Source organism: Adiantum capillus-veneris, chromosome 5 (genome assembly GCF_014529385.1).
Source record: "Adiantum capillus-veneris isolate H3 chromosome 5, ASM1452938v2, whole genome shotgun sequence".
Taxonomy (NCBI): domain Eukaryota; kingdom Viridiplantae; phylum Streptophyta; class Polypodiopsida; order Polypodiales; family Pteridaceae; genus Adiantum; species Adiantum capillus-veneris.
This window is the reverse complement of record NC_140935.1, coordinates 3,913,002-3,985,090: the sequence shown is the minus strand read 5'-3', so window position 1 is coordinate 3,985,090 and position 72,089 is coordinate 3,913,002. Positions and strand designations below refer to the sequence as shown.

Genomic DNA, 72,089 nt, shown 5'->3' with positions numbered 1-72,089 from the left:
GTATGACGATTAATTAGAGGCTAGCTTTGATATCAAAGGTTACACATTGCCATGATTAATGAGATCACATAATTAATCAAGATACTATTAATAGAAGATTGAAGAAGTTGGAGGTGGAGGATGCAATTAACAGTGGTGAGTTAATGAGAGGCTATGGCCACATCTAATGTGTGTAATATGGGTGTATGACAATGTTTGCCTATTATGTAGCTTCAAGAGAAACTTGTAGCTTAAGGTAGCCTTTAGACTGCATGTTCAAGACAACTTTGCAGGATCGTGAAGCCAATGTTTTGTTACCATATACATGTGGTAGTGATGTGTGTGAGCACACTTAGGACCGCCGGGGGATCTTTTCCCTCACTATGAGGTTTTTCCCCCTATACATTGTATATACACCCATCACTCTAGGGCTATCTTATCTTTCCATTGTACACTAAGTAATACACTCTCTGTTCTATGCCTTGAGCTTCCTTCGTCTTCTCCAAGCTGTGTGTGTTTTCTTGCAACTCTATTTCCAACAATTGGTATTAAAGTAGGTCACGTCCTCTCGGGCTTATCCGCCGGCAACTCCAGCACACGCCTACTCACTTTGGTGAGAATCATTAGGTCTTCAAATACTTTAGGCAATCTTGTAGAGCTTAGTCTGCTTAGATTTTTTATTCGGGCTCATTTCAGTCTCCGTTTCCACTACGAGCAGCACTGCACAAGCCATTTTGTCATTTTGTGCAAAATTTCTGTCAATCCCATTTTTTTGCATAACATGTCCTTATAGTCTCTACAAGTTGTGCTATATAGCATGTGTTGTTCCCGCTTTGTTTCTCCTCTTGAGTGGTTGTAGCAGGAAAAAGTCTCGCATGCAGTTTTCACATCAAGTGCAGACATTCACCATGTTTGACAACAACATGACGTGTTCAAGATGCTTGCTGATGAGGATAGATTGGATGGGGAAAATTATTCTATGTAGTCTTTAAAAATTGATGCAACATGTCCTTGTGTCAAAGGGTGTTTGAAATAATGTGTAGGGTATTGATGTACGTCCTAGCTCTGAGGATGTAGGCAACATTGAGGATGTTGCAGGTGTCGGTGGCAGTGTTGTTACTGCCAGAGCTGTTTTTCCTACGGCTAAGCAAGGTCGTTGGGATGTAAGAGATGTGCAGGCTCATGCATTGATTGTGTTGTCTGATTACTCCTCATACTCGTTCAGCAAAATCTGCAGGACAGGCTTGGGATATTCTGGCTAGTCTTTATGCAAGTTGTAATGAGGCTAAAATTGCATTGCTGTGTAAAGAGCTGGAATCAAAGATTATGCATGAGGAAGATGAGATGGACACTTTCCTTGCTGGTGTCAAGTATTTATGCAAGTGAAGTCATTTCTAACAGTTCCCTTGTGCATATTGTTCTTGATGCTTTGTCAGATTCTTACCAAACTTTTGCTATTACTTGGAGACTTATGACCCAAGGAAATCCAAAAGTTGTCAAGTTTGATGCATTATGCACATTGTTGTTGCAAGAGTCACTTTTTAGAAAGTAGGGCTAAATAGCATGCAGTTGAACATGCCTTTATTGTTGCTAAAAGAAAACGTGGTAATAGCAATGCAGTTACTTCTCATGGTTCTTTTGTGAGTAATAGATCACCTATTCCTAATGCTTCTGCTAGAAGCAACTTGTCTTGGAATTTTGGTGAAAAGTCCAAAAAGAAGATGTGTTGCCATTATTGTAAATCTAATGATCACTTGATCAAGCAATGTCCTAAGTTGCAGGCAAAAGAGGCTAAGAAGAAAGAGGCTTGTTCCACTACAAATGCAGCTATTGTTGAGCCTTCTGTGTGAAAGGATATTGTGATGCAAAGCACATTACCTCTCATCCTGACTTGTTTACCTCTCTCGAGGACGTCCCTCATGGGAATTCAATCACTTGTGCCAGCAATGCCTCTTATCTAGTCAAGGGAGTTGAAAAGAGTGTGTTGACTGCTGCAAATGGCAGTTCTTTCACACTTGTTGATGCACTTAATGTACCTGCAATCAAGAAGAATATTTTGTATGTATCTGCACTTGTTAGACTTGGTCTTGTTGTGAAATTTGTGGGTGACATTTATACAGTTCATGATCTCTGTTTGTGATGAGATTGTTGCATCAGGCATTTCATATCGTGGGCTGTATAAGCTCACTTTGTATAACAAGTGTGGGCAAAATTTCACAAATGCAATTGTGGATTCTAAGGTTATTTCAGATGCAAAACTTTGGCATGCATGTTTTAGACATCTGGCTGAATTTTGCTAGTTTGCTACGTTTACAAAAATCTAATATGGTTGCTTCTTTGCCTCGTCTTGAAGCACCTATTAAGCATGTTTTTTAAGGTTTTATTTTGCATAAGATGCAACGTTCAAAGTTTCCAAAGCATGGTTCAGTTAAGGCTACATGCAGGTTGCAGCTTGTGCATAGTGATATTTGTGGGCCATGCAAACTTCGTCCTTGGGAAATTACCTTTACTTTGTGACTTTCATTGATGGTTACTCCATGCATACATGGGTATATTTGCTTAAGGCGAAGTCCAAAGTGTTTATGTGCTTCAACAAATTTTTGGCTATGGCTGAAAATTTGTTTAATGTACTATAGGCACCCTCTATTCCGATCGAGGGGGGGAGTATATGTCACATGAATTTAATGCATTTTTGGATAGTCGGGGGATAAAACACCAATGTACAATGTCATATATACCTCAGTAAAATGGTGTTGTTGAGAGGAAAAGCGGGTCGCTTACAGAATGCGTTTTTGGGTGTTTGGCTTATGCTTTGAAGCCACAAATGCAGCGCAAAAAGTTGGATGATAAGGCTGTCAAGTACATTTTTATTGGTTATAGTGTTGAAAGCAAAGGTTACAGGTTGTACCATCCACAAACAAAGCGTATTTCGGTTTCGCAAGATGTTGTGTTTATGGAAGATTTTGTTGAGCCCTTGTTGTCATGTCTTAGAGACAATATTGTAAGCTCACAGGACATTTATGATAGTTTATTGTCTCGTTTTGGTGGTGGAGGTTCGAATGTAAATTTAAATGAGACAAATGTACAACCTATGGAGGTTTTTGAAAATGTTGCAGATCAGTCAAATTCTGATGCGGATATATATGATGTACTTCATGAGGAAATGGCTTAGAATGAGTAGGCTAGAGGTATGCCAAAATGGCTGGTGTATAGTTTGTGTGATAGTAAATTGGATGCACCTTTGTCTACTCGTACTCGTTCAAGTTATCGTCGTGCATCTTATGCATTAGATATCTATGCTTTGGTTGTTCTTAGCTTATGTGATGTTGAGGAACCTCTTCTTGGGGTATAAAGCCCAATGTGGTCGCCCAAGTAAGTGGGCGGGCCGCCAGGTATGTACACATATTCTTTTGTAAAAACCTAATAAGAACTCACTATGCTCTACACATTACAGTAGAGCGAGTTCACCATATCGTTGTGCTCTTCTTCTCGTACTCTCTCTCACGTCGCACTTCCGCTCGTACTCCTTCAACTGGTATCAAAGCTCAGATCGAGGCTCGGGGCAGCACTGCAGGAGGCTAGAGTCACCAGCTCAGATTGGAGTGAAATTCGACAGGCAAAGAAATTAGGTAGCAAGTCCCGCAGTGCTAAAGGCAAGAGTGACATAGAATGCTACCATTGTGGCAAGAAGGGTCACATGAAAAGAGACTGCAGAGAATGGAAAGCAAAAAAAGGCAAAGAGAAAGCTGAAGACCATGGTGAGAAGAACAAGTCCTCAGTGAAGATTCAAGAAATAAATGTGACAAACACTGTTGCAGAGGATGACAGTCTAGTGTCAGGAGACATCTACTTCTTGAAGAATACAATGGACTCAGCTCTTCTTACAGCATCTGATGGAAATGCACTGAGTGACTGGATTATAGACTCAGGGGCATCACTTCATGTGTCTCCAAACAAGGAGTGGTTTACTTCTTATGTGACCACTAAAGATCATGTTCAGCTAGGCAATGGGCAGACATGTGAGATCTTAGGTGTTGGAGATGTTCAATTGAAGTTTCAGAATGGCTCTTCTTTCACGCTGAAGAATGTGAGACATGTTCCCGCAATTACAAAGAGCTTGATCAGCACAGGTTTACTTGATGATGCTGGCTACGTCACCACTTTTGGACAGAACATGTGGAAGATATCCAAGGGTTCTATGATAGTAGCACATGGAGTAAAGTCTGGAGGACTTTACATGATTTATGTATCAAATGTCTCTAAAAATGTAATCAATGTAACCGAGCAGCCGAACGTTTCTTTGTGGCATAGCCGGTTGCGACATATGTCCAAGAACGGAATGGAAATCTTGTCTCGTTCTGGTTATTTTCCTGGCTTTTCATTTAATGATTTTAAATTCTGTGAACATTGTCTGTATGGTAAGCAAACATAGCAGCCACATAAGCATAGAAGCAGTAGAAGAGATACACAGTTGGCACTTGTTCATAGTGATTTGTGTGGACCTATGCCTAACCTATCTCTAGGGGGAGCTTCTTACTTTATGACATTTATAGATGATTACTCGAGGAAAGTATGGGTTTACTTTCTCAAGCACAAGGATGAAGTGTTTAGTGTTTTCAAAACGTTTGTGACACTTGTGGAGAATCAGAGTGGCAAGAAGCTTAAATGCTTACGCACTGACAATGGTGGAGAGTATGTTTCAAAGGCCTTTCAGGACTTTTGTGAGTCAAAAGGTATAAAACGTGAACTTACTGCTCCTTACAATCCTCCTCAAAATGGTGTTGCTGAGAGGATGAATAGGACCATACAAGAGAAAATCAGAAGTATGTTGTCTAATGCACAGCTGCCAAATGGGTTTTGGGCTGAAGCTGTATCAACAGTTGTTCATCTTGTAAATAGATCGCCTAGCAAGGTTTTGCAGAAGGATTCAGTGCCAGAGATGGTATGGTCAGGCAAAATGCCCTCATACAAGCATCTCAGAGTCTTTGGTTGTGAGGCATATACTCACGTTCCAAAAGAATTTAGGAACAAACTTGAGCCAAAGAGTAGAAAGTGCATCTTTCTAGGCTATGGTAATTCTTGTGAGATGGGGTACAAACTTTGGGATCCCGAATCCAGAAAGGTTGTCCGCAGCAATGATCACTTTAATGAATCCAAATATCATTCTAAACCAGAGAGGGTTGAGGAGATTAGAAGAGTTGTCTTCCAAGAAGATGGACCTGCACGTGCAAGACAAAATGTCAGGGCTCAAGAGGAGCAAGGACAGGATAGAGTGGAACCACAGGTTGTGGTTGAGCCTGAGCCACCTATTGTGCGTAGATCTGGACGTGTCACGTGACCTCCTGATAGGTTTGTTCCATCTATGAACTATGTCATGTTGACTGATTGCAATGAGCCTTCATGTTACAAGGAAGCATTGCAAATGAAGGACTCCAGGAATTGGCAATTGGCCATGCAGTCAGAGATGACAGCTCTGCATAAAAACAAGACATGGAAGCTAGTTAAATTACCACATGGCAAAAAGGCTCTACCCTGTAAATGGGTTTACAGGTATAAGATCACCGCTCATGATAGTCAGCCAAAGTACAAAGCAAGGCTTGTTGCCAAGGGCTTTAAGCAAGAACAAGGCATTGACTTTGATGAAGTCTTCTCTCCGGTGGTCAAGATGACTACATTGAGATGCTTTCTTGCATTGGTTGCCATATTAGATTTGGTGTTGCACCAAATGGATGTCAAGACAGCGTTCTTGCATGGTGATTTAGATGTGGAAATTTACATGCAGTAGCCAAAAGGGTTTGTGGAGAAAGGCAAGTAAGATTGGGTATGCCAGTTGTTAAAGAGTCTTTATGGTTTAAAATAATCACCGAGGGCATGGTACCATAAATTCCACAAGTTTATGCTTTCTCAAGGCTACAAACGTAGTGAGTTCGATCACTGTCTATATACAAAGAAGGCTAAGGATGGCAGTTGGCTGATCCTTATTTTGTATGTGGATGACATGTTGATTGCTGGCAAGCACTTGGAATAAATTTCAGCTTTGAAGTCAAAGATGGCAAAATCGTTTGACATGAAAGACATGGGTGAGGCAAGTCATATACTTGGTATGCGCATTGAGAGAGACAGATCAAAGAAGTTGATTTGGTTATCTCAAACAGAGTATATTGACAAGGTTTTGCAACGTTTCAATATGGAGAAGGGAAAGGCATTGAGTGTTCCATTGCCACCATATGTGAAACTTAGCAAACAAGATTGTCCTGTGTCTGAGGAAGAACAGGCTGAAATGGATAAGATTCCATATGCGTCTGCAGTGGGTAGTTTGATGTATGCAATGATTGCTACTCGCCCAGACATTGCATTTGCAGTGGGAGTAGTAAGTCGATACATGTCAAACCCAGGCAAGAAACATTGGGAGGCAGTGAAAGGAATATTGAGATACCTGAAAGCTACAAAGAGTATGCGTATATGCTATGGGAGTCAAGAGCTAAGTGTAAAGGGTTTTACAGACTCAGATTATGCAGGTGACTTAGACAACCGAAGGTCTACGTCAGGGTATGTCTTTACATTGGCTGGTGGAGCAGTATCATGGCGTTCTAGATTACAAGATTGTGTTACTCAGTCTACTACAGAGGCTGAATATGTTGCACCATCAGAGGCATGCAAAGAATCAATTTGGCTTAATCGACTAGTAACAGATTTGGGAATCAAAGAAGAGATGCCTGTGTTATATTGTGATAGTCAAAGTGCTCTACAATTGGCTCGCAATCCAATTTATCACTCAAAGACAAAGCATGTGGATGTGAAGTATCATTTCATCAAGGAAATGCTCGAGGATAAGCAACTTCAGCTTGTCAAAGTTCACACCACAGAAAATCCTGCTGATCTACTTACAAAAGGACTTCCCTCAGAGAGCTTTGCGCATTTTCGCAAGCAGTTAGGTGTAGGGTAGTACATCACTTCTCTACATCTCTTGTATATTAGCTTGTATAGTAGCTTCTCTCACACTTAAATTACCACATTGGACTTTAAGTGGGAGGTTGTTGGGGTATAAAGCCCAATGTGGTCGCCCAGGTAAGTGGGCGGGCCGCCAGGTATGTACACATATTCTTTTGTAAAAACCTAATAAGAACTCACTATGCTCTACACATTACAGTAGAGCGAGTTCACCATATCGTCGTGCTCTTCTTCTCGCACTCTCTCTCGTGTCGCACTTCCGCTCGTACTCCTTCACCTCTATCTTTTGATGAAGCACAGAATTCAGAAAATTGGATGGACTTAATGTGATTTTCCTCCTAGAAAAAAGGCCATTGATACGAAGTGGATGTACAAGTTGAAACGCAAGGCGGATGGTGAGATTGATTGCTATAAGGCTCGACTTGTTGAAAAAGTCTATGCGTAGTAGAAAGGCATAGAATATGAATAGACTTTTGTTCCCACTTGTCGTATGACTACTGTGCGTTTTCTATGTGCATTGGCAATTCATTTTGGTTGGGATGTACATCAATCAGACATTATTACTGCTCTCTTGAATGGTGAAATATTTGAGGAAGTTTATGTAACGCAGCCTCACGGTTTTGTCAAGAAAGGACAAAAGGATAAAGTGTGCAAATGTAAGAAATCTTTGTATGGTTTGAAGCAATCTCCTCATTCTTGGTATGATAAAGATGACACTCATTTGATCAAACGAGGCTTTCATAACACTCCAACAGAAAGCACTTTGTATGTAAAGTGTGAGGGTGATGTACTTCTCATTGTTGTTCTACATGTGGATGAGTTCTTGATGACTGGTCCAAATGGAGTACATATTGTTGATTTTAAAACTGATTTGAATGCTACTTTCAAGATGAAACATTTGGAGCTGTTGCATTACTTGGGAATACAGTTTAAGCACTGTGATGGTGGTATTGCCTTGTGTCAGACAAGTTACATAATAGAGACATTGCTATGTAAGTTAGGACTTGAGGATTGCAAACATATTGCCACTCTCATGGAAACATGTTTGAAACTGAGTCTTCATGATGTTGGCGATCCTGCTTATGTCACTCTTTACCAAACTGATGTTGGATGCCTTATTTATGTATGCAACACGAGGCCGGATATTAAGTTTGTTGTCTCATAGGTCAGCAGATTTGTACATGGCCAAAGGTCTAAGCATTGGCAGATTGTCAAGCCGATCTTTTGGTACTTGAGTGGCACTTTACATCTTGGGACTTGAGTGGCACTTTACATGTTGGGTTGTTTTATCCCAAGGAGGGATCATTGCCACCAGATTTACATGCTTTTTCGAACTCAGATTAGGCTGGTTTTTTTGACACGCGAGTGTCCATGAGTGGTTTTTATTTCATGCTCGTCAGTTCATGCATATCATGGTTGAGCAAGAAGAAACCTAATGTGGCCACTTCTAGTTGAGAGGCTGAATACAGGGTAGTCTTCACAGCTACGGTTGAGTGTGTATGGCTCAGACACCTTATGGCTAATTTGGGTTTTAGACTGGACACTACCAACATTATCTACACTGATAGTTAGAGTGCATTGGCAGTTGTGAGGAACCCAATTTTTCATGCTCGCACAAAGCACATTGAGGTGCATTATCACTATGACAGGGAGAGACTCTCAACAATAGAGATCATCTTGGCTTATGTAGATCTTTTCACAAAGGCATTGTCTCGTGAGAAGTTCAAAGCTTTCTGCAAAGCTTTGGGCTTGCTCTTCTTTGTGGATTGATCATGTCCTCATGGCATTACACTTCCATATACTCTATGTGCCAATTCTCGTTCACCGCACCACTCACACAGGGGGGTTGGTTACCATATACATGTGGTAGTGATGTGTGGGAGCACACTTAGGACCGCCGGGGCATTTTTCCCCTCACTAGGAGGTTTTTTTCCCTGTGCATTGTATATACAACCATCATTCTAGGGCTATCTTTTCTTTCCATGGCACACTAAGTAATACACTCTTTGTTGTGTGCCTTGAGCTTCCCTCATCTTCTTCAAGATGTGTGCTTTCCCTACAACCATATTTCCAACATGTGGTGCTTTAACATTCACCCATAACAAACGAAACCTTTTCTAGATGCGCCATCCATTTGGGTGGCGGCCTCAACACCTTGGAAATGCAAGGCATTCACACAGGCTTTTTAGTGGAAAAACTAGTGTAGGGCTTGATCTCATGACCCCATGCTCTAGAGAATGGAATTGTAACCAGGAGATGAATCCTTGTCCTTTAATGTTGGGATGGCAAATGTAGACTATATTTAGTTTTAAGTAGAGTGTGAACACAAAGGGGTGGAAAAGCCATGAAAATGCTTGTTGCACTTGTGTAGTCTAAACTTGCCCTAAGGTAGCATTCAGACTAGCTGTCGAAGACAATTCCACAAGGTCATGAAGCCAATGTGGTGCTCTATCATTCGCCCCAAACGAAGGAAACCTTTTTCGGACCCACCGTCCATTTGAGTGGCCTCAACACCCCAAAAATGCAAGGCATTCACAAGCTTTCAGTTGCAAAACTAGTGCATTGTTCAATAGCATGACCCCACGCCTTGGAGAGTGGCATTACAAAGCACGAGGCAAATCCATGTTCGATAATGTTGGGGCGAAAAATGTAGGCTATATTCAGTCTACGTAGAGTGTGAATGCAAATGGGTAGAAAATCCATGAAAATGCTCGCTTCCCTTATGTAGTGTGAACTCACCCTAAGATAAAAGAACCTAAAGAAAGAGCGGAAGAGCCAATCCTATAACTAGGGTGATGCCTAGACCCATTTCAAAAAGATCGCAATTGTCATTTTTGACTCTCCCAAAAAGGTCCTTTTTCATAGAAACCTAGGGTTACTTGCACATATAACAACATTGATAGCTACAGTAGTGCCTCCACACGAAAACTTATGAGTAAAGCTCTAATGCTTTAACAATGGAAGAGGTCACAAAAAGCAAATGTTGAATAATAAGTGGAGTTTGATTTCTTAATACTATTTGGGTGGGTAAAAGAAAGAAAATTGTAGTGTTTCAAGGGAAAATCGACAAAAGCATAACATAAAGGAGCATATTTTTAGACATTGCTCGTGATGAATATTTTATGGCATGAGTAGGTGATACCCATCTTTAAAAAGAGATTGACAGAAAGATTCTCTCTCTATCTCTATTTCACCTTTTGGAAAACAGAAAACGAGACAGAACTGCATGGCGTCTCTCTGTCTCTCTCGTTCTTTCCCTCAATTAACTGCATGGCGTCTCTCTCCCTCTCCCTCCATCCACCTCTTTGAAGTGAAGATGATACGCACGGCAGAAGCGATCACCTCTCTGTGTCCGCGCCGATCAAAACGAGAAGGGTAAGGAGGTTCAAGTCGAAGGATGCACTACAGTAATAGCGATGGCAAGGGGAAGCGAACACTAGTGCGACTTAGGAGAGAGAGAATCTTAAAAGGTATTGAATGAAATTTTTTTGGTGGAGCCAAGTAGGTGATACCCATCTTTAAGGGTACCCAATCATTTTAAATCGAAAATTTTGAGGAATCTAAAGATGTCTCAGCCTTCGGATGCGAGAGAAGAAAAGGCGCACGCAGGTGGAGAAAGGACCATGCCTCTGTCTTTCCTTTTCCTCTCCCCCTCTTGCACGCGCGTGGCTCTGGCTTTTCATTTTCTCTCCTCCTCTTGTGTGCGCGAGGTTATTGTGGCTACCTAAGAGGGTGCTCTCTCTCTCTCTCGTTCTTTAGGCTGCCTACGAGAGTGGTCACTCAGACTCACACAGAGACGCGTTGAGCTGCAGGTGCCATGCGAAGCGGGGGGAAATTGTAGCAGGGTTGCGCAAAGAGGAGAGGGAGGGGGTGTTGTTTTCTTTTTTAATGTTACGAACTGTGGCTCTGCGCAGTTCGATGCGATGGATGGAGTGATTAGGAGAGCGCATGGTGGGGTTAAAGTTCGAATCTACTTTCACCATTTTTAAATGGTGGGAAGGATGGTGAGGTACTCCTTGGAAGGAGATAATTTTGTACAGAAATGAATATAATAAAAGTGGACCCAATAAGTCTGTGATCCCATTGTAAAAATAAGGAGTGCACCCAATCTTTAAAAAATAAGAATCCTTTCAAAACATTTCAGATGCATAAGTATAAGTGAAGGGTAAGTAGGGGTTACCACCTGCTGTAAATTCAATAAAAAACGAGAATCTCTATTGGTGCAACGCAAAGCCTTGGAACAGATCTCATGCGGGCAATGGAGGGATGTTGCAATCCAAGCAGGTGAGGAAGGGCTCATGCGTGTTTGAACCTGACACTCCCATTTGAGAGAGAGAGCTGGCTGGATGTAAGGAATCTCTTCAAATATGAATAAAATATCAGTCGACCCAATAGGTACAGAAAACAAAAAGCCCCATGACAATGAAAATTCATAGGAAATAAAAAGCCATTCAAATGAAAAGTCAAGACTTTTCATTTCCATACAAAAGAAGTGCTCCAGTGCATTCCTTTTCCATTACCTTCCTTTTAGCATTTCCTTCTCTTAAAAATTTTCTTGCATTGTGTTGCTAAAGTTTTCTTCTAACATAAGATATTAGATGTTTTTTATTTTTTCGAGATTGGAAAGACCTAATTGCACCATGTAAGGTCATGAAATCATGTTAGTAGGACTCCGCTATGTAGTTTTTTTTGAATTTTTTGGAATCTTTTTGAGTTTTTGACCTTTTAATTTAATTGTTCCTATATGGTAATGGTGGCTTACAAAACATGATATATGAGAACATCAAAAGAACTTTGTGATGAGGATTTGAACTTGACAGGCGTGGAGATGTCATCGAAGTTGAGGCCAAATGTGTACCACAGCCCTATATTCAAGACATCTGATATGCCATTGGGTGAGACCCCCCCCCCCCCCCCAAACAAAAAAAACATTACAAAAAAAAAAAAGGAAAGCTCTGTATGACTCATAAAGCTACTAGTTTTTCAAACAATTAAGCTTTGAGGGGAAGGGAGCCAATTATGATACATGCTCCAATAGGGAAACATATCCACCGCCACCTTAGACACAAAATTTTGGAATATTCTTGGGTATTCTTTGTGATTTGCTGAGAAATGTAAACTTACTAGGCCTTGAATGTATCCAATGCCAAAAGGCCTAAAGAATGTAATTATGTCAGAATAGAGCATCAAGCTAAAGTTTAAAAGATATCACCCAAATTGAGCCCCCTCATCCAAATGAGATAGAAACATGGGTGGCCCCACAAGACAGGCAGACTTGGATGGAAGTCAAAGAGCTTCTGCTTTGTACATTTCCAACAAGACAGCCCCAATCTTATCTCTTTCTAAGACAACATATGCTGCTCTTCTCCAGAAGATTTGTTGTTGACGGTGACCTCAATCTTTGCAGGCTCATCTCCGACGAGATCAGCATCTTTGCTGAGACTAAAGTAGCCTGGCTTCAGATTATTGATCTCAGTAATCCCCGGCGACCCCTCTTGACTAAGCTGCCACTCGGCCTGTGCTTTATCTCTGTCTCTTGGGTATGTCCAGTAAAGGATGGAGTACAAAAGACAGCAAAATGTGAAGGGGACTCCGAAAGCCACAAACAAAGCCTTTCCCAAAGCCCTTGCATTTTCTGTGTCTGGCATTCTGCTCGTAGCTTCACTTGTTTGAGGAGCTGACACAACATAGCCGAAGACATCCTCAGCGAGGATACCGACGAGAGGGGGGGCAAAGGATGCTAATAACGACTCAAACGATCGATCCAGGGCATAGATGCTTGTTCTCATCTTCTGTGGCACAATCTCAGCAAATATGGGACTGCACACCAACCGCACCATATACGCACAGTCAATCACAGGACAAAACACTGTTTGAATAACAAATAGAGTGCATCCAGTACAAGAACCCCAGCAAAAGAAAATAAGCTCAAGAGATCAACAAATCACGTGACAAAACTTGAACCGAGATCATTGGAAGGGCAGCACAAATAATAGTAGCTTAATTCAGCCTCATCTGCAAGTGATGCAGGTGAGGCCCTTTTGAAAGTTTACCAAATAAGTCATGCCTTGCCTTGCACCTAAAATTATTGGTTCCTACTTTGCCCATGGTTTCTTTCTGGCGAAGAAAGAACGTCCTAAACTTCAACTTTCTCAAATCTCAAAAGCCTCAGTAAAAATAGCAATCTTGATAGTGTACGTTAATCTTGCTACTCTGTCACATAAAATATTCAAGAAATAGTTTACTCTTTTGCAGAAGCAGCATTACTATCCTAAGAACAAATAGGGACTTATTCTAGAACTATTGTAATGTGCCCGCCCTCACCAATAATGCTGCAGAATGCAAAACTGATTAGGCTCATTGAAAGCAAAATGTTTAAAAGAGCTGAATTTTAAAAACAAAAAGAGAACTTACTTATTAGTGCCAGTTCCACACCATGACATCAAAAAACCCATAGCAAAAAACAAAGCTCCGTGTTGGAAGGCAGTAGACGAGTTATACGGCAAGACGAGCAATATAACAGCACCAAAAGGAATTCCAATGCTCGAACTGAACTGTGCCAGAATGATTCTTCCTGTGTTTGGGGAATGCCTGGCAAATACATCACCCAACCACCCTCCAAACAATCCCCCCAATGAACCGGAAATGGTAAAAGAGCCTATGATTGCAGCTGTAACATTGTGTGAAAACCCAATGAGTTCTAACCACATGGATGCAAATGATAACGCTGCCCAGGGGAAGGTCCCTGCCACTCCTTGTGCAACAATTGCTTGAAAAGTTGGTATTCTGACCACAAATTTAGCTTCAGTAAGAGTCTCCTTAAGTGCAGAAGCTGGATTAGTAGAGCTATCATGATGGTATTCCGTCCTGCATCAAAAAATGACATGGCTTATTGGTAACAGGTGAGGAAACATTTGAATAATCTATGAGACTAAAAAATGAGTAGGTAATAATAAACATGACAGTAACTCTTCCAAGCAAAAAAAGCTCAAGAGTAGACCTACGAAGAAAAGAGATTAAACAAATCAGGCTTGGCAAGATATGGAACGAGGTCAAAGCAGGACATGACTCATGTACAGGCTTGGGTGATCCTTAGACCCAAGTGAGTCGTACTGGAGAGACGAGATAGCGACAATACTCCATTAGAGGTGGACTATTGTTTAGAAATGGAAAAGTCTCGTGCCGGAAATCGATGAGGTTCCGAGGTTCAACAAAGGGTTTTGTTCAAATGCCATGATGTTCCCAACATTGGGCACCCAGGCATCCAGAGAACTTTGGCATTGGTCAAGCGTTATTTCTATTGGCCAAGGATGCGTTCTTACATAGAGAGCTATGTAAAGAGATGCACTCAGTGTCAAGTCAATAAGGCAGAGCGCCTTAGGAAAGCTAGACTGCTACATCCATTGGAAATCCCTGATGCCAAGTGGCAAAGTATTTCTATGGATTTCATCGTTGGTTTGCCAAACACTAATCGTGGCAATGATGTCATTTGGGTTGTGGTCGATAGGCTCACAAAAATGGCAAAGTTTATACCAACAAAGTCGACAGTTAAAAGCCATGAGTTGGTGGTTTTATTTGTCGATCAGCTTTACAAGTTGTATGGTTTACCAGAGCTTATCGTCAATAATCGAGATACCAAGTTCACTCGGCAATTTTGGCAAGATGTGTTTGCTCACCTTCGAACGAAGTTGAGTATGTTGTCCTTTGATCATCCCGAGTCCGACGGACACACTGAAAGGATGAATCAGAAGTTGGAGGACATGTTAAGGGCTTGCATTTCTCACAGGCAATCTGATTGGAAAGGTATCTTCCACAATTAGAGTTTGCTTACAACAATTATGAACCAAGTGAAAGACCTCTTGGAAAAGGGTCTTGTCCAGCCTAGTACTTCACCGTACTGCTCTTCTGTGTTGTTGGTTTTGAAGAAAGACGGATCTTGAAGAATGTGCATCGATTATAGAGCTCTCAACAAAATCACCATTAAGAACAGATTTCTGATTCCTAGAATCGATGATATACTTGACCGACTTCAGGGATCCTCGTGCTTTAGCAGGAGCGACTTGAAAAGTGGATATCATCATATCAGAATCGCGCCGGGAGATGTCTGTAAGACAACCTTTCGGAGGACTTTTGGGTTATTTGAGTTTTTGGTGATGCCTTTTGGCCTAACCAACGCTCCTGCAACATTTAACCGGATGATGGAGAGGATTTTTCGAGAGTATAGACTATTTGTTGGCACTTTCTTTGATGACATCATTGTTTTCTCCAAGGATGAGGCAGAACATAGAGTAAATCTGCTTCAAGTCTTTCAGGCAATACGAGATCACAAGTTGGCAATTAATGCAAAGAAAAGTGAATTTTTCCTACCAGAGATAACACTTTTTGGGACACATCGTCTCGGCAGCAGGAGTGCAGATCGATCCGGCCAAGATAGAGACTATCTGTGATTGGCCCGATTTGAAGAATGTCCATGAAGTTAGAAGCTTCTTGGGATTGTGTTCATACTACAGGCGGGTCATTAGAAAGTTTGCAGAGGTTGCTTCCCCTTTGCATATCTTGACACAAAAAGGAGTCCCAGTCTTGTGGGGGACCCGCAGAGGTGACTGCCTTTCAGACATTGAAAGAGAAATTGACTACCGGACCAGTTTTGACTTTGCCGGATTTGCAGAAGTCATTTGAAGTTTATTGTGATGCTTGTGGTCGTAGTCTAGGTGCGGTCTTAATGCAAGAAGGCTATGTCATTGCCTACGAGAGTCGATTGTTCTCAAGGCCGGAATTGACAGCACAGATTTATGAGAAAGAGCTTTTGGCGGTTATCCATGCTCTTACTCAGTGGCGGCACTACCTACTCGGAGCGGATTTTACTGTCTTTACAGACCATCAGAGTTTACGCTACTTCTTGTCACAAAAGCAACTATCGGAAAAGCAGATGTGGTGGGCGAACATCTTGTCACAGTTTCACTTCCAAATTGTCCATGTGCAGGGACAGAAGAATTTGGTGGCAGATGCTTTGTCTCGAAAGACGTTGGTTCTGGCTATTTCCGCGATACATCATAGGAGCTTCGAGGATATGGTCGATCAGTATGCCGCAGATACAGATTTTGCAAACATTTTCACACGGATACGGGATGGGGAGATAGTAGCGGGATATTCCATTCAGGATGGCTACTTGATGAGGAAAACCATGCTATGCGTTACACAGCGGTTGAGGGAAAAGGTTATGACCAAATGCCACTGTTCGCCTTTTACGGGTCACCGTGGCATTGCTACCACCTTGAAAGGGGTAGAGAGATACTTCTTTTGGCCAAGACTCAAGAAGGATGTAGACGAGTTTGTACGTAGTTGCTTGGTATGCCAGAAGGTATAAAGCACAGGGATTGTTACAGCCTTTGCCCATACCCACCCGCCCCTGGGAAAGTATTGCAATGGATTTCGTTTTTGATCTCCCGAGAACACAGAGTGGTCACGATGGTATCTGGGCTGTTATTGACAGATTTAGCAAGCAGGCTCATTTCATTCCAGTGAAGAAAACAGTCAAGCCGGATCACTTAGCGAGACTGTTTGTGGCCCAGATTTTCAGATTAAATGGCATGCCTGAGACGATTGTCTCCGACAGGGACCCCAGATTCACGAGTTTGTTTTAAAAGGCAATTTGGGAGAACATTGGCACGCGGTTGCAGTTCTCATCATCTTTCCACCCGCAGCCTTACGAGCAATCTGAGATTGCCAATTCAATGGTTTAGATTTATTGAAGTCTTATATCTCTGATTAAAAGACTCAATGGGAAAAGTATCTACCTTTGGTGGAATTTGCCTACAACAACACGATACACTCTTCGACGGGGAAGGCACCATTTGAGATTATTGAAGGTGCTGCGAAGGTTCCACCCTTCTTAAGCACGAAAGATAAGATTTTTGAAACCAATGAGTACACGCACTTGGACACGGCTTTTGCCAAGGTCCGCAAGGCTTTACAGAAAACTCAGGAAAGACAAAAAAAGGCAACAGATCGTCATCGTCGCAATTTGAAATTGAAGGAGAATGATTGGGTGCTCTTACGTTTTGAGAAGGCACGCCTGAGAAAGAAAAAGGGAAAGGAGAGGCTTTTCCAAAGTTTAGTATGCGATACTATGGACCTTTCCAGATCTCCGAAAAGATCAATGATGTCTCCTTCTGACTGAAACTGCCTGACACTTGGAGGATTCACAATGCATTTCATAATAATCTCTTGAAACCTTTTAAAGGTGATGTGCCCGAAGATGGGGAGCCTGATGAGCAACCCGAAGTGGAAGAAAACGAGAAGATCCTTGTTCCAGAACAGATATTGGCACATAAGGACAAAAGGATTAAGGGTAAAGTGAGAAGGCGGTTCTTGGTTAAATTCAAGAACTATCCTGCATTGGATGCGAAGTGGATGGAGGAGGAGGATGTTATGTCCCGCTCTTGGGAGAGGGGATCTAGTCCAGACGCCGTCGGGATGGGCGTTCAGTGTCCGAGCGGACGTAGTGTGAACACGGCCAGTGTGGCCGACCATTATTATAAAAAAGAGGCCAAGGCCTCATTCACAGTTATCGACCCCCACTGGCAGAGAGCAAGTGGTTAGCCCGCGAGGCTAGAGTGCGCGAGGTCACCTCGAGGAGGTGAGGCCGGGTGGTATGGGACGCTAGGTCTTACAGGTGCACGCCTACGTCCTCGGACGCTGGCCCCAGCACGGGGGAGCTGCCGGATGGTGGCTATGGTCGGGTGATTCGTCCGACGCGTGTCTGTAGGCAATCCATGTAGCCGGGAGATCCACTCCCTTTGTTCGTTTCATGGTATCAGAGCCAGCTTGGCTGCATGAAGGACTGTGTGCACACCTACAGGCTAGTTAGAGTCGGATAATCACGGTTTTATGTAATTTTTTATGAAGTAACCATTTGATCGATTATTTTCTTCTCGTGAGCATGTTTGCACGTGCAAATCGATACTATGTTGCTGATTTTCGATAAAAATCAGCAAATTAGCAAGTAAGTGCTGAAAATTAGAAGATTTGTGTTAATTTTTCTAGTTTTCGATGAAAATCGATAAATTTTTTGTTGAATTACTGATTTTACATTAAAAATCAGCATACAGTAGTTTCATTCATCCTTCTCTGTGACTCTCCCTTTCTCTGTGCGAAGCATTGACAGAGAGATAGATAGATAGATAGATAGATAGTTCTATTATCGTCTTGGGAGGTCAAATATGACCTATGGGACCAAATGAACATGTCACGTGGTGTGAGTGGAGTTCATAAGTGACTCTCGATGCTCAAAAATGGCTGAAATGAGCATCGCAATAGAGAGTCCACATCGTGGTTGGGAGAGGAAGGTATGTAGGGAGAGCTCATGGCTGAATATATGGGGAAAAGAGGACCTAATGTGGTCAAAAGCTGAGCACTCAAGTAGTGTGTGGTACTCACTCTCTCGCACTTGACGAGGGCATAAGGTGCAAAGTCGATGACACTCCTCGCCAGTGCCCCAACGTCCTGTCTCGCAGCGTAGAGAATGGGAGCTAAGACGAATGGAGGCAATGGTGCGGATCGCACTCAACGGGATGGGCTCAAGGATATAGGAATGGGTTCGGTTACCTCGTTCCGAGAAGAAGAGAGATTTGTAGTTTGGGGCAACGTGTGTGGTGTAATGGCTGAAGCGAGAACCTCCGGATTTCTCCCAAGCCATGATACATTGGCGTTGTAAGAAGGCCTCATTAACTTGGGAGTCGATCGACGCATCCTTGACCAAGTGACATGCATCCCATCTTCCAAACCATTTCTTGATATCAAGCATCCACCCCGAACTTAGTATTTTGCTCTTGTATGTCTTTTGAACCTTTTGACTTGCTTCATATGCGATTCTAGGAAGTCGATGCAAAGGGCTACGTTGTGTCTTACGCATGTACTCCACAACCCTTTCCATGCCCAAGACCTCAATGGGAAGCGATCCGGACTCAAGAAGTAAGAGCATGTAGGGTGTTTGTGTCTTGACTTGGAGAAAGTTGGTGAGAAAACGCTTTTGGACATTCTCAAACTCTTTCCAAGTAGACTTCCCGATGCTTCCACCCCACACCTCCACTCCATAAAGAAGCACCGGTGTCACCAATGTGTCAAAGAGGTACTTTTTGAGAGCCCAACACTTGATCTCTCCTGCATTGCACATGTTCTCAAATGCATAATAAGCCCTCTTTCCGGCTTCCAAGCGACGCATTGCACAATCCTTCCATTTATGATTGGATGGAACCTCAAGGCCAAGGTACTTGAAGTGATTTACCACTTCAAGTTTCTCATTGTTGTATACAATGCATGGATTTTCATCATTGAGGGTCTTTACAAGCATAACCTTGGTTTTGGATCCATTCACGATCAGCCCGCTATGTAGGCAAAAGCGTTCCGAGAGAGAGAGAGAGAGAGAGAGAGAGAGAGAGAGAGAGAGAGAGACCTCTCTCCTGTAGGGTCTCCAGCGAAGCGTGAGGGAAGGGCTGGAGGAGAGAGTAGCGCAAGGTCTTTTTTTTTGGTTGCATCCGAGGGTGCTACTTTTCTCCAGCGCGGAGGGTATCTTGCGCTAGCTCCTATGTGGCATCTCTTTCGGGTGTTGGGCACAAGCAGGCACGCGTAGGCCTACTGCCCCTTTCTCTCCACGAGTCACCCCAAGACAGCTTACGGCTGAATTTTCCCAGCGCTGGATTTTTTTTACGCTACCCTCTCTCTTCGTTGCATTTTATTAAGTGACCTCTTTAAAACTTGGCCGAGTGACTTTTTGGCTTTGTAAAAGAAGCCTTAGAGGAGAGTTGGGTTAGGCATACTTTCAATGTTTTCAGTGATGATTGAGACTTACCTTAAATGTTATTTCAGTTTTAAAGTAGTAAACGGATCTTTTTATTTCACTTTCATTTCACATCCTAACATTTCTTGACTTTTCTTGCATTCTATTGTTTTAGAATGTTAAAGTGAAGCTTCACTTTGCATAATTTTAATAAATTCTATGGATACATACATGCGCGCACACACACATATATATTTATTTATACTTATATTTATGTTCACACACACACATATATTGAGACTAGCGGTCGTCGGTTGAGTTTCCTCCCCACAAAGAAGCGAACCGGAAATACTAGCATAAATTTAAAATTTGCAAGATTTTTGAACTATTTTATCACATATTTCATCAGTTTTTCTTCCCTTTACCATGGTTTGCAACCAGCTAGTCTCAATTTTCAACCGATTCAAGGCTAAGCTGAGGCAATCCTTTCTTGAACACTCATTCTTGAACCTAGTGATTTTATCACTTCCTAATTGTTGTAGAAAGCCATCGTGACTCTTTCACTTGTTTTAAAAGTGACCTGGCCACTTGGGGTTTTTTTTAAAGCATGGTCTGAAACCTGTGTTTTATTTTAAAAAAAACCACTTACAAAAACTTGCAAAAGCTTACAGAAAACTTCATTTTGGCTCTCCTGCTCCTCTCTCTCAAGCCTGCTCTCTTCCACCTGCTCGTGCTCCCACCATCACCTGCTCGCCTTCAGACGCTCACACCGACGCGTAGAGCTACTCACAGTACAAATTTTCGCGATCAAAAAGTGCAGCAAAGGTCCCAGTTTCGCATGAAAACTTCAATTTTCACGGACTTCGCCATGGATTCCTCGAGCTCGGATGTGCAACGTGACGACACGCCAGGTAATGTTCAAATTCCATTCACGCATGCTCTCTACACATGGATTACAAGTACTTTCCAGAGCTTCGACCAGCGTGTTACCGCTCTAGAAAACGTGAACGTTCAGACGAACATTCGCTTGGCCTCTCTCGAAGGGGTCGTGCAAGGGCTTAGTTCCCGACTTATCGCTCTCGAAAATACGGCTCAGTCGACGACTGCGCGAATTTCCGAGAGCGAAACGCATCTCCAGCAATTGCGGACGCAGATTGCTGCTTTTGGGCATTCACAGGGTGGTCCAACTGCCACGATTTCGTACAAAACTACAAATTTCTCAGGGGAGGAGAAAGAATTACGGAATTGGCTGTAAATAATTGGCTGCATTAGTATTTTGATCTCCATGGAGAGCATGATGAACGGAGGATTAAGACGATTCCTCTTTATCTGCGCAGTAAGGCGCTTACTTGGTGGCGCGACATGACAGAGAAGCTTACAGCGTGGGCTGACTTCTGTGTGAAATTCAAGAGGGATTTCGCCAAAATGGATCCTTTGAAAGCTTAAGCCAAATTGCAGAGTCTTTTGATGAAAGCTCTATCAAAGAAGCGCTCACCTTTTGCAAGGTGGATTCTACGAACGCTGTGCACATGTACCTCTTGGGTTTACATGAAGATTACCGTTGGGCCTTAATCAAGGACAAAGCCCCGGCTGCCGTCGAGGATGCAGTGGCAAAGGCCAAGACGTTCCATTAGATAAATGGAGCGAATTATGAGAAAAAAAGAACTGCAGACCATCAATCCGGTGAGGGCGCTTCGAGGAAGCGACCATTCCAGCATAAGTCCAAATCATCGCCGAGATCTTCTCAGAAGAAGAAGAAAGCCAAAAATGCTTCAATTGCTGATGTAGTGAAGAAGGGGGCTTGCTTCAGATGTGGCCAGACGGGTCACCAAATCAAGGACTGCCCCAAGAGGAAGAAGACACAGAAACCGCAAGGTCATCCTTCGGTTCAAATTCACGAGATCTCAGGTAACTCTGATGTCATTCAAGTTGAAATCTATCATTTAGCGCACAGTTCATGCACTAACTGTACTTTTAGCACCAAAGTGTTTGATAAGCACGATCTTCTCCGTTTCCCCGAGAAGATCAATGGTCATGACATGAACATACTCCTTGATAATGGAAGCTCACACAATTTTGTAGATGCAAAATTGGTGCAGAAACTGAGCCTGCGGACACAGGACACTGACCATGAGTATCGTGTGAAGATGGCTCGTGGCGAGGATACGGATGTATGGAATCGGATGGTTCTAGATTTGTCGCTCAAGCTAGCCGATTACAAAGAGAACCTGGATTTCCACATCATGCGCCTGGACATAGCAGATGTTATTTTAGAAATTCCATGGTTATATGATAAACAAGACTCATTGTATATAGACTATGTACATCACTCTCTTGTTTTTGTTAAGCAGGACATGCCTCATGTATCTGTGTCGCTTTGTAATCAGAATTCTGTAAATAATGGTTTTGCAATACCAGTTGTTACTGCTTTGGACATTAAAGATACAAAGTCTTCTGATGTTGACTTTTATCAGTGTGTACCATTCGCTTGGTTTGATTCATTAGTGCTTGGTACCTCTGTCGTTGAATTTCGTATACATGTTTCATGTTCTTCTGTTGGACTTGGGGATTCCGACGAATCCAACCTTATCCTAGAAATCATGACTGATTTCAAGGATGTTTTTCTTGATGATCTACCTCCTGGCTTGTCGCCTTCGAGAGGAGTAGATCATGGCATTGAGTTGGTGGCTGGTAGTCAGCCCTTCTCAAAGCAACCCTATCGGTTTAGTAAAACCGAGGAGGACGAGGATCAGCAACAACAGCTGAAAGATTATCTCAATACGGGTTTTGTTCGGCAAAGTAAATCCCCGTGGGGAGCGGAGCCAGTGTTACTTTCTCGAAAGAAGGATAACACTATGCGCTTCTGCGTGGATTATAAAGGGTTAAATAAGCTCACTGTAAAGAATAAGTATTTGCTCCCACGCATGGACGATCTGATAAATCGGCTCCATGGAGCGCTGTACTTTACGAATATAGACCTGCGATCAGGCTATCATCAGATACGGATCAAACTGGAAGATATTCCTAAGACGCGTTATGGTCACTATGAGTTTTTGGTCTTGCCTTTTGGTGTGACAAATGCTCCAGCTGATGATGAATGATCTGCTGAGACCATTTTTAGGCAACTTTGTTGTTGTATTTCAAGATGATATCTTGATCTGCAATCGAAGTTTGTCTGAGCACTTAGCGCATGGACGATCTGATAGATCGGCTTCATGGAGCGCCGTACTTTACGAAGATAGACCTGCGATCAGGCTATCATCAGATACGGATCAAACTGGAAGATATTCCTAAAACAGGTTTCCATACGCGTTATGGTCACTATGAGTTTTTTATCTAGCCTTTTGGTTTGACAAATGCTCCAGTTGAGATGAATGATCTGCTAAGACCATTTTTAGGCAACTTCATTGTTGTATTTCTCGATGATAGCTTGATCTACAGTCGAAGTTTGTCTGAGCACTTAGCACATATACGCGCTGTTCCCGAAGTACTAAGAACAGAGAAGCTTTATGCTAAGGCTTCCAAGTGCGAATTCTTCAAGAAAGAGCTTCTGTATTTGGGTCACATCATTACTCACGATGGAATTCGCGTTGACCCTAAAAAGTTAGATAAAGTGCGAAATTAGCCCATTCTGGAGAATGTGCGCCAAGTAAAGTTCTTTTTAGGCTTTACACGATTCTTTCGCAAATTTATCAAGGATTACTCTAAAGTTGCTGCTCCGCTTACGCAACTTTTAAAAGGAGGGGTAAAAGGGCCGAAGACTTCGGGTCCTCACTGTAAAGGTAATCCCCCTAATGAGCGTCTCGACAAGAGCTTCCGGTCACTAAAGCACTTGGTGACTACTGCGCCAATATTGCACATTTTGGATCCTAGCAAACCGTTTGTGGTTGATACACGAATGCTAGTGATTATGCCATTGGTGCGGCATTATACCAGGATGGACGTTCTGTTGCGTTTGAAAGTAAGAAACTTTCTGACGCTGAGATGCGTTATCCAACGTATAAGAAGGAGCTTTACGCCGTAGGCCACGCCCTGAGGAAATGGCGGCACTACTTGTGTGGCTCTACGTTTGTTGAATGGCCAGATCATCACTCCTTGTGCTATGTCTGTGATCAGGGTGATCTTAGGGGCCGGAAGGCTAGATGGGTTGAGCTTATGCAAGAGTTTGACTTTGAGATCCGTTATAGAAAAGGATCCAACAATCGAGTTGCCGATGCGCTCAGCACGATTCCTGAGGTTAACGCCTTGTCTATGGCTGAAATCTCGACGGACTTCTATCTCTCTCTCCGAGAGCTATGTCGTTCCCATAGCCATTTTGGCAAGATATGGGACGAGGTCGAAGTGGGGCATGACTCGCGTACAGGCTTTGGGTGATCCGGAGACCCAAGTGAGTCGTGCTGGAGAGACGAGACAACGACAATATTCCATTAGAGGTGGACTATTGTTCAGAAATGGTAAAGTCTGCTTGTCGAAAATCGATGAGATTCCACAAAGGATTTTGTGTGTATGCCACGATGTTCCTAGCGTTGGGCACCCAGGCATCTAGAGAACTTTGGCTTTGGTCAAGCGATATTTCTATTGGCCAAGAATGCGCTCTTACATAGAGAGCTATGTGAAAAAATGCGCTCAGTGTCAAGCCAATAAGGCAGAGCGCCTTAAGAAAGCTTGCCTGCTACATCCATTGGAAATCCCAGATGCCAAGTGGCAAAGTATTTCCATAAACTTTTATCGTTGGTTTGCCAAATACTAGTCGAGGCAATGACGCCATTTGGGTTGTGGTCGATAGACTCACAAAAATGGCAAAGTGTATACCAACGAAGTCGACAGTAAAAAGCCATGAGTTGGCGGTTTTATTTGTCGATCAGCTTTATAAGTTGTATGGTCTGCCAGAGGATATCGTCAGTGATCGAGATACTAAGTTCACTGGCCGATTTTGGAGAGATGTGTTTACTCATCTTCAGACGAAGTTGAGTATGTCGTCTTCTGACCATCCTTAGTTCCACAGACAAACTGAGAGGATGCATCAGACGTTAGAGGACATGTTGAGAGCCTATGTCTCTCACAGGCAGTTTGATTGGGAAAGGTATCTCCCACACTTAGAGTTTGCCTATAATAGTAGCAAGCATTCTGCTGCTGGATTTAGCTTGTTCATGCTGACATATGGATTTGAGCCTAAATCCCCAATTGCTATTGGCTTAGAGAAAGTCAAGGAATACCAAGCTCGTGATTTCCTGTATGACATGCAAGAAATGCTCGAATTGGCTAAGGATAGTATAAGAACGGCTCGTGATCGAGTCACTACTTATGCTAGCCAAAAGAGATCTCCAAGGACTCTAGATGTGGGACAATGGGTTTATCTGAAGATACCCAAGGATTCCAAGACCATGCAAACAGGAAAGCATTATAAGCTTTCAGCTAAATATTGTGGTCCGTTCTTGATCACAAAGAAAATTGGCCAAGTTGCCTATAAACTAGCTCTTCCTACGGATGTTAGTGTACATCCAGTGTTTCATGTCAGCTACCTTAAAGTAAAATTAGATGAAGCCGACGTTGTTGTGCCTATCGAGGAAAATGTATGGCAAGATATGCAAACTAAGTATATTCCTCGAGGACCAGAGACAGTTTTAGATCATCGTACCCGTCATTCGCGCCAAAAGGCTTATGATAAGTACTTAATTAAATGGAAGGGTCAATCTAAAAGGTTTGCTACTTGGGAACCAATTAGAGCTCTAAAAGCTCAGTATCCACACTTCATTGATGAGGACATTAATGGTTCTTAAGGGGGGAAGTATGTTTATGTCCCGCTCTTGGGAGAGGGGATCTAGTCCAGACGTCGTCGGGATGGGCGTCCAATGTCCGGGCGGACGTAGTGTGAACACAACCAGTGTGGCCGGCCATTATTATAAAAGAGAGACCAAGGCCTCATTTGCAGTTATCGACCCCCACTAGGCGAGAGCCAGTGGTTAGCCAGCGAGGCTAGGAGTGCGCGAGATCACCTCAAGGAGGTGAGGCCGGGTGGTGGTTTTACAGGTGCACGCCTATGTCCTCGGACGCTGGCCCCAACACGGGGGAGCTTCCGGATTGTGGCTATGGTCGGCGGGTGGTTCGTCTGACGCGTGTCTGTAGGCGGTCCGTGTAGCCTGGAGATCCACTCCCTTTGTTCGTTTCAGAGGACCTAGCACATACTCCTCAGATTGCGAACCTTTACCTTGAAGCTTTTGGTTTAGCATAGTCTACTCCAAATGGAACCCCGAATTCAGCTTGGCCGGATATCTGGTGCAGTGGGTTTGCACAAGAGGGGAGTTACTCCACTCCTTTGTCAACAGATACCTCGATTTTTGAATACTAGAGTCACTGATGTCTCTTTGAGCTTCAGGGATACTGAGAGCTGACAGTATTCTACTGTATGACTTTATGAAATGGAATTCCCGATGATATGAAACTGATTTGTTCTTGACATGTTTAAGTGCAGGAACTGATAGACAAAATGACTGGAGCGTTTTGTTCTGAATGATCTCGATAGACATGGTTGCAATAGGGATTAGTCAACCGGGCATCTATAAGGTCTTGAGTGGATCTAATGCGGTTGCTAATTGCATTGCCGATAAATCATGGTCTGAGATCGGAATGAATGTTGAATGTGATTTCTCATGTGATGTCCGTCTTGTGATGTCAAGTGATGTCGTGTGATGTGACTGTCGATTGGTACATGTGCTAGATGTGTGTTCCTAGTGCGTCGGTACTAACAGTCAATGTCTGCTAAGACGGTTTATGGCTTCTATCTGTTTTGCAGGCATAATCGAGGGCAATTACAATGCTTTCAAGAGGGGGATATGTCACAAGCTGGTGACATGGCTGCCCACCAGTACACACACACACACACATTCTCTCCTAGCATGGAATGCAGCCTGGCCAACACCGGACATTACGCTGAAATGCTGACGTGGCAAGGCAGCACGACAGTCCCCGGAAAAGGCGGAACCATTGACACGTGGCAGGCTATACGGACGCCCGCGTTTTGCAGCGGAATTTACGGCATGCAGTTTTCTGCTTTTTCCTACGCAATTTGAGAGAGAGAGAGAGAGAGAGAGAGAGAGAGAGAGAGAGAGAGAGAGAGAGAGAGAACTCTTTTGCTTTTTGCTATGCAAGATCACAAAGAGAGAGAGAGAGAGAGAGAGAGAGAGAGAGAGAGAGAGGGTTCTCTTGCTTTATTTTTCAAAGCTTTTAACTTTGAATGCTTTTGGGAACAGCTTTTGGGCTCTGCTTTTGGCATCCCTTGTAAGATCTAGAAGTTAGTGGCTTGGCCACTCACTTCACTCACTTCTCAGAGCATCCGGACGTAGAGTCTGAGAGTGAGCATCTGGCTACTCGCTTGTCCTTTGAGTTGTAGAATAATACAAAAAGAAATACCGAAAGGGGCGCCAGTCTTTGGGGCCAATATCTCTAGGCACGGAACTCCGTCGGACCAGTGTCAAACTATGAATTGTTTTTGAAGTGATTATTTGTGGTGTCGTGGTAGATTCTCGACTTGGAGTGTCCAAGTCTGTTACACCGCACACATATCCTCAAGCTCTATGAAGCAACTGACCCATCAAGCCTCCCCAACTGGCTAACATTGGTACGCCCATAGCGAGGCCCCACAGTCTCAAAGAACTCACCAGAAACTCTGTCACCTACCTGGGTCCACTGAGATGCCTGTCGATGAAAGGCAAACTCATGGCGCCGCTCCTCAATGGTGGTCAGCTCCTGTCGAGCCAGTTGCATCTGTTCCTCTAACTAAGGACTATCAAGGTGGCGCTCCTGCATCCGCTGTAGGGAAGCATGCATCATCTGATATCAATGCTCCTCCTCCTTGGCCGCAACCAAACGAGCTGCAGCCTCTTGAAGGAAGAAGCGGTTGAGCTCAGCAAGTCCAGTGGCCACTCTATTAGAAGGGGAGGACTAAGTGCCCAAGCTCTCTGTCCAAAGTACTGCCACCCGCTCTCTGTGCTTTGTATCTAGCAAGATCCTCTTGGAGATGTGCGGCATCACACTCCCACTCCTCTCTCTGTCTGTCACAGTAAGAATCACTGGCGCATGATCTGAGAAAGAACCTCCCATGTCACAGAGACGGCTCCTTGTGTAGAAGCGATGTATCCGAGATAGATTCACTCCTCCGACTCTGTGGTCAAACAAGAAAATGATAAACTGTCTGGAGGCACAAAACCTGCATGCTGCCAAACATCTAAGATCCTCAAGATCATACATAACCGCTCCCAAGCTGCTAACTCAACCCTGTGTACAATAGAATGACTACCTCTAATCCTGTCTGAAGGGTCCTCCAACTCTTGGACAGCGCCTCTTCCCAACCCCCCCGAGCTACACCCACACACGTGCTTTTTTCACTGCTGAGATGGTGATGAGGACTCGGAGAGCATATGATCATGATGGCTTAGTGGCTGAGCATTTTATACATGCCACGGATCTGCTCACAAAGCTTCTAGTAGTGATGTTCAACTGTGCCATGTGTGAGGGTTTGCCTGATACTTGGAGTTTATCTACTATTGTACCTATCTTCAAGTCAAGAAACCCTATGGAGCGTGGGAATTATCGCACTATCATGATTGGAAAGACATTGGCACATTTATACGCATCCATTCTTGAACATCAACTGAGTAGATGTAAGGTGCAGCGGAAGTGAATGTTGAACTTTGCTCAAGATGAGTGCTCCGAACTATGCTCAAGGTTCCTTTTACTTAGGGAAGGGAGAGCCCTTCGTTCTTTAATGAGAGAGTGCAATGGACACAAACAAAGTGAATGGACACTGTGCGTGAAGGTGCATGAGACTGAGAGAGAGAGAAGAGAATACGACACCGGAGATGTTGGCAAACCCTCCTCCAAGGGCCCCACTCTCAATGGCGAGAGTGGTCTACTATTGATTGCACAATCTGATATAATGGCTGATGCAATGAGTCTACAATGCTTGCTATGTCGAAACGGTGAGGACGACAACAAGACGAACTGAAATTTGAAAATGCTAAGGGCTGAAATTTGCGAATCTTTATCTGTGCTGAATTCTGACTCTATGTCGATGGCAACGATGCAATGACGACGCGCTGAAAACGCAGATGCTGAAATCTGCATTTTCCGGGCTGAATCTGCAAACTTTGCGGGATCTGACCGTGCGGCAAGGATCTGCTGCGGGAAGGTGAGATCTGTGAGGTTCGGGACTTCTTCTGCGGGTTCTAAATGCTGAAAACTGAAAACGTTGATGCTTGTGGGGATTTCGTAGCGAAGATCTGCAAAAACGCTGATGCTTGTGGGGATTTCGTCGCGAAGATCTGCAAAAACGCTGAAGTGTCTTGCAAATGCAAAAACGCTAGGGCTGAAAATGGTCTTGTTGTGGAGAATCTGCTAACGCTGGGAGTCTTCTGCATGGTCTGCTATCGCCAGGAATCTGCAAGAGCAAAAATGCTGGCTGATCTGGTCCAAAACCGCTAGCCTTCTGCTATGATGCAAAAACGCTAGGGCTTGTTGGGGGTTCCACTGAGAAGTTGCCAGTTGAGCGAGTACTCCTGCTGCCTCTTCTGCCAGAAAGTGCTAGCTCTGGTTTGCTTATATATTATCTTAGCAAAATTGCCCTACCTAGTTCCCAACAAAAGTCACTTAATAAACTTTATTAAGTGTAAAATGTCAAAAATAGGGAAAATAGGTTTTAATGCACTGGAAAATTCCCTTGATGGATTCTGATGGTAATGTTTGATGATCATGTTGTGTGCAACCGGAGGATATGCATCTACTCAGTGTTTGAACATGCACGGTCTGCGAACAGACTCACAAAAGTGCCAGATCACTTCCTAGGCTAGACAGACTTGACTGAACTGAACCCTGGTCAGCTGTAGCTTGTCCACGGACACGTAGCGTTGGATGTGTCACATGACATCCCCTCCTTTTCAAAGTGAGGTACTGGTACCGAACTGTATGGCATCGAGGGAGATCACCAATAACATCCGGAATCTTGGAAAGGACTCTTCGTCGGTCCACTCTGATGAGTGGGTCGTGCGATACTTGAACTTCATAAAGGTTTGCAATGTCTTCTTCTTTGGGCCGCGTCGAAAGCGACACAAAGTCTTTTGTGGCTCCTTCAATGCGTCAACTTCGTCTATAGTCATGCGTCTACCTTCTTCAAGAATCTCTGAGGCTAAAAATTCCTGAAACCAGTTCCAACACAAAAACATGAACATACCCATTCCATGTATAGTGACTGGAAAAAATCTCGTCTTTTCTAAAGACTGTGCATGCAATGTAGATGAACAAAGAGACGGAATGCCAAACCGTTCACCACACACACGCAAACAATAAGATCGAATCTTGTCTTGCTGATCTAAATCAATAAATTATGGAAAAACACAATGGAAATGCCGATGCTTGGTGCTCATACTTTCTTGTGCTCTTTCTATGACTGCGTTAGGCCAAGGAAGAGACATAGAATGTGACTTCCTTGAATGCATACTTTTCAGCTTTTCAAGAATAATCCGCATACAGATATCTGTGCTCATTCATGAGTGAAACATGCTCAACGTACAATATGTCATGTCTAGGAAAAGGGATCACATAACGACGCCGACTAAAATACAGGAAATGATCACGAATGAAAAACTCGAACAATGTGTGCTGACTAATCATTCGAACACATAGTACTTCCTGTAAGGGTTCTTTGGATCTAGGCTCAAGAGCCAAGATCGGTTCATCGTGTTTGATCGAATCTGCCTGTGGGGGTGCGGTGCTGTGGACCTCGACTTGAAAGCCAAGATTAATTCTTTGTGATTGATCGAATCTGCAACGAGGTTAGCTTCGCTAGTCAAAGTATCTACTAACACATCATCCTTGTGAACAATCACATCATCTTCATGCAAATCATCATGCTCGTGAGAAATCACATCTTGATCATCATGCAAATCCTGTGTGTAATGCTTTGGAGAAGAAGAGACTAAGAGAGTCTCCTTTTCCCGAATCTCTTGCATCTGTGCTTGCACTTGAGAAAAGAGTCGCAACATCTCTTTCATGTGTCGGTCGTTCATGGCTTTTCTTGCTTTGTTCTCGCGATCCATTTCTACTTTTCTTTCTGCGCATTCACGATCAAATTCTGTCATTCTTTCTCCTCTTTTTGCTTCGCCTTCTAACTTCCTGTCCATCATCATCATGTTGAAAGCCTCCATAGGAGTTAGTGCAATCCTTTGCGTAGATGGGGAAGAGAGAGGGTCGGAAAAACCTCCTGGTGAAGAAAACTCTGCTTCGCCTCTCTCATGCTCATCACCTCCAAGCGAAGTATCCATTCCGCTTCGAGTGATGACCATCCACTGAAGTCTTGGGTTCTTGTGGGTTCTTGTGGTCTGTCTTGGGTTCTTAAGTTCACAAGGAACTTGGGTTCTTGGGGGTCTTGGTTCTTGCGGTTCTTGAGGGTCTTGAGTTCGGGAGGTTCTTGCAATTCTTGAGGTTCTTCTTTAGCTTGCAATCTGTGTTAGAGAAGGATCTTCTCTTCACCCGAGTTCTATTCTTTTCCGCAGGGGGCACCCCTTGGCGGCCTTGCGCTCACACCAAGGTTGTTTTTTCCCACCTCACGTCGATTGACCGGCCGCTAAGTGCACGGTCCGCTCTCAATGAGTGAAAAGAGGCACAAGGGGAGGCTGAACAAGCCCTTCTTTCTTGGGTTTTTTGTCACTCTTCAAAAATACGATTAGGAATCAACACGCCCAAGAGATCTTGGGTTACGTGCGACCGCAACAAGCAAAAAACATAAAAATTATGTGGTTCTTTCCTTGAGTGATACAGAACACTGCCAAAGCTCTGATACGAATGTAAGGTGTAGCGGAAGTGAATGTTGAACTTTGCTCAAGATGAGTGCTCCGAACTCTGCTCAAGGTTCCTTTTACTTAAGGAAGGGAGAGCCTTTTGTTCTTTAATGAGAGAGTGCAATGGACACAAACAAAGTGAATGGACACTGTGCGTGAAGGTGCATGAGACTGAAAGATAGAGAAGAGAATACGACACGAAGATGTTGGCAAACCCTCCTCCAAGGGCCCCACTCTCGATGGCGAGAGTGGTCTACTATTGATTGCACAATCTGATACAATGGCTGATGCAATGAGTCTACAATGCTTGCTATGTTGACAATGTCGACGACGATGAGGACGATGACGAGACGAACTGAAATCTTAAAATGCTAAGGGCTGAAATCTGCAAATCTTTATCTGCTGAATTCTGACTCTATGTCGATGACGACAATGCAACGACGACGCGCTGAAAACGTAGATGCTGAAATCTGCGTTTTCCGGGCTGCATATTCAAACTTCGCGGGATCTGACCGTGCGGCGAGGATCTGCTGCGGGAAGGTGAGATCTGCGAGGTTCGGGACTTCTTCTGCGGGTTTTAAATGCTGAAAACTGAAAATGCTGATGCTTGTGGGGATTCCGTCACGAAGATCTGTGAAAACACTGGAGTGTCTTGCAGATGCAAACACGCTAGGGCTGAAAATGGTCTTGCTGTGGAGAATCTGCTAACACTAGGAGTCTTCTGCTTGATCTGCTGTCGCCAGGAATCTGCAAGAGTAAAAACGCTGGCTGATCTGGTCCAAAAACGCTAGCCCTCTGCTGCGATGCAAAAACGCTAGGCCTTGTTGGGGGTTCTGCTGAGAAGTTGCCTGTTGAGCGAGTGCTCCTGCTGCCTCTTCTGCCAGAAAATGCTAGCTCTGGTTTGCTTGTATGTTATCTTAGCAAAATTGCCCTACCTAGTTCCCAACAAAAGTCACTTAATAAATAAGTGAAAAATATCAAAAATAGGGAAAATAGGTTTTAATGCACTAGAAAATTCCCCTGATGGAATTTGCTGGTAATCCTGATGATCATGCTATGTGCAACCGGAGGATATGCATCTACTCTAAGTGTCTGGACATGAACGGTCTGCACACAAACTCACAAAAGTGCCAGATCACAGCCTAGGCTAGACTGACTTGACTGAACTGAACCCTGCTCATGCTATAGCTTGTCCACGGACACATAGAGTTGGATGTGTCACGTGACAGTAGATGGGCAGAGAGAGAGGGTATACGCGCAACCAGGTAGGCGGATTCAAGAGAGGTTTTTCTACTCTTGACCACATTCTGACACTCGTAACCATTATTGAGCAGGGCATATCACATGGGAGACGGATATATTGTAGCTTTGTGGACTTCCGCAAAGCATGTGACACACTGGCTAGAGCTAGATTGATGCGTAGACTGCAAGAGATGGGAGTACCCACAAAGCTGATTTGGGGGATTGTAGCATTATATAGGTCAGTAGTGGGGCATGTACACACTCCAGAGCGGTTATCTACATTAGTTCACTCCACTATCGGGGCGAAGCAAGGCAGCCCGTTCTCTACTACTCTAGTTGGTACGTATGTGGATGAGGTTTCTGACTATATTGAGAGAGAGGGTGATAGATCACAATTGGCAGGGACATGGATTCCACTATTGTTATATATTGATGATATTGTGTTCATCTCCGACTCTCCGAAGGGGATACAACGTCACTTGGATGCTTTTGCATTGGTTTGCTCACGACAATGGTCTGTCTGTCAACCTTGGTAAAACCAAGGTTATGGTGTTTAACACCACCCCACATTGGGCCAGGAGATCAGCATCCACATTCACATACGTCCATGAGACAATGGAGTATACAGATGCTTACACCTACCTTGAGTCACGTGACACATCCAACCCTATGTGTCCGTGGACAAGCTACAACACGACAAGGGTTCAATCAGTCCAATCAGTCTAGATTTAGAAGTAATCTAGCACTTTTGTGAGTCTGTTCGTAGACCGTGCATGTCCAGACACTTAGTGTAGATTCATATCCTCTAGTTGCACACAACATGATCATAAGCATTCCCATCAGAATCCTTCAGGGAAATTTTCCAGTACATTTAGCCTATTTTACCTATTTTTGACATTTTTCACTTATTATTTTTAAGTGACTTTTGTTGGAAAGTAGGTGGGGCAAATTGAGTAAGTTTGTATATAAGCAAACCTAGACTAGCACTAATTGGCAGAAGAGGCAGCAGGAGCCCAAACTAAACAGGCAACTTCTCAGCAAGAACCCCCTTGGTGGTTTTCCCTCCAAGCAAGAAGATTCACTTCCCTAGCGTTTTCATCAGAAGACCCATCGCCAGCATCACCCAAGCATTGGCGTTTTCAGCAAGCATCCTCGCCAGACTATCCCAGTCAACTAGCGTTTTCTGCAAGCTTCATCACCAAAGGACTCCTCAGCCTAGCGTTTACAGGAACCCCCAATCGCTCCCATTTTGGAATAGCGATTTTCAAAAGGTAAATATCAACAGTTTTCAGCCTAAAGACCTGCAGTTTCAGCCCTAAAGACCATCAAATTTCAACCCCAAGTTGTTAGGTGCAACGGAATGAATGTTTGCGCTTTGCTCAAGATGAGTACTCCGAACTGTGCTTAAGGTTCCTTTTGTTCTTATGGAAGGGAGAGCCTTCCATTCTTAATGAGAGAATGCTATGATCACAAACAAAGTGAATGGACACTGTGCGTGCAAGTGTACAAGACTGAGAGATAGAGAGACAAGAGAGATACGACACCAGAGACGTTGTAAAACCCTCCTCCGAAGGCCCCACTCTCGTCGGCGAGAGTGGTCTACTTATGATTGCACAATCTGGTACAAACTGAACGCATGTGCTGATGCAAGTCTAGGCTATGTCGACGATGACGACGGGGATGACGACACCGACCTAAGGGCTGAAATCTGCAATCTTTTATCTGCTGTCCAAAAACGCTATGGGCTGAAATCTGCTGTTGCCGAAAACGCTAAGGAAAACGCTGATTTTGCGGGTCTTTAAGGCTGAAAATCTGCATCTACTGTAGGGCTGAAAACTGATGATTCTTGGGCTGAATCTGCTACTCTTTTAGGGCTGAATCTGCAGGTGCTTCATGGCTGACAAACGCTGCATTGCTGAGGTTGTCACTGCTGAAAAACGTCAGCCAGAAAGGGAGGGCGATCTGGTGTGCAAAACGCTAGGACTACCATCTGGAAACGCTACGTTCTGGGACTTCTTGCGGTGAAGGTCTTGATGATGAAAACGCTAGGCTGATGCAGATGATGGCGATGATCTCCTGCTGAAAACGCTAGGCGATGATGTCTTTGCTTGGAGGGGAGACCACCAAGTTCTTGCTTGAGAAGTTGCCTGCTGAGCTTGGCTCCTGTTGCCTCTTCTGCCATTTAGTGCTAGTCTAGGTTTGCTTATATACAAACTTACTCAATTTGCCCTACCTACTTTCCAACAAAAGTCACTTAAAAATAATAAGTGAAAAATATCAAAAATAGGGAAACTAGGTTAAATGCACTGGAAAATTCCCCTGAAGGATTCTGATGGGTTTTGATGGAAATGCTTATGATCATGCTGAGTGCAACCAGAGGATATGCATCTACACTAAGTGACTGGGCATGCACAGTCTACGAATAGACTCACAAAAGTGCCAGATCACTTCTAATCTAGACTGACTGGACTGATTGAACCCTTGTCGTGTTGTAGCTTGTCCACGAACACATAGGGTTGGATGTGTAACGTGACATCCCCTCCTTTTCAAAGTGAGGTACTGGTACCGAACTGTATGGCGTCGAGGGAGATCGCCAATAACATCCGGAATCCTCGAAAGAAGTCTTCGCCGGCCCACTCTGAGGTGTGGGTTGTGCGATACTTGAACTTCATAAAGGTCTGCAACGCTTGCTTCTTTGGGCCACGCCGAAAGCGACACAAAGTCTACTGTGGCTCCTTTGATGCTTCAACTTCGTCGAGAGTGCTTCTTTTTTCTTCAAGAATCTCCATGGCTGAAAATTCCTGAAACCATTTCCAACACAAAACCATGAACATACCTATTCCATGTAAAGTGAGTGGAAAAAACCTCGTCTTCCTCAAAGACTGTGCATGCAATGTAGATGAACAAAGAGACGGAGTGCCAAACCGTTCACCACACACACGCAAACAATGAGATCGAATCTTTTTCTTATGATCTAGAGCAATCAATTGTGGCAATTCACAACGGAAATGCACATGCTTGGTGCTCATACTTTCATGTGCTCTTTCTGATACTGTGTCATGCCAAGGAAGAGACATTGAATGTGGCTTCCTAGAATGTATACTTTTCAGCTTTTCATGAACAATCCGCATACATTCGTGCTCATTCATGAGTGAAACGTGCTCAACGTACAATATGTCATGCCTAGGAAAAGGGATCACATAAAGACGCTCAAAGAAATACAGGAAACGATCACGAATGAAACACTCGTACAATGCATGCTGACAAATCATTCGAACACATAGTACTTCCTGTAAGGGTTCTTGGACCTAGGCTCAAGAGCCAAGATCAGTTCTTCGTGGTTGATCGAATCTGCAATGAGGTTAGCTTCGCTAGAAAAAGCGTCAACTAACTCATCATCCTTGTGAACAGTCACGTCATCTTCGTGAAAATCCTCATGCTTGTGAGAAATCACATCTTGATCATCATGGAAATCATCATGCTTGTCATTGTCATTCAAATCATCATGCTCATCATTATCATTCAAATCATCATGCAAATCATTGTCATTCAATTCCTGTGTGTCATGCTTTGGAGAAGAAGAGACTGAGAGAGTCTCCTTCTAATGAATCCGTTCAATCTTGTCCTGCACATTAGCAATAAGAGAGGGAGAATAAACAACTTCTTCTCCATGAATGACAATGGAAGAGTCACTTTTGGCATTGAGAGTGAAAGTGTTAGCCTCCCAATCAATGAGAGGGTTATGCTCACGAAACCATCGAATGCCCAAAATCATATCACATCCTGAGAGAGGAGAGACTAAAAATTTTCTTTGGAAAGCAACTTATTGAACTGTAAACAACACATCAAGACACTCTTGCGTGATGAGAGAGTCCATACCTCGAGAGGAGATTTCTGACTAACCTCTAGACGGGCTTTCTCAACAAGAGAGGGATTGATCACATCATGCATACTACCTGGGTCAAACAATATGACAAAACGCTACCCCGTCATATGACCATAACATTTAATGAGAGAATCATCAATGGGAGGGTCAGGAGAAACTTGGGGCACACTCATGTTATCATTAATTGCATTGACAGAGGAAGTGGGTTCTGTGGATTCTTTAGATTCATTAGAGTCAAGCTTAGGACATGTTCTTTTTATGTGACCCTTAATGTGACAATGAAAACAACGACCTTCCTTAGAATAAGTGCTTTGCTCTTCCGACGTGATGTATCCTCCTAAAATTCCTTGTGCTACCTTTTCATCTGGAGTAAGCTGAGGTTTAGCAATTGTGTTAGCCTTATCCTTAGGTTCATTGGAAGAATTCTTTTCTGAGAGACTGTTGGAAGATTGGTTAGAAGAGTTACCGTTCTTACCATTCTTACCGTTCTGAGGGTTCTGAGAAGTCTGCAAGGTACTTGTGGAAGTCTTGTTCTCCTCAGGCTTTCCCTTGTTGTGCTTCATCTCCTGTGCGAGAGCAATCGTTGCCGCCTTGTTGAGATCGATTGGGTCGAAGACTTCTGCATCAAACTTGATATAGTCGTCTAACCCAAAAAGGAATGACTCTTTGCGTTCATCATCCGACTTGCGTACTTGGGTACCTAGCTGCAAAACACGATTAGAAAAAGACATAACCGGCATACCATTTTGCTTGAGAGCGCGCCAATTGTCCTTCAATCGTGCGAGGTACTGAGGTGGCATAAGCCGCGCCTTGAGCTTGTCTTGGAAATCAGCCGAATTGAAGGAAAGGGGCGTGAATTCGTCGGCTTCCTCTAGGTGCACGACTAACTGTGCCTCTTGCCATGCGTGGTACCAATTGATGGCATCACCGGCAAGGTACATGGCTGCCGTCAAAACATTGCTATTTCCTGTCTTCTTAGTTGTCGCAAAATAAGCATTAAATTGATGCAACTACGAATGAATAACCGTAGCATCCATCTTACCATCATACTTACTGAAAGTCAACTTCTCTGTGATTGGGTTGTTGAAATCCGCATCGTGGCTTGCGCCACCTGAGGAACTCCCACGATCTTTGGTGGGTTCGGACTTCGAGGCAAGTACTTGTCGAACCAATTCTTGAGTGCGGAGGTCTCTTTGAGCCTTACGCTCAGTCTCCAAGACCGCTCATCTTGCTTCAGCTTCCTCCTTTCTTTGTGCTTTTCTTTCTTTTCGTTCGTCGCACTCGCGTTCCAAGGCAATGCGAGTCGCTTCTTGTTTGGCCATCATGTCCATCATCGTCTTGACCATTGCCTCCATAGGATTTGGTACACTTTGTGGCATAGATGGCAAAGGGGGAGGGTCGGAAATATCTCTTGGTGGGGAAAATTCTTCGCCGCCTCTCTCATGCTCATCACCTGTATGCGAAGTATCCATTCCGCTTCGGGTGATGACCATGCACTATGATCTTTGGTTCTTAAGTTCACGAGGAACTTGGGTTCTTGAGGGTCTTGGATTCTTGGGTTCTTGAGGGTCTTGAGGTTCTTGAGGTTTTCTTTCGCTTGCAATCTGTGTTTGAGAAGGATCTTCTCTTCACTCGAGTTCTACTCTTTTTCACGGGCGCACCCCTCAGCGGCCTTGCGTTCACACCAAGGTTGCTTTTTCCCACTTCACGTCGATTGGCTGGCTGCTAAGTGCACAGTCCGCTCTCAATGAGTGAAAAGAGGCACAAGGGGAGGCTGGACAAGCCCTTCTTTCTTGGGATTCCTGTCACTCTTCAAAAACAAGATTAGGAATCGACACGCCCAAGCGAACTTGAGTTTGTGCGACCTCAACAAGCAAAAAAAATTATGTGGTTCTTGTGGTTCTTTCCTTGAGTGATACAGAACACTGCCAAAGCTTTGATACCAATGTTAGGTGCAACGGAATGAATGTTTGCGCTTTGCTCAAGATGAGTACTCCAAACTGTGCTCAAGGTTCCTTTTGTTCTTATGGAAGGGAGAGCCTTCCGTTCTTATTGAGAGAATGCTATAATCACAAACAAAGTGAATGGACACTGTGCGTACAAGTGTATGAAACTAAGAGAAGAGAGATACGACACCAGAGACGTTGTAAAACCCTCCTCCAAAGGCCCCACTCTCGTCGACGAGAGTGGTCTACTTATGATTGCACAATCTGGTACAAACTGAATGCATGTGCTGATGCAAGTCTAGGCTATGTCGACGATGACGACGGGGATGACGACACCGACCTAAGGGCTGAAATCTGCAATCTTTTATCTGCTGTCCAAAAACGCTATGGGCTGAAATCTGCTGTTGCCGAAAACGCTAAGGAAAACGCTGATTTTGCGGGTCTTTAAGGCTGAAAATCTGCATCTACTGTAGGGCTGAAAACTGATGATTCTTGGGCTGAATCTACTACTCTTTTAGGGCTGAATCTGCAGGTGCTTCATGGCTGACAAACGCTGCATTGCTGAGGTTGTCACTGCTGAAAAACGTCAGCCAGAAAGGGAGGGCGATCTGGTGTGCAAAACGCTATGGCTGCCATCTGAAAACGCTAGGTTCTGGGACTTCTTGCGGTGAAGGTCTTCATGATGAAAACGCTAGGCTGATGCAGATGATGGCGATGATCTCCTGTTGAAAACGCTAGGGATGAAGCTAGGCGATGATGTCTTTGTTTGGAGGGGAGACCACCAAGTTCTTGCTTGAGAAGTTGCCTGTTGAGCTTGGCTCCTATTGCCTCTTCTGCCATTTAGTGCTAGTCTAGATTTGCTTATATACAAACTTACTCAATTTGCCCTACCTACTTTCCAACAAAAGTCGCTTAAAAATAATAAGTGAAAAATATCAAAAATAGGGAAAATAGGCTAAATGCACTAGAAAATTCCCCTAAAGGATTCTGATGGATTCTGGTGGGAATGCTTATGATCATGATGTGTACAACCAGAGGATATGTATCTACACTAAGTGACTGGGCATGCACGGTCTACGAATAGACTCACAAAAGTGCCAGATCACTTCTAATCTAGACTGACTGAACCCTTGTGGTGTTGTAGCTTGTCCACGGACACATAGGGTTGGATGTGTCACGTGACACAAGTACCCGCAGATTTTCAGCCATAAAGACCAGCAAAGGCAGTGTTTTCTCTTGCGTTTTCAGCCGCAGCCGAATTCAGCCTATTAGCGTTTTTGGACAGCAGATAAAGAGAAGTAGATTTCAACCCTTAGATCGGTCTCATCCCCGTCGTCGACATCGACCTAGCCTAGACTTGCATCAGTCACATGCCTCCACTTTGTAGCAGTTTGTGCAATCAATAGTAGACCACTCTTGCCGACGAGAGTGGGGCCTTCGGAGGAGGGTTTTACATCATCCTTGGTGTCGTATTTCTCTTCTCTCTCTATCTCTCAGTCTCATACACTTGCACGCATAGAGTCCATTCACTTTGTTTGTGATCATTGCACTCTCTCATTCAAAACGGAAGGCTCTCCCTTCCATAAGAACAAAAGGAACCTTGAGCACAGTTCGGAGCACTCATCTTGAGCAAAGTTCAAACATTCATTCCGCTGCACCTTACATTGGTATCATAGCTTTGGCAGTGTTCTGTATCACTCAAGGAAAGAACCACAAGAATATCACAAGAATTTTTTTTGCTTGTTGACGTCGCACGAACCCAAGTTCGTTTGGGCGTGTCGATTCCTGATCGTGTTTTTGAAGAGTGACAGGAATCCCAAGAAACAAGGGCTTGTCCAACCTCCCCTTGTGCCTCTTTTCACTCATTGAGAGCGGACCGTGCACTTAGCGGCCGGCCAATCGACGTGAGATGGGAAAAGCAACCTTGGTGTGAGCGCAAGGCCGCTAAGAGGTGCGCTCGCGAAAAAGAGCAGAACTCAGGTGAAGAGAAGATCCTTCTCAAACACAGATTGCAAGCGAAAGAAAACCTCAAGAACCTCAAGACCCTCAAGAACCCAAGTTCCTCGTGAACTTAAGAACCAAAGATCATAGTGCATGGTCATCACCCGAAGCAGAATGGATACTTCGCATACAGGTGATGAGCATGGGAGTGGCGAAGAAGAGTTTTCCCACCAGGAGGCTTTCTCAACCCTCCCCCTTCCCTATCTACGCCACGAGTTGTACCAAATTCTATGGAGGTGATGGTCAAGTCGATGATGGAGATGATGGCACAGCTAGAAAGAAAAGCAGAACGACAAGAAGCCAAGGACCATGAGTGCGAAGAAAGAAACGAAAGAATTGCCATACAACAAGAAGCGACTCGCATTGCTTTGGAACGCGAGTGCGACGAACGAAAAAGAAAGAAAAGCACAAAGAAAGGAGGAATCCGAAGCAAGACGAGCGGTTTTGGAGGCCGATCGTGAGGTTCAAAGAGCGGCCTTGGAGACCGAGCGTGAGGCTCAAAGAGAACTCCGCACTCAAGAATTGGTTCGACAAGTACTTGCCTCGAAGTCCGAACTAGCCAAAGATCGTGGGAGTTCCTCAAGTGGCGCAAGCCACGATGCGGATTCCAACAACCTAGTCACAGAGAAGTTTACTTTCAGTAAGTATGATGGTAAGATGGATGCTACGGTTATTCATTCTTGGTTGCATCAATTTAATGCTTATTTTGCGACAACTAAGAAGACAGGAAATAGCAATGTTTTGACGACAGCCATGTACCTTGCCAGTGATGCCATCAATTGGTACCACGCATGGCAAGAGGCACAGTTAGTCGTGCACCTAGAGGAAGCCAACGAATTCACGCCCCTTTCCTTCAATTCGGCTGATTTCCAAGACAAGCTCAAGACGCGGCTTATGCCACCTCAGTACCTCGCACGATTGAAGGACAATTGGCGCGCTCTCAAGCAAAATGGTATGTCGGTTATGTCTTTTTCTAATCGTGTTTTGCAGCTAGGTACCCAAGTACGCAAGTCGGATGATGAACGCAAAGAGTCATTCCTTTTTGGGTTAGACGACTATATCAAGTTTGATGTAGAAGTCTTCGACCCAATCGATCTCAACAAGGCGGCAGCGATTGCTCTCGCACAGGAGATGAAGCACAACAAGGGAAAGCCTGAGGAGAACAAGACTTCCACAAGTACCTTGCAGACTTCTCAGAACCCTCAGAACGGTAAGAATGGTAAGAACGGTAACTCTTCTAACCAATCTTCCAACAGTCTCTCAGAAAAGAATTCTTCCAATGAACCTAAGGGTAAGGCTAACACAATTGCTAAACCTAAGCTTACTCTAGATGAAAAGGTAGCACAAGGAATTTTAGGAGGATACATCACGTCGGAAGAGCAAAGCACTTATTCTAAGGAAGGTCGTTGTTTTCATTGTCACATTAAGGGTCACATAAAAAGAACATGTCCTAAGCTTGACTCTAATGAATCTAAAGAATCCACAGAACCCACTTCCTCTGTCAATGCAATCAATGATAACACGAGTGTGCCCCAAGTTTCTCCTGACCCTCCCATTGATGATTCTCTCATTAAATGTTATGGTCATATGACGGGGTAGCGTTTTGTCATATTGTTTGACCCAGGTAGTATGCATGATGTGATCAATCCCTCTCTTGTTGAGAAAGCCCGTCTAGAGGTTAGTCAGAAATCTCCTCTCGAGGTCTTTGGCTTTGCTCTCGGTATGGACTCTCTCATCACGAAAGCGTGTCTTGGTGTGTTGTTTACAATTCAACAGGCTGCTTTCCGTAGAAGATTTTTTGTCTCTCCTCTCTTAGGATGTGATATGATTTTGGGCATTCGATGGTTTCGTGAGTGTAACCCTCTCATTGATTGGGCGGAAAATATGTTCACTCTCAATGCCAAAAGTGACTCTCCCATTGTCATTCGTGGAGAGGAAGTTGTTCATTCTCCCTCTCTCATTGCTAATATGCAGGCGAAGATTGACTGGACTCAGGAGACGGAGACTCTCTCAGTCTCTTCTTCTCCAAAGCATGACACACAGGATTTGCATGATTATGAGAAGCATGATGAATTGAATGATAATGATGAGCATGATGATTTGAATGCCAATGATTTGCATGAGGATTTGGTTGACAATGACAAGCATGATGATTTCCATGATGATCAAGATGTGATTTCTCACAAGCATGAGGATTTTCGTGAAGATGATGTGATTGTTCACAAGGATGATGTGTTAGTGGATGCTTTTTTCTAGCGAAGCTAACCTCGTTGCAGATTCGATCAATCGCGAAGGATCGATCTTGGCTCTCGAGCCTAGGTCCAAAGAACCCTCAACGGAAGTATTATGTGTTCGCACGATTCATACGCACGCATTGTACGAGTGTTTCATTCGTGATCGTTTCCTGTATTTTAGTCAGCGTCTTTATGTGATCCCTTTTCCTAGGCATGACATATTGTACGTTGAGCACGTTTCACTCATGACCGAGCACAAATGTATGCGGATTTTTCATGAAAAGCTGAAAAGTATGCATTCAAGGAAGTCACATTTCATGTCCCTTCCTTGGCATGACACATTTGTAGAAAGAGCACATGAAAGTATGAGCACCAAGCATGGGCATTTCCGTTGTGAATTGCCACAGTTGATTGCTCTAGATCATAAGAGAGAGATTCGATCTCATTGTTTGCGTGTGTGTGGTGAACGGTTTGGCACTCCGTCTATTGGTTCATCTACATTGCATGCACAGTCTTTGAGGAAGACAAGATTTTTTCCACTCACTTTACATGGAATAGGTATGTTCATGGTTTTGTGTTGGAAATGGTTTCAGGAATTTTCAGTCATGGAGATTCTTGAAAAAGAAGCATGACTCTAGACGAAGTAGAAGCATTGAAGGAGCTACAGAAGACTGTCGCTTCCGGCGCGGCCCAAAGAAGCAAGCATTGCAAACCTTTATGAAGTTCAAGTACCGCACGACCCACACATCAGAGTGGGCCGGCGAAGAGTCCCTTCCAGAATTCCGGATGCTATTGGCGATCTCCCTCGACGCCATACAATTCGGTACCAGTACCTCACTTTGAAAAGGAGGGGATGTCACGTGACACATCCAACCCTATGCGTTCGTGGACAAGCTACAACACGATAAGGGTTCAATCAGTCTAGTCAGTCTAGATTTAGAAGTGATCTGGCACTTTTATGAGTCTGTTCGCAGACCGTGCATGTCCAAACACTTAGTGTAGATGCATATCCTTTGGTTGCACACAGCATGATCATAAGCATTCCCATCAGAATCCATCAAAATCCTTCAAGGGAATTTTCCAGTGCATTTAGCCTATTTTACCTATTTTTGACATTTTTCACTTATTATTTTTAAGTGACTTTTGTTGGAAAGTAGGTGGGGAAAATTGAGTAAGTTTGTATATAAGCAAACCTAGACTAGCACTAATTGGCAGAAGAGGCAACAGGAGCCCAAACTCAACAGGCAACTTCTCAGCAAGAACCCCCTTGGTGGTTTTCCCTCCAAGCAAGAAGATCCACTTCCCTAGCGTTTTCATCAGAAGACCCATTGCCAGCATCACCCAAGCATTGGCGTTTTCAGCAAGCATCCTTGCCAGACCATCCCAGTCAGCTAGCGTTTTCCGCAGGCTTCATCGCCAAAGAACTCCTCAGCCTAGAGTTTTATAGGAACCCCCAATCGCTCCCATTTTGGCATAGCGATTTTCAGCAGGTAAAGATCAACAGTTTTCAGCCTAAGGACCTGCAGTTTTCAGCCCTAAAGACCATCAGATTTCAGCCCCAAGTACCCGCAAATTTTCAGCCAAAAGACCAGCAAAGGCAGCGTTTTCTCTTGCGTTTTCAGCCGCAACCGAATTCAGCCTATTAGCGTTTTTGGACAGCAGATAAAGAGTAGTAGATTTTAGCCCTTAGATCAGTCTCGTCATCCCCGTCATCGACATCGACCTAGCCTAGACTTGCATCAGTCACATGCATCCACTTTGTAGCAGTTTGTGCAATCAATAGTAGACCACTCTCGCCGACAAGAGTGGGGCCTTCAAAGGAGGGTTTTACATCATCCTTGGTGTCGTGTTTCTCTTCTCTCTCTATCTCTCAGTCTCATACACTTGCACGCACAGTGTCCATTCACTTTGTTCGTGATCATTACACTCTCTCATTAAGAACGGAAGGCTCTCCCTTCCATAAGAACAAAAGGAACCTTGAGCACAGTTCGGAGCGCTCATCTTGAGCAAAGTTCAAACATTCATTCCGTTGCACCTAACACCTTGGGGTGGTCTTTAGTGGACCAGCATTTTTATTGAGGAGAACAGAAGACACTAGACTGACTAGAGCACATGTAGCATTGGGTGGATTGGAGAGGATGTGTTCACAGATTCAGTTTCAGGAGCCTCGGACGAAGCTCTCACTTTTTGACACTCTAGTGGCTTCCGCATTGCTCTATGGAGTTCAGATATGGGGGCCTTCATTGGACCATCACGGGAGGTCGGGTCGCACTAATGGATGGGGAGACATGGAGAAGCCTCTAGTCTCTATGATCTCGAGGCTTATTAGAGTCAAGGTTTCAAAACCACATGACAACATTCAAGCAGAGCTAGCTGCCCCCCCCCCCCCAACTAGTGGTTGAGGCGCTTACTAGATTAGTCTCCTTTTTACACCGCTTGTGGGACCTCCCCAGAGACAGGATATGCTCGCCTAGCACTTGAGTCTCTCGACAGTTAGCTTTGCAAGGAGACACAACATGCTGGTATGAGGAGATGACATCATGGTTTCAGGTACATGGGTTCAGCATGGACAAATTGCCCCCCTTCCAGTACTCATTGGATGCACCATCTCTGACTCTTACACAGTCCAAGATCACCAAGCTCATCCAACAAGACCTTACTCAGCTAGATACTAGGAGGACTTGGATATAGCCGGCACAAGAGTTGGGCACGAAGATGGCTTTCTATAGAGAGCATCTTCTCCAGCTTACTGAGGATGGTTTTGTGACGAGGCCCAGATACATGGACACCCACTTATCGCATGGGATACGATGTGCTATTGGCCAAATACGCACATCTTCACACCAGCTTCAGATCGAGACTGGTAGATACAGCGGAGTACCAACAAAGGCCGGGACATGTCCCCTATGTCACATGGAGCCTGAAACAGAGTTGCACTACACATGCCACTACCCAGTTTACTATGAGATACAAGGCCGCTTTCACTGGCTGTTCAGAGAGATCTTTGGGCCACTCTCTAGAGTCATGGGGTATGAGGAGCAAAGATGTCTGGGTCTGTTTTTGCTCGAGCTGCGTAGACACAGAGAGAGCCTGATGAGAGGCAAGACTAGCCACTCTCAGAGATGGATCACAGACTTCTTTAGAGTGGACACTCGGCAGCCAGAGGAGCAACTGCCACAGCAGAGCTCACATTCTCCTCACACGAAAGGCACATTGATCGATCGAGCGACCGAGCTAGGGAGATCTAGACGCCCACGACTACGGAGGACTATACAGCATCAACAAAGGCTACATCAGAGGATTCGGATCACTTTGGCCCGACATGCACGACGCCCGGTCAGACTATTAACCATGGAGGAGATTGATGAGATCCGCCAGCGACCAATGATGGATCTCGTATGATTTAGCTCTTTTGAGGATTGTACACCCTACTCATCTTGTATCAGCCTCTATATCATCTCTCACCCATTATATTCCCACACGCACACCCACATTGTGTTGTATCAGCCCCCAGTCACTACTTTCATCCCCCTACTCATATCCTACACAATTCCAGCTAGCTGCTTAGTTCACATCTAGCATTTAAGGTTTTAGTTTTTCACTTTACTTCATTTTATTTTTGTACCCATACATTGTATTAGATCCACCAAAATTGTATCAGTTTGGTCTCATAGGTCATTTTGGCCTTTTGAAGACGTTTAATATAACATTTCATTTCATATATCTCTCTCTCTCTCTCTCTCTCTCTCTCTCTCTCTCTCTCTCTCTCTCTCTCTCTCTCTCTCTCTCTCTCTCTCTCTCTCTCTCTCTCTCTCTCTCTCTCTCTCTCTCTCTCTATTGATAATGAGTGTAGGGAGCTTTACAAACGTCTTCGCAGACTGCAGGCTTTGGGAGAGATCACTCAGAGAGAGGCCAGACAGCAGATGCGGTCCCTTACACGCCGCAAACGGCAAGCATACGAGGAGGCACAGTATTGGGATATGTATCATCTACTTATGAGCCGAGATGCCGCCACAGCGTGGCGAAGGATTAGAGAGCCTCGCTCTCCCACCCCCATAGAGGATCCGCATACATGGCACACATATGTTGAGAGTCTTTACCATGTACCTCATCAACCTCCGATCCCCCAGCCATCAGTATCCCGTCCTACCACATCGACTTTCTTTACAGAAAGTATGGTACAGAGAGCCATTAGACGTCTACAGCATGGGAGATCAACAGATCATACAGGCATGCAGAGTGAGCACCTTATATATGCAGTTGATACACTTGCACCTTTTATTGCCCGCTTGTTTAACAGGGTACTAGCAAAGGGCTTCCCAGCAGAGTGGACCATGCACACCATAGCTCCTATTCACAAAGCTTGGGACATGACAGACCCCAAGAACTACAGGACGATCATGATTGGTCATACATTGGCCAAACTATATGGGGCAGTACTAGAGGCAGAGCTGAGTACACTTGCAGAGAGGGAGGGACTACGCACTCCAGGGCAGACAGGTTTCAGACGGGCTTTCTCTACTATTGATCATATCTTCACTCTCCGTTGTCTGATTGACCAGGCAAAGGCGAGGAAGAAGAGGCTATATTGCTGCTTTGTGGATTTTCGCAAAGCCTTTGACACAGTACCACGGGAGCGCCTCTTTCATCGGCTTCAGTCTTTAGGGATACCCACGGAGATGATATGGGGCATCTATGCATTGTATGAGAAGGTACTGGGTCGAGTATGTTGTCCAGGAGGTCTATCTGAGACCCTTGCTAGCACTATTGGTGTGAAGAAAGGATGCCCACTGTCTCCCACTCTCTTTGGGCTCTACATCGACGAGGTAGCTGACTTCATCATACACAACGGAGGAGGAGGAGTTGACATCTCAAGTACACTTGTCCATGTTATGCTATATGCTGATGACAACATTCTAGTGTCTGAGTCACAGGCGGGAGGGACTCCAGTTACACCTACAGGCTCTAGATGATTTCTGTACACAGAGAGGGCTGTCAGTGAACCTTGGGAAAACCAAGGTTATGATATTTCACACATCTCGACACATTAGACGACAGGCGATCTTCACCCTTACAGGAGGCCAAATTGAGGTGGTGGATTCATATGTATACTTGGGTATCACATTTGCTAGCACAGTGGGATGCTTCTCTATGACAAGGGCAACGAGGGATAGATTGACACGAGGATATGCTGCTCTGGCCATGCTTGAGCGACAGTGTCATCAAGCACACTTTCAGGAACCCCGCACAAAGGGGTGGCTTTTTGATACTTTGGTCACACCAGCATTGATGTATGCAGTGGTAGTTTGGGCACCTGGGCTCTCTACTTCTTTTTGGACACAGATTGAGAGAGCGCAGATCTTAATGTTCTCACGGGTGATTCGCAGTAAACCTTCAGTACCACATGACATTATCATAGCAGAGTTTGCTGCCCCGCCCATGCTAGTAGAGGCTCTCTTCTAGGTGGTCTGCTTTATTCACAGAGTACGAGATATGGACCCTGATAGACTATCTTGCAGAGCTTTTGAGGCATCTAGACAGCTAGCGGAGGATGGTGACGCAGGATCATGGATGCACAGATGATACAGTTATTGACTCGATGTGGGTGGGACATAGACCACTTATCACCTCTTCAGTACGATCCAGATGCCCCACATATACAGCTCTCACATAGTGAGAGGAACAGAGTTATGAGACAGGACCTATTACAGCAATACACGACACGGACCTGGATCACACCCCACCAGCCCCTGCCCACGAAGATGCTATACTATAGAGACTCGTTTTTGAGCATCTCCGAGGATGGATTTATCCAAAGGCCCAGATATATGGATGTATACATGCCCCACAGTGCCCGAGTGGCGATTGGCCAGCTCAGAGTATCATTACACCAGCTTGAGATTGAGGCAGGCAGAGCGGCACAGGTCATTAGAGCAGAGAGGATCTGCACACTATGTCAGGAGGAGGTTGAGAGCGAGGAGCATTACGTATGCAGGTGCAGAGCATACAGTGACATCAGAGACAGATACACTTCCTTATTCAGTGGACACCCCACACTACGCCAGATCATGGAGTCTACAGACCAGCGCCGATTTGGCCAGTTCTTGACGGAGATACAGCATCATAGGGAGATGCTACTACAGGATCCTATTACAGGGAGGGAGAGACGGCAGCTCCAACTCACTGACTTCTTTCAGAGATCTACTATAGTGCATATACCGACACAGGAGGGGGTAACCCTTCAGCGAGCTGAGGACCTCCGAGCTAGACAGAGACCGAGAGCATCTGGTTACCAGACACCTGTACTACATGAGAGGGAGATTACAGAGATTCGGGCTCATCATCAGCGTCGTATCCAAGAGCAGATCGCTCATTTACATCTACATCCGGAGATCATGCTACAGGGGATTTTTACTTCACCATCGCCTATGTATCAGATATTACATCCTCATTATGAGACTGGATGGAGCTAGCTAGTTTGCATTGCATTCTTGTACACCCCTACGCATATATTCCACATACCCTTAGTGTTAGTGCTCCATCTCCCACCCCACTCCACTCATCACTCCTATCCTACTAGTTCAGTCCTGTTTTATTTTATTTCATGTTATATTTTGTCCTTTTTCTGGTCACCCAGAGGGCATTGACAGTTGTACATCGATTTTGTCTCATAGGTCGAGTTCGGCCCCTAGTAGACGTTGATAAAGCTCTCTCTCTCTCTCTCTCTCTCTCTCTCTCTCTCTCTCTCTCTCTCTCTATATATATATATATATATATATATATATATATATATATATATATATATATATATATATATATATATATATAGAGAGAGAGAGAGAGAGAGAGAGAGAGATAATGAAAAGTTACAGATTGTCATGGATTGCACTAGACATTAGTGCTTACTGTTGGCCTTCTCACTCTCTTTCTAAATGACAAGTTAATGACAAGGAAACAGGTTGTCATGGACCAAAAATTTGATTGCACTAGACAATAACGCTTACTGTTGGCCTTCCTTGTAACGTGGATCAATAGCTAATCGGTAGACAAAAAAGGCAACCAATACACTTGACGCTGCAAGAATGTGAAATGAAGCCCGCCATCCAGCTAGACCAAAAACTGTAGTGCCTGCCAAAAGCACAGAAAATACATTGCCAAAGACTGATCCAAGGTTTCCAGTGAACTGAAGCCAACCAAAAGCCAAGCCTCGTTTCTCAGGGTGGGCAGCATCTGCAACCAAGGATTGGATGGCAGGAATAACCATGGCAAGCCCAACTCCATTCAGAGCCCTTGATATGGCTACCTTGCCATACAAAGAAGAAAAATAAGCTTATTTCAAACCAACAGATTGCCATAATCACCATTAACCCCACAGCAAAAACTCAAAGAAGCACAAATTTCAGCTGCTATGTTCAAAATGAAAAAACCCTGTCAAAGTGGCGAGAGAACTACAAATTCATCTGTCACGAACAATCAAGTTCTATGCCATTACACGTGAGAGAGAAAACCTAGTCTAAATGCTTCCTTCGCTCAGCTATGCTTCGCACAGTGATGCATCTTGATAAGAATCGAACTTTTGTGAAAATTTCCCAACGATAATATGTTCCCTATGCCACTACACACCTGCTCCAGACCAAACACCGCAGAGGGAGATGAAGAAAACAGAATACTCACCTCTACAAAGGTAGAAGAAGCCCCAACAAAAAATGTTGCGATGGCCCAGAGCATGGCACCAAGAGCAATGACGTTAACACGGTTGTGATGAACAGACAAATAGGCAGCCAAAGGGAAGCAGAGCATTTGCACAATGGAGCGCAGTAGAGTGAGGCTTCCAAGCTTGGTAGGACTGGCATGCAAGCTTATTCCCACCTCACGATACACGCCTGGCAGCAGGGCTTCATCAGCCTTTTCCATAATGCCGGCCAAATTTACCAGGAACAGAGTTCTTACAAGCTTCTTATCCCATTCGCTGCCTCTTGATCGGCTCAAGGTGCCTCCTTCCTCACTTGGCCACTCCATTAGCTAGATCTGACACTGCCAGCCCAATATGGGCATTTGATATTCTTCGCTGCGAACACACACACACACACACACACACACAAAGCTGCTCGGAAGTTGAAAGCTCTCTTCTCAACAGCCGGTCGTACAGCAGTAGCAGGCCAAGGTGTTCAGTGGTGTAGGCTCGCGCGCGAAGTGCGCCTCTTTTGGTCATTTTTGTGAGGGGTGGACCAACCCGAGTCCCGCTATGTAAAACCGGGAAAAAAATCGTGGTGAGGGGATCTATAGTGCGGGTCACTTTCGACGCGCGCGTGGATCGTGGGCCGTTGGTCTGGCGGTCCAAATTTTGCAAAAAGTGCCATATATATCAAAAAGACGTGCTCGCAAAGTGGTTAGGACACATGGGTCCAAAGGCGGAGGACGTAGGTTCAAGTTCAGTGGCACGGCTCGAACTTACGAGCTTCCCCAAATTTACATGATTCTCTACATTTACTTTTCGCCCCGAATTTTCAAATCGCATCCAACGATGATCGTGCTTCCAACCATTGATCCCCTCCCGATTCATCCGTGTAAGATAATGATGTGGATCATAGGCAGGATAAGCCATGGCAACGGGTCAAATGGGAGTCAGTCGCTCGACAAGTAGACCAAGGAAGCCTCAGAATTCTTAACCCAGTTCCCCGTGCTTAGGCCATGTGCGCCAAATATATGGTCTCATTGGCTAAACAGGACCAAGCTTGGACTATCATGACCAAGGATATGTTCGGTGCAACTAAACATCCAGGCCATGGTAGTGGGCCAAATGGTAGTCAGTCGCTCGACCAATGGACCAAGGAGGTCCCAAAATTCTTAACACAATTACCCATGTTGAGGCCATGTGCGCCAAATTCATGGTTTCATTGGCTAAACAGGACCAAGCTTGGGCTATCATGACCAAGGATATGTTAGATGCAGCTAAACTTGGTTTGAAAGGTGGTAAGTGGAAAGGGGTAGAGTTCACGACAAACTTTTAGCCCCGGGGTGGTCTAGCCTAAGCCTAAGTGGCATCCTAGGGGCACTCATTGAGGAAGTGCAAAAGAGCAGATGAGGTATTGGAGTGGGAGGAAGAAACTAGGTACTTCAAGAACTCAATCTTGCACCGGTCCCCCTAGCTGTCTAAAGTTTTAGGACCACCACAAAGCCCCTTTTGGATAGAAACCGCCAGGAAATTGAATAATAAGGGTATGAATCGGCTTGTTCATTTCTAGGACGGTGATAGTAAAGCTGGAAAACCAATGACTTTCTTGTAACTTAGTACCAACTAAATGGCTGTGAGAAACATAGCGATAAAAGAGCTTGACAATGTGATAATGCCAATCTGTGAATCCGAGATTGAGGTGGAACGCATGGAGATGGCTTGGAAGTAGTCTTTTTTGGAAACCCCATTCTAAAGGCATATATCATGCATTGATGCATGAGAATAATTGGTCTAGCCCCCTCAACAAATTATGGAAGAGACAATGGCTGGAAGAGCGGTGGGAGGAAGTCATGGAGAACATATGGAATCCAAAGCGGCTGCAGTTTATGACTATATTTTTGTGGAAGGTGATGTGGGGTTCTCTACAACGGGCATAAAGATCCAACAAAGAGGAATTGGGTCCGATCGATGCTTGGGGTGTAGGATTGCTAGTGAAGGTTTGGCCCACCTATTCATGGAATGGCAAGCAATCAGAGGCCTTGCTGGGAAAATTTGCAAGTGGGTCCAAAGGACATGGCAAATCAGGTTCTTCAAGACTGATTTGTTTTTTGGTGGCAAGAAGATGGGAAGTCATGCTCTTCTTATCTACACTCAAACTGTCAGGTACTTCTTCTTTCACCATATTTGGCAGGCGAGGAACCGTCGTGTGTTTGAAGGAGATCTTGATGTGGCAAGCTTCTTAAAGATTATACAAGACAACAGAGTGATGATGCATATGCTCGGAAGCAAGCAAGACTCGGGAGATTGGTCTAGGGCTACCCTTGTCATGTTGCCTACCTATGATAATTAAAAGCCTTGAACTATAGTTCACCTACTTTGTAAAGCCAATTATGATTATCCTTAGTGAGAGGCTATAGACATCCCTGAGCTTGAGGTTGTTTTGTAATTTTGTTGCTGCGATTAATAAAATTCACTCACACATTGTGAGTTTTTTTTTTTTTTAAAGGCTCATCTTCAATTCAATTACATGGAATCTCCAAAGATTCGGTTGTTGAACGGAGCAAACAAAAGTCCATGTACAGATTTGGACCCTGGAGTTTTCCAACTCACTTCTGTCTCTATAAGTGTTGTGGGAAAAATGTACATCAGTTTTGGTTGAAAGATCAAGAGTGTCGGTTGAATAGAGAGAAAGGAGGAAGAAATCCACTTGAAAAGTTTTTTGTTTTTTAGTGCTCAATAGAGTTGTAATTACATTAATCATAGAAGGTTACAAAGAGCCCTGGCATATCCTTTACACAAGGTTTGAAAATTTCCTCTTTGAATCTACCCTAATGAGAAATTTGTATGTTTTCAAAATTGATTTTTCCCGAAAATTGGTCTCTATTCATCTTCCCTAACCACCTTGCCCATCGGATATCGTCGTCTCAATAGCATAGGCCCTTTGATTAAAATAAAACTCTCCCCCAACCTCTAACCCCCTCATCCAGTCGTGTGATCGTGTGGCTCCCCCTCGGGGCCTTTTGTCGATGCCAACGAAGGCAAGCAGTGTGAGCCGCAAAAAAGGCAAAAGTCATCACAGAAGATAAGACTATAGGTTTCGAATTGCACACTAGTTGCACGTGGCGCAAAAGCTTTGCTAGTCAACTACTATTGATTTGTTGAAACCATAAACAATTCTAGACTTACAAGCATATCCACCGATTGTTTGACACTTCAAGCACTCGTATAGGATCTTTTGGGCATGTGTCTCACCTTTGTGTGAGACGGGCATAAATACACACAAAAGATGAGCATGTAAATGAAAGCTAAGAAAAGGCAAGATTTTTCATTTGTTAAAGGGCTTTGCATAAGCCTGCTAGCGACACCTTTGGAGATCCCTTCAGGTGGGTGACTTTTCCCTCGTTTTTCACTGAGGAAAAGCCGCTCCTTAATTTTGGGAGTTCTTTGTTGTTGGGGTGCTTCAACCATCTCCCAAAACTTTGATATCCTCCTTTCATTCACTAGTGAAGGTTAGTTGCATAGTGATTGCAACGATCTTTTGTAAAGAAACAAGTGATAAAATCACAAGTCTTGCCTCTAATAGCATATAACAACAAAATAAATGAAAAGAGCAATATAATTACTATGAGTCTACTCTCTTCTTCCTCCTCCTCTCATTAGAGAAGAAGAAATAAAAGAGGATTTTTAAGACCCTTGATTTGCTTTGATGATCTTTGTAGAATCGTCAAGATAGGCTTAATGGTCATAATAACTAATATCTAGTTCTCCTAAATGATTTTCTCATGTTAAACTGATCATTTAATATGGGAAGCACCAGGGGAGAAAAGGCTAGAATATTGGTTAAGTTGGGAGACTAGCCACAATAGGGATCCAAAGGAGGGAAAATAGGGATCCAAAGGGGGGTCCATCTGCAAAATAGCAATGTGCATCAATGGGCTTCAAAGACCCTAAGGTTCAGCCCATTAAGACTTCCAAAATTCAAAGGTAAGTCCAAATGGTCAAGCTTAGTGGAATTGGATGCTTTGTAGTGTTCCAAAAAGTCTTTGCAAGCTCCTACATAGGAGTGGGCGAGGCCTTTTAGTAGGGGATGACACACACACACACACACACACACACACACACACACTCATGCAAGCCCCTATACACAAAGGGCATAGTGGACACATGTTAGCTTCCTAGGCCAATTGCCCACCACAAGGTGCACTCAAATCCTATTGGATGGCCATAGAGGTGGACCAATGAGAATTAGGCTAGAGTAAATCTAGTTTAATTCATTTAAAAAACACTTGATAAAAGAACCAATAAGAATTAAACACTCTAGAAGACTATTGGCCAGTCTCCCAAGGGGTCCAATGAGCATTCAGCAGCCCAATGGCTTGCCTGATTCCTATTGGCCAAAAGACAAAGGGGTCCAATGAGAGATTAATTGATTTATTTAATTACCTAAAGCTCTCACAAAAGGGGAAAGGGGGAGGCTATCACTTATGCTTCTCAATTTTCATTGGCTAAGCTTTGCAAGGTCCAATGGGGTGCCAGCATGAGTAATTTGCAAGAGGGGTTGACCAAGAGAGAGAGGGGGACTGATTTTGGCAAGGCATTATCACACACACACACACACACACACACACACACAATCTCATGTGTGAAGCAAGAAGACTCTCTTTCTCCTTCTCAAGCTTTAATGGAAAGCTCATCATCTACTCCAAGCTTGTGAGAAGGGAGGCCTACACCAACATCCCTTGGCTTTGTGATGCAAATCCAACCAAGAACCAAGCTTCAATGCATGCTCATCTCCTCTACCATGCTAATTACTAAGGCTATGCTAAGCTATTATGAGTGATTCAATGAGGAGATATACTTCTTTCTCGTAAGATTACTGCTTCTTCCTCTCAATCTACTCTCATACCCGCTAGCTCTCACCATCTTCGAAGGTGTGTGAGGTCTTGGGTCTGAGACCGTGAGGGAATTGATGTTGTGTTTTATAAGTGTTTACTTAGTGCTTGAAGCTTCCATCTTCATTGCACTAGCTAGTTATTGAAGGAACACAAAGAATTGTATTGTAAAATGTCTCCCTTGATGGGGGAAACCTATAATACAAAGCCTTTTGGAGGGGGGACCGGCTTCATGTAAATCCGGTCCTCAACTGTTGTCAATAGCTTAATTTCTCTCTCTTTTGAAGTATTGTTCATGCCTATCTAACTAGGTGTTATGCTTTTTGTTGCTCTCTCCATCCAAGCACTCTTGCTATGCTCATTAGGAATTTATTATAATGAAATGCTCACTATGTTTATGGTATTTTCCGCTACACACAAGTTACTAGGCCATTAAAAGTTACATTGGTATCACAACACAAGGTTTCTCTTTTCTTGCTCAAGAAGGAAAGTCCTCAAGCTAGCTATAAATGGTTAGTATTATTAATTGCAATTGAGTAAGTAGAATATGGATTTTTCAGCCTTGCAGTGTGCCTCCCTTCGTGCAAATAATGGGTCATTACCGTCGAGAGCTATGGTCTTAATAGTGGAGTCCTACTGGGCTTGCCTACGACTTAACCACTATTGAGCTATTAGAATCTTGATAGGAGCCGGTGCTGTTTTGTTGTTGAAAGACCCTCTCTTCTATTCCTTGCAATTAATGATATTCGAGCCACGGGTACAGGAGCTTTAGTGATTTTCTAAAGGGGTAAAGAGGAGCAGAAACTATGGCTTGAAGTGCCTAAGTACACCTAAAAATTGTTAGAATGGCTGACAATAGTAAAGAGAGTGAAATTAATGTTGATAGCTTTGATTTTCTTAATGATCATGCTACTAATGATGCCCCTATGGTTGTTAACTACTTTGTTTCTAGGCTCCAACAAGCCATGGGCAATCCATCCCTCCAAAGTGAAGTGCAATGGCAGCTTCGTGCTCATGGGATTCTCCAAGCTCCCCACCATGAAGAGAGAGTACCTAGGAAGCCTCCTTGATAGACTTCCAAAAGAGGCCTCTCTCCTATTCAGGAAGAAGAAGAGGATTTATACAAAGGGCTCAAAAATTTACTTCTTTATGACGCATCTCCTTCCCAAAGGAGAATTCAAGAGCCCCCACCAAAGGAACGAGAAAGAAGTGAGTCTCCTACCACCTCGGCAGAGATGGCTCCACCAAAGATGGCGGGCAAAACTCTCTCCATCACCTCCTAAACGGAGAAGACCATTGAACACCTCTCCACACCATAATTCAAAGAGGGATGATAAAAAACAAGAGAAGAAAAAGGCGAGAAAGAGGTCACCCTCTTCTCCATCTTCTTCATCCTCTTCCTCTTATGAATAAAGTGATGGTGTAGACAAGGACGAACAAGGCAAGAAAAAGGCGAGAAATAAGTCACCCTCTTCTCCATCTTCCTCAAATTCTTCATCTTCTGAAGAAAGTGATGGTGCAACTTTTGAACCATAAAAAAGAAGAGGCCATAGGAAATCCTATCCCACATGGAAGAGGTCGTCCAAGGCTCAAGAAGTTCAAAGAGGGAGGAAAGAGCATATCTTTCCTTACCTATGATGATACCTACGGACAAAGTCTTGGATTTCCCAACAATTCGATGCAGAGTTTGGAGATGAGGGCTTCACGGAGTCCTCTAAGCTATGCCATGTAGCTATGCATTTTCAAAAGTCCGCCAGGCAATGGTGGTCTAGCCTACGAGCAAACGGTGAAGTCCCACGAACATGGAAAGCTTTAAGAGATTCCATCATGAAGCAATTTTCGGCCACTGATGCCAAAGACAAAGTACTCACCGAATGGCGAAGCTTGAAGATCTCTCCCTACGAATCCATTCACAAATGTGTAGACAAGTTTTGAGACCTACATCTCAAAGCCATTGTCTTCAAAAAAATGGAATTTTTGAGAGCAAAAACAACAATTTCGTGCGGGCTTAACTGAAGAAATGGCGGAGTATGTCAATTCCCAAAGGCCACGCACCATGTCTATGGTCATACACCATACCATGGTGGCTTCACGAATCAATTTCCAAACAGGGGCTAAGAGAAATCCTAAGCCACAAAAAACAAGGGTTTAAATGAGTCTAAGGGGATGGACAATGTCCAAAAGTCTCCTAAGGGCAATTCCAATAACAAAAAAGCTAAGGAGAAGGGAGTTTACAAAGGCAAAAACAAACTCTCTCCTAAAGAGCTTGAGCATTATCACAAGGATAACCATTGTTTCAAATGCGGCGAGCAAGGGCATGCATACCGTGCTTGCCCCCAAAAAGAACACCTTCCATGAGCCTCCTAGAACTACCTTGGTTGAAAATCCAAGAAAAGGAAGCTCACCACAAAGGATCTCCTCTATGCCATGCTTGGGGAAAGGTAAGAGAACATGATGCTTTTATTCTATTTGACCCTGGTTCTACTCACAATTTCATATCCATAGAGTTGTCCACCAAGCTAGGCATCCAAGCCTATGAGATGGGAGATGTCCAACCCGCAGATGGTGCTTTCAAGGGGCAAGAAGCTTCAGTCACTCCCTTACTTGGGAAATTGAGGCTCCATGTCCAAAGCTATGTGGACAAAGAGGACTTCTTTATCTCTCCTCTCAAGCACGAGGATGTAATCCTTGGGGCACCATGGTTTGATCGCATGGATGCCAATGGTAAATTCCCTGAAAGGAGAATCTATTTTAGGTTCAGGAAAAAAGATATGTACATAGATGCCAAAGAGATGGGTAACAACATACCCATTGTACATACACAAGATTTCAATAAGTCAATAAAGAGCTCTATTTTTGTGTACATGATTTTTGTTAAAGATTCTCAAAATGAACCTAATGCTTTAGCAAAAGAAAATATAAATAATCACAAGGAACTAGAGTTATCCAATTTTCTCAATGGATTCAAGATGTCTTTATTGACGACATCCCTTGTGAACTGCCTCCTAAACAAAGCAATGATGACCATGCAATTGAACTTCTTCCAGGAAGTTCACCGCCTAATAAACCTCCTTATACAGTTTCTCTAGCTCAACAAGAGGAGATTATGCGGCAAGTGCATGAGTTAGTTGAGAAGGGCATGGTTAGGCCTAACTAATTTCCATTTTGCTCACCTGTGTTATTAGCACCCGTGTTATTAGTGCAAAAGAAAGACGGCACATATCGTATGTGTGTCGACTATAGAGCACTAAATAGGATCACTATCAAAAATAGGTTTCCCGTTCCACGGGTAGAAGACCTATTTTATAAGCTACAAGGGTCGACCTACTTCAGTAGGATTGACCTAAAAAGTGGCTACCATCAAATAAGGATAGTTGATCAAGGCATTGTAAAGACCGCATTTCACACTACGTTTGGTCTTTACAAATACAGCTACATTCAACCGCTTGATGGAGAAGCTATTTAGGCCTCACCGAACCTTTACAGGAGTGTTCTTTGATGATATCATCATCTACTCTAATTCACTAGACGAACACAAGCAACACCTCTAGGTAATATTTCAAGTCTTAAGAGAGAATAAACTTTATATTAATCGAAAGAAAAGTGAGTTTTTCTTACAAGATTCGGTATTTAGGTCACATTATCTCTCAAGATGGCATCCAAATGGATCCATCAAAGCTAGAGGTAATAAAAGGATGGCCTAATCTAAGGAATCTTCATGAAATAAGAAGCTTTATAAGTATGTGTGCATACTATAGACGCTTCATAGAAAAGTTCTCACAAATCGTGGGACCATTACATGACCTAACAAAGAAAAATGTTAGGTATACATGGTCTGCCAAGGAGAACAATGCTTTTGAAAAGCTTAAAGAAAAGATTATCTCTCAACCTGTGCTTACACTGCCGGATCTCTCAAAACCATTTGAGGTCCAATGCGATGCTTGTGGTGATTGCCTTGGAGCTGTTTTACTCCAAGAAGGGGGTGCCATAGCCTATGAAAGTCGAAGGCTCGACCCTGTTGAGCAAGCTCTAGGCATATATGAAAAGGAACTCCTTGCAGTTCTACATGTCTTAGACTCATGGAAGCACTATTTATTGGGGACTCCTTTCATTTTGCGGATGGATCACCAAAGCCTTAAGTACTTCATGACGCAGACCAAGCTCTCTGACAAACAAATGAGGTGGGCAAGTTTCCTTTTGCAATTTCATTTCATATTGCTCACATTGCTGGCAAGCATAATCAAGTAGCCGATGCACTCTCAAGACGGCCGAGAGTGAATGCGGTTTCCATAGCAACTCACAATGATCTATCTTCTATGATAGATGAGTATGCTATTGATCCCGATTTTTGAGATGTGATTTCAGCCCTTGCACTAGGGAAGAAAGAGGAACCATTTACTTTACAAGATGGTTATCTTCTCTATGGCAATAGACTATGCGTTACTAACTCACTACGTGAGAAAGTAATGTATGAATCTTATGCTCCTCCTTATGCGGGGCATGGAGGGATTCACCCTAAAAGGGATTGAAACATATTTCTATTGGCCTACCATGAAAGCAAACATACAAGAGTATGTTTCTAAATGTGTGGTATGCCAAAAGACAGAGTTTGATAGAGGGAAGCAACCTGGATTGCTTCAACCTTTGCCAATCCCTAATTTACCATGGAAGAGCATATCCATGGATTTTATCTTTGGATTGCCTAAGTCTAGCCATGGGAATACAAGAATATGGACGATAGTAGACAGGTTCAGCAAACAATCTCATTTTATACCTATCAAAAATACTATCAAAGCCCATCAAATGGCAACCCTCTTCATTTCACAAATCTTCAAGTACCATGGCTTGCCTATGTCCATAGTGTCGAATAGAGATCCTAGAATGACCAGTAATTTTTGGAAGGGTCTCTTTGAGAATTTAGGGACAGGGCTAAACTTCTTGCCAGCCTATCACCCTCAAACGAACGGCCAGAGTGAAATAGCTAACCTAACAATTCTTGATCTACTAAAAGCCTATGTAATGGAAGTAGATCAAAGGTCCCAATGGGAGAAGTACTTACCCTTAGTGGAGTATGCCTACGATAACACTGTACATACTTCCACGAGAAAAGCACCTTTCGAGGTAATCGAGGGAAGATCAAAAGTCCCCTGCTACTTAAGGTACACGGGAAGATCTTCGTTGCAGATGAGTATAGCCGATACCTACAAGAATCTTTCCAAAAGATTAAGGATGCTATCTATATCTCATAGCAAAGGCAAAAGGCTGCTGTTGATAAGCACAAAAGATCCCAAGCCTTTAAAGAAAATGATTGGGTCTTGCTTAAATTCCCCACGGCTTGATTAAGGCACACCACGAGCAAGAATCCTACGGGACACCAAAAGTACTATGCTAAGTTAGCAAAAAGGTACGATGGTCCCTTTCAGATTCTTAGACCAATCAATGAGATGGCCTATGAATTCAAGTTTCCTAGTCATTGGCTCATACACAATGCTTTTCATGTGAGCCTACTAAAGCCTCACAAAGGAGAGCCACCTCAAGAACCAATTATTGAAGACCCACCAGAGATCGACGACCAAGAAGAGGTGTTGCAGCCCAAGTCCATTCTCCGACATGAAGACAAGGTATTAAGAGGCCGTAAGACTATCTGACGGTATTTTATTAAGTTTAAGAATTATCCTTTTGAAGATGCTAGATGGATGCAAGGCATACATTTGAAGGATAACCTAAACCTTGTCAATGCTTACAATGCTTCCCTAGAGTAAGCAAATGTACAAATGTTTAAAATGAACAAAGTTTTTGTCTTATAAGACTCTCTTTTTCTTTATTGTGCACAAATGTTAAGTAGTATGCATGAGAATCAAGTTTGTGGAGACGACGTCTTCCAAACACCAAGTAGAGCTTGTCACTCTACTATGGAATATTGATAGGACTAATGTGCAAACATGCTTGCGGCAGCTTAGGCTCTCAAGCACCAAATTGATTAGTCATGCATTCTAGAACGATGTGGTAGGGTAAGATAGGGATCCTCTTCCCGCTAGAAAAAAGACTAATGAATAGGCGTTATCTTCTCTAGCCCATAGTCGAGAAAGACTATGATTTCAAGAGAGAGGTAATGTCATAATTACTAATATCTAATTCTTCTAAATGATTTTCTCATGTTAAAGTGATCATTTAATATGGGGAAGTACTAGGGGAGAAAAATCTAGAATATTGGTTAAGCTGGCAGACCGGCCACAAGAGGGATCCAAAGGAGGGAAAATAAGGATCCAAAGGAGGGGGCCATCTGCAAAAGAGCAATGTGCATCAATGGGCTTCAAAGACCCTAAGGTTCAGCCCATTAAGACTTCCAAAATGCTAAGGTTCCAAAATTCAAAGGTAAGTCCAAATGGTCAAGCTTAGTGGAATTGGATGCTTTGTAGTGTTCCAAAAAGTCTTTGCAAGCTCCTACATAGGAGTGGGCGAGGCCTTTTAGTAGGGGATCACACACACACACACACACACACACACACACACACACACACACACACACACACACACTCATGCAAGCCCCTATACACAAAGGGCATAGTGGACACATGTTAGCTTCCTAGGCCAATTGCCCACCACAAGGTGCACTCAAATCCTTTGGATGGCCATAGAGGTGGACCAATGAGAATTAGGCTAGAGTAAATCTAGTTAAATTCATTTAAAAACACTTGATAAAATAACCAATAAGAATTAAACTCTCTAGAAGACTATTGGCTAGTCTCCCAAGGGGTCCAATGAGCATTCAGCAGTCCAATGGCTTGCCTGATTCCTATTGGCCAGAAGACAAAGGGGTCCAATGAGAGATTGATTGATTTATTTAATTACCTAAAGCTCTCACATAAGGGGAAAGGGGGACACATGTCACAAGGCTATCACTTATGCTTCTCAATTTTCATTGGCTAAGCTTTGCAGGGTCCAATGGGGTGCCAACATGAGTAATTTGCAAGAGGGGTCGACCAAGAGAGAGGGGGGGCTTATTTTGGCAAAGCATTATCACACACACACACACACACACACACACACAATCTCATGTGTGAAGCAAGAAGACTCTCTCTCTCTCTCTCCTTCTCAAGCTTTAATGGAAAGCTCATCATCTACTCCAAGCTTGTGAGAAGGGAGGACTACACCAACAACTCTTGGCTTTGTGATGCAAATCCAACCAAGATCCAAGCTTCAATGCATGCTCATCTCCTCTACCATGCTAATTACTAAGCTATGCTAAGCTATTATGAGTGATTAAGTGAGAAGATATACTTCTTTCTCGTAAGACTACTCCTCCTTCCTCTCAATCTACTCTCATACCCCACTAGCTCTCACCATCTTGGAAGGTGTGTGAGGTCTTGGTTATGAGACTGTGAGGGAATTGATGTTGTGTTTTATAAGTGTTTGCTTAGTGCTTGAAGCTTTCATCTTCATTGCACTAGCTAGTTATTGAAGGAACACAAAGAATTGTATTGTAAAATGTCTCCCTTGATGGGGGAAACCTATAATACAAAGCCTTTTGGAGGGGGGACCAGCTCCATGTAAATCGGGTCCTCAATTGTTGTCAATAGCTTAATTTCTCTCTCTTTTGAAGTATTGTTCATGTCTATCTAACTGGGTGTTATGATTTTTGTTGCTCTCTCCATCCAAGCACTCTTGCTATGCTCATTAGGAATTTATTCTAATGAAATGCTCACTATGTCTATGCTATTTTCCGCTACATACAAGTTACTAGGCCATAAAAAGCTACAGAGATGGCTCCACGAAGACGGCGGGCAAAACGCTCTCCAACACCCCCTAAACGGAGAAGACCATCGCATACTTCTCTACACCATAATTCAAAGAGGGACGAGAGAAAACAAGAGAAGGAAAAGGCGAGAAATAGGTCACACTCTTCTCCATCTTCTTCATCCTCTTCCTCTTTTGAAGAAAGTGATGGTGCAGACAAGGAGGAACAAGGGAAGAAAAAGGCGAGAAATAGGTCACCCTCTTCTCCATCCTCCTCATACTCTTCCTCTTCTGAAGAAAGTGATGGTGCAGCTCTTGAACCACCTAAAAGAAGAGGCCATAGGAAATCCTATCCCGTGTGGAAGAGGTTGTCCAAGCTCAAAAAGTTCAAAGAGGGAGGAAAGAACATCTCTTTCCTTACCTACGATGGCACCTTTGGTGCTATGGAAAAAGTCTTGGCCTTCGTCCAACAATTCGATGCGGCGTTTGGAGAAGAGGGCTTCCCGGAGTCCTCTAAGCTACGCCATGTAGCTATGCATTTTCAAAAGTCCGCCAGGCAATGGTGGTCTAGCCTACGGGCAAACGTTGAAGCTCCACAAAAATGGAAAACTTTAAGAGCTTCCATCATGAAGCAGTTTTTGGTTACCGATGCCAAAGACAAAGTACTCACCGAATGGCGAAGCTTGAAGCTCTCTCCCTATTAATCTATCCACAAATATGTAGACAGGTTTTGGGGCTTACATCTCAAAGCCATTGTCTTCAAAAAGATGGATTTTTGAGAGCAAAAAAATCAATTTTGTGCAGGTTTAACTCAGGATATGTATGTTAACTCCCAAAGGCCATGCACCATATTTGGGGTCATACACCATACCATGGTGGCTTCACAAATCAATTTCCAACAAGGGGCTAAGAGAAATCCTAAGCCCACAAGGATAAGGGATTTAAAAAGGCAAAAATAAAGTCTCTCATGAAGAGCTAGAGCGTTATTGGAAAGATAACCATTGTTTCAAGTGCGGGGAGCAAGGGCATGCCTATTGTGCTTGCCCCCACACGAATACACGTAATGAGCCTCCTAGAGCTACCTTGGTTGAAATTCAAGAAGAGGATGCTCATCACAAAGGATCTCCTCTATGCCATGCTTGGGGAAAAGTAAGAGAACATGATGCTTTTATTCTCTTTGACCCTGGTACAAGAGAGAGGTAATGTCATAATAACCAATATCTAATTCTCCTAAATGATTTTCTCATGTTAGACTGATCATTTAATATGGGGAAGTACCAGGGGAGAAAAAGCTAGAATATTGGTAAGGCTAGCAGACTGGTCACAGTAGGGATCCAAAGGGGGGCCATCTGCAAAAGAGCAATGTGCATGAATGGTGCTTCAAAGACCTTAGGGTGTAGCCCATTTAGACTTCCAAAATGCTCAGGTTTCAAAATTCAAAGGTAAAGTCCAAATGGTCAAGCTTAACAGAATTGGATGCTTTTGTGAAGGCCATAAAGTCTTCACGTATCCCAAGATGGAAGGGGGTGTTAAGTATGGAGCCTGATTTACCCTTGTAATTTTATGTGGTAAAAGCGCACATTTGTAAGGCCCCATTATGAGGAGAAGCCATCGTGCCTAAAGGAAATCACTCGCCGGAAACCAAAATTTTCATGGCCAAAAATCAGGGGCAACTTTAGGGGCCTCGGGGGCGAAAGCCCTCGAGACTTTTTTTCCCTCGCCGGAATATTCCTTTTCATCGGAATATTATGGCCGGACGGCGGCCGGAAAGTGGTCGGTAGTCAATGGCCGGTGGTCGAATTCAAAAGCGGATTTGTCTACACAAGGGCGGCCACACATGGGCGGATTAGAGGGTCCGATTTGGACTTATTCACACAAGGGCGGCTACACATGGCTGCCTCTCATAAGAGAGGGCAGCCCTTTTGGCCTATAAAAGGAGGCCATTTCTACACACATTTCATAGTGTGAAGTTGATGCAACAAGGTGAGTGTGAGGTGGTGAGAGTGAAGCAAGGCGGGAGCTCCATTAAGGGTATAATCCCTTTGTAAACTACTTCTTGTTTTGAAGTACTAAAGCCATTGAGTGGCTGCTTTCCCGTGGACGTAGCCCACATTGGGTGAACCACGTATATCGTGTGTACTCTCTCTCTCTCTCTCTCTCTCTACTCTATAATCTCTTGTGTGTAAAATCTATCTCTCTCCATTAAGTAATCTACTCAAATATCTATTTAGCTACGTCTTATTTCCTAACAAATGGTATCAGAGCAAGGTTTACTCGTAGCTAAATTATCTCAAGGAAAGGATTCCTTGAATTGAATGGGAGTTATGGCGGAGGAAGGGAAGCTCAAGATTGAGAAGTTCAATGGCAAAAACTACCAACATTGGAAGATGCAGATTGAAGACTATCTCTACCAGAAGGACCTCTATTTGCCACTAGGCGGTCTTGCGAAGAAGCCCGCAACAATGGCAGATGAAGCATGGATTGTCCTTGATCGAAAGGCATTGGGAACAATCCGGTTAAGCTTGGCGTCAACGGTGGCCTTCAATGTTTTGGACATGAAGACCACGGAGGACTTAATGAAGTCACTTGACGACTTCTATGAGAAACCATCGGCATCCAATAAGGTATTTCTTATGAAGCGCTTGTTCAATCTAAAGATGGCAGAGAATGGTTCAGTTGCAGAACACCTAAATGACTTTAACACAAACATAAGTCAACTTCGATCGGTGAAAATCAATTTCGATGACGAAGTGAGAGCTCTCCTTATACTATCATCTCTACCGGATAGTTGGGACAGCCTTGTGATGGCTGTAAGTAATTATATATCTGGTACAAATACTCTTAAGTTTGATGATGTTGTGGGTGTTCTCCTAAGCGAGGAAATACGAAGGAGAAGCACAGGAGAATCATCAAGTACTGCATTGTTAGTGGAAACAAGAGGAAGGCCTAAGGAGAGGTTCAAAAGCCAAAAGGGTCGTGATCGCTCAAGACGGAGCAAATCACGCACAAAGTCAGTTCTTGAATGTTGGAACTGCGGCAAGAAGGGCCACATCAAGAAGGATTGCTGGTCCAAGAAGAAGAAGGAGACTGAGTCTCAAGACAACAAGCCAACATCGGAGGCCAATGTGGCAGGTAAAGTAGAGAAAGATGCTCTAATTCTCTCATTAGACAATGTGTATAATTCCTGGATAGTAGATTCCGGGGCTGCATTCCATGCGACACCACACAAGCAACATTTCCAAGACTACACCAAAGGTAATTTTGGGTATGTATACTTGGGAAATGATGAAGCTTGTGAGATTGTCGGCAAAGGTACAGTTTCTGTCAAAACTGTTAACGGAAATGAATGGAAGCTTAAAGATGTTAGGCATGTTCCTTCTCTTTGCAAAAATTTGATCTCTACATGACAATTGGACGATGAAGGTCACAACATTGAATTCGGAAACAAACGATGGAAGATCTCAAAGGGATCTTTGGTGGTTGCCAAGGGAGAAAAGGTCTGTACACTTTACTTGTGTACTGTTAGCACGCAACCTTCAGCTTGTGCAACAACTACAGAAGTTGACAGTGCGGTGTGGCACTACCGACTTGGGCATATGAGTGCCAAAGGAATGCAAATCCTTCAAACAAAGAAGCTTCTACCAGGTTTGAAAGAAGTGGACTTAGAGTTCTGTGAAGATTGTGTTTATGGTAAACAAAAGAGGGTAAAATTTCAAAAATCAGGAAATGAAAGAAAAAATAAAAAACTTGATTTGGTTCATTCTGATGTTTGGGGTCCTGCAAGTACACCATCACTTGGTGGCTCATTGTACTATGTAACATTCATAGTCGATGCGACTAGAAAAACATGGGTTTATGTCATGAAGAATAAATCCGATGTATTTTCCATATTTCAAAGGTGGAAAGCCTTTGTGGAGAATGAAACAGGTACCAAGGTTAAATGCCTCAGATCCGACAATGGAGGCGAATATTGCAGCCAAGATTTTGAAAGCTTTTGTGCTAGCAATGGCATTCAGAGGCAAAGGACAACCCCAAGGACACCTCAACAAAATGGGATTTCGGAAAGGATGAACAGGACAATCATGGAACGAGCACGAAGCATACGGCTACATGCAGGCCTACCGCTTGAGCTTTGGGCGGAAGCTGTAAGTACGTCTATGTACTTAATCAATCGGTCACCCTCAACGGCATTGGATGGGGGAGTTCCAGAAGAGGCATGGACAGGTAAACCGGTGAATTATGCTTTTATCAAAGTGTTTGGGTGTGAGGCTTTCATGCACATAGATAGAAGCCTAAGATCAAAGTTAGATGCAAAGTCCAAAAAGTGTTTCTTCATTGGCTATGGAGAAGGAGACTTTGGGTATCGCCTATGGAATCCTGACGATGGTAAAATCTTAAGGAGTAGGGATGTAATTTTTAACGAACAAAATATGTACAAAGATTACTTGGAAAGAAAACAAACAAAAGAAACAGGTGATGAGTACATGGAGCTTGAGGACGATGAAGAATCAAGGACTGCAAAGGGTGACAATGTGCAACAACGTCAACCAAATGAGGAGCCTCAACCTATTCCCTGAAGATCTACAAGAGCAAGTAGACCTCCAAAAAGGTTTGTTCCTTCCTTCAACCATCTCTTGATCTCAGATTCTGGAGAGCCAGAATCATACGAAGAAGCTATGCAACATGAATCCAAAGAAGAATGGACGAAGAGCATGCAAGTGGAGATGGACTCACTACATTGCAACCAAACATGGGAGTTGGTTGAGTTGCCTAAAGGTAAGCGGGCACTTCAAAACAAATGGGTGTACAAGCTGAAGGAAGAAGAAGGTGGGAGGAAAAGGTACAAGTCTAGGCTTGTGGTAAAAGGGTTTTCTCAAAATAAAGGTATTGACTTCAATGAAATATTTTTTCCTGTTGTAAAAATGAACTCAATTAGGCTTGTCTTAAGCCTTGTGGCTGCTCATGATCTAAATCTCGAGCAAATGGATGTAAATACGACATTCCCTCACGGTGACTTAGAGGAGGAAATCTACATGCATCAGCCAAAGGGGTATGAAGTAAAAGGTAAGGAGAAAACGGTTTGCAGATTAAAGAAGAGCTTGTATGGTTTAAAACAAGCATCAAGACAATGGTACTTGAAGTTTGATCGATGGATGTTGGATCATGGATTCACAAGATGCAACTCAGATCACTGCGTCTACACGAAGAATTTGGGAGATGGGAAATTCATCATCCTAATGTTATATGTTGATTGCAAGTGCTAACATGCAGGACATCAAAGACCTAAAAGAGGAGTTGTCTAAATCTTTTTCAATGAAAGATTTAGGTGCTGCAAAGAGGATACTTGGTATGAAAATATCAAGGGACAGGACGAAGAAGACAATAAAGCTATCTCAAGCAGATTACATCAAGAAGGTACTAGAAAGGTTTGCAATGCAAAATGCAAAACCAGTTTCTACACCTTTGGCTGGTCATTTTAAACTAACGAAGGATATGTGTCCAAAGACACAAGAGGAGATAGCCTATATGTCTAAAGTTCCATATGTTGCAGCGGTAGGTTCTCTAATGTATGCTATGGTCTTGACAAGGCCAGACATTGCACATGCAGTGGGAGTTGTGAGTAGGTTCATGGACAACCCAAGTAAAGAGCATTGGCAAGCTGTGAAGTGGATACTTAGGTATCTAAAAGGGACAACAACAAATGCTTTGTGTTTTGGAGAAACTGATATTTTTCTAGAAGGGTATGTTGATGCAGATATGGCAGGTGACAAAGATACTCGAAGGAGCACTACTGGCTATGTGTTCACGGTTGGAGGCACAGCAGTAAGCTAGGCTTCAAAGCTGCAGAAAGTGGTTTCACTTTCTACCACGGAAGCAGAGTATGTAGCAATGACAGAGGCAAGCAAAGAAATTCTGTGGCTTCACAGATTCTTAGAAGAGCTTGGATTCAAACAAGACAATTGTGTCTTGTACAGTGATAGCCAAAGCGCTATCCATCTTGCGAAGAACTCACCTTTCATTCAAGGACAAAGCACATTGAGGTGAGATATCACTTCATACGCACTCTTTTGGAAGAGGGACAGCTAAAGCTAGGAAAGGTGCATACGAGTGAAAATCCTGCAGACATGTTTACAAAGGTGGTCAACAAGGAGAAGTTGAGCTTTTGCTCATCTTCAATCGGCATTCAAGTATAAGAAGCTAGGATGGAAAGTAGTCTCACAGGTTTGGTTTGGAGATCAGTCTTCAAGTGGGAGATTGTTAAGTATGGAGCTTGATTTACCCTTGTAATTTTCTGTGGTAAAAGCGCACATTTGTAAGGCCCCCATTATGAGGAGAAGCCATCGTGCGTAAAGAAAATCGCTCGCCGGAAACCAAAAATTTCACGGCCAAAAATCAGGGGCAACTTTAGGGGCCTTGGGGGCGGAATCCCCCGATACTTTTTTTCCCTCTCCGGAATATTCCTTTTCACCGGAATATTATGGCCGGCCGGCGGCCGGAAAGTGGTCGGAAAACAACCGTCGGTTGGCCGGTGGTCGGTAGTCAATGGCCGGTGGCCGGTGGTCGGAAGTCAATGGACGGTGGCCGGTGGCCGAATTCAAAAGCGGATTTGTCTACACAAGGGCGGCCACACATGGGCGGATTAGAGGGTCCGATTTGAACTTATTCACACAAGGGCGGCTACACATGGCTGCCTCTCATAAGAGAGGGCAGCCCTTTTGGCCTATAAAAGGAGGCCATTTCTACACACATTTCATAGTGTGAAGTTGATGCAACAAGGTGAGTGTGAGGTGGTGAGAGTGAAGCAAGGTGGGAGCTCCATTAAGGGTATAATCCCTTTGTAAACTGCTTTTTGTTTTGAAGTACTAAAGCCATTGAGTGGCTGCTTTCCCGTGGACGTAGCCCACATTGGGTGAACCACGTATATCGTGTGTACTCTTTCTCTCTCTCTCTCTCTCTACTCTATAATCTCTTGTGTGTGAAATCTATCTCTCTCCATTAAGTAATCTACTCAAATATCTATTTAGCTACGTCTTATTTCCTAACAGGGGGCGAGCCCTAAAGGTAGGGGAAGAGAGAGAAGAGGTGAGAGAACACACACACACACACACACACACACTCAAGGCTTCCCTTTTCACAAAGGGCATAGTGGACACATGTCAGGTTCCTAGCCCAGTTGCCCCCAAAGTGCATTCAAATCCTATTGGATGGCCAGAGGTGGACCAATGAGAATTAGGCTAGAGTAAATTATTTTAATTGATTTAAAAACACTTGATAAAAGAACCAATAGAAATTAAGCTCTCTAGAAGACTATTGGACAGTTTACCAAGGGGTCCAATGAGCATTCAGCAGCCCAATGGCTTGCCTGATTCCTATTGGCCAGAAGACTAAGAGGTCCAATGAGAGTTTAATTAAATTATTTAAATATCTAAAGCTCTCACAAAAGGGGAAAGGGGGACACATGTCACAAGGGTAGCAATTATGCTTCTAATTTATGATTGGCTAAGCTTTACAGGGGCCAATGGGATGCCAGCATGAGCAATTAGCAAGAGGGGTCGGCCAAGATGAGAGAGAAGGTTTCTTTTTACTCTTTCTCATTGCACACACACTCACAAAAACTCGTGTGAAGTAAAGAAGACTATCTCCTTCTCAAGCTTTAATGGAAAGCTCATCATCTACTCCAAGCTTGTGAGAAGGGAGGCCTACACCACCAACTCTTGGCTTTGTGATGCAAATCCAACCAAGAGCCAAGCTCCAATGCATGCTCATATCCTCTACCATGCTAATTACTAAGCTATGCTAAGATATTAAGAGTGATTATGTGAGGAGAATCTTTTTCGTAAGAATACTTCTTCTCTACATCTACTCTCATACCCTGCTAGCTCTCACCATCTTCGACGGTTTGTGAGGTCTTGGGTCTAAGATCGTGAGGGAATATATGTTGTGTTTTTCAAGTGTAAGCTTGGTGCTTGAAGCTTTCATCTTCATTGCACTAGCAAGTTTTTGAAGGAACACAAAGTATGGTATTGTAAAATGTCTCCCTTGATGGGGGAAACCTATAATACAAAGCCTTTTGGAGGGGGGACCGGCTCCATGTAAATCCGGTCCTCAACTGTTGTTAATAGCTTAATTCCTCTCTCTTTTTGAAGTATTGTTCATGCCTATCTAACGAGGTGTAATCTTTCGTTGCTCTCTCCAACCAAGCACTCTCTCTATGCTGATTAGAAACTTGTTCTTAATGAATTGCTCACTATGTTATCAATTTCTGCTACACACAAGTTACTAGTGCATTAAATGTTACACTTAAAGTAAGAACAAAGTCCATGCCATGTGAGTGTGGGTGAGTGGGCGCAATCCCGTAAAACTAATCAAAGTGAAGCTTCGAATGGATTTAAAAAAAAAGAAGAACAAAGTCCATGCCATCGCTAACTCTAACAAAGCTTGGGTAGAGTTTACAAAGAGCAAAGATAGAGTTAACTATGTTCCAATAACTTAACTCAGCAGTTCACATAAGTTGTCGAAGTTGAATGTTTACATTCAATTGAATTCCACTAAAACTCCTTCAAATATCTTAACTCGGCGGTTCACTACAACTTGCCAAAGTTGAATGTTAGCATTCAATTGAACTCCGCTATAACTACTTTAATTCTATTGCACTAAGGAATAGAGACCCAGTCGTGCTTCTAATCGATACATTCTCTTACAGTGCCTGACCTAGACTTCCCATGTGCACCTCAGAGCTGTGTGCCACATTGCCCTCTTGACCCATTGTCCTCCTGGGTCCTCATAGCCTTGGATCAATGTTGCCTATGTGGCATGTGATAATTTAACGCACACCTTCTACCCTTTACATTGGACGCCAATAGCAACTACTAATGGTGCAAGATCAAACACCATTGTCATTACAACTAGTGTTGTGCTTGCCATGTTTGTAATCTA

At 43.7% G+C, this 72,089-nt stretch overlaps 2 protein-coding genes across 2 annotated transcripts; one reads left to right on the top strand and one right to left on the bottom strand.

Annotated features, from left to right (window-relative positions):
• Positions 1 to 11,890: 11,890 nt before the first annotated feature.
• LOC147456799 (uncharacterized) lies at positions 11,891 to 51,054 on the bottom strand. Its single transcript, XM_086511924.1, has 4 exons — positions 50,523 to 51,054; positions 49,853 to 50,151; positions 13,345 to 13,797; positions 11,891 to 12,750 (listed from the first exon to the last, which is right to left on the bottom strand). Exons 1-4 carry the CDS (start codon positions 50,865 to 50,867, stop codon positions 12,273 to 12,275), a joined length of 1,575 nt encoding a protein of 524 aa, XP_086368050.1. The 5' UTR covers positions 50,868 to 51,054; the 3' UTR covers positions 11,891 to 12,272.
• Positions 48,412 to 49,465, top strand: LOC147456800 (uncharacterized). The gene has a single exon (XM_086511925.1). The coding sequence runs from the start codon at positions 48,416 to 48,418 to the stop codon at positions 49,319 to 49,321; it is 906 nt and encodes a 301-aa protein (XP_086368051.1). The 5' UTR covers positions 48,412 to 48,415; the 3' UTR covers positions 49,322 to 49,465.
• Positions 51,055 to 72,089: the final 21,035 nt, after the last annotated feature.

Coding starts and splice junctions, on each gene's coding strand:
- LOC147456800 (XM_086511925.1), top strand. CDS start 48,416: ATGGATGCACAGATGATACAGTTATTGACTCGATGTGGGTGGGACATA.
- LOC147456799 (XM_086511924.1), bottom strand. CDS start 50,867: ATGGAGTGGCCAAGTGAGGAAGGAGGCACCTTGAGCCGATCAAGAGGC. Junction 13,798..49,852: donor CGTTACAAGGAAGGCCAACA/GTAAGCGTTATT, acceptor TTTTTGATGCAG/GACGGAATACCATCATGATA. Junction 12,751..13,344: donor TGTGGAACTGGCACTAATAA/GTAAGTTCTCTT, acceptor GTTGGTGTGCAG/TCCCATATTTGCTGAGATTG.